Source organism: Geotrypetes seraphini, chromosome 6 (genome assembly GCF_902459505.1).
Source record: "Geotrypetes seraphini chromosome 6, aGeoSer1.1, whole genome shotgun sequence".
NCBI lineage: Eukaryota > Metazoa > Chordata > Amphibia > Gymnophiona > Dermophiidae > Geotrypetes > Geotrypetes seraphini.
This window is the reverse complement of record NC_047089.1, coordinates 217224934-217290315: the sequence shown is the minus strand read 5'-3', so window position 1 is coordinate 217290315 and position 65382 is coordinate 217224934. Positions and strand designations below refer to the sequence as shown.

At 43.5% G+C, this 65382-nt stretch overlaps 1 protein-coding gene across 1 annotated transcript; it reads right to left on the bottom strand.

Moving 5' to 3' along the window:
• Positions 1-7105: 7105 nt before the first annotated feature.
• Positions 7106-62158, bottom strand: ATP6V1B2 (ATPase H+ transporting V1 subunit B2). The gene is made up of 14 exons (XM_033949042.1): positions 61979-62158; positions 47391-47446; positions 39758-39856; positions 38197-38290; positions 37884-37961; positions 31656-31795; positions 31013-31114; positions 30575-30672; positions 16078-16201; positions 13483-13633; positions 12303-12385; positions 11258-11362; positions 9881-10010; positions 7106-9446 (listed from the first exon to the last, which is right to left on the bottom strand). Exons 1-14 carry the CDS (start codon positions 62100-62102, stop codon positions 9304-9306), a joined length of 1527 nt encoding a protein of 508 aa, XP_033804933.1. The 5' UTR covers positions 62103-62158; the 3' UTR covers positions 7106-9303.
• Positions 62159-65382: the final 3224 nt, after the last annotated feature.

Sequence of the window (65382 nt, the reverse complement as noted above, 5' to 3'; positions counted from 1 at the left end):
GTTGACTGCTATGTTCCATAGATGGGTAAAGCCAGGACTGATAGTTATTCTTTAGATCACTGTTCTTCAACCTAATCTAATTAATCTAATCTAAACCTTAAGTTTATATACCGCATCATCTCCACAAATATGAAGCTTGACACGGTTTACAAGAACTTAAAAATATAGGTAGAGAAGGAAAAGGTTTACATGAACTTATAAGTAGAAGGGAAGAAAAAGGGGGGAGGATAGAATTACAATTTGGTGAAAAGCCAAGTTTTCAGTTGTTTGCGGAATAATTGGAGGTTCGCGGACCGGTGCCTGTCCACAGGAAATTTCTGCCGGTCCACGCAGGGCTGGCAAGATTAAGGTGACCATAGGTCCCGTTTTCAGACCACCTGTCCCATTGTCCCCACACACAGCTTCTGGATAGCAACCCGAAGCTGTGCTCGGGTACAACGGGACAGGCGATCATTTCCTGTCCCTACCTGTCGCGCAAAAAAAAAAAAAGCTTCCCTCCTTCCTTTCTCTGGGTCGGGTGCTATCTTACCACCCTGCTGCTGCTAAAGCCGACAGGAAGTCTTCTTTTCGACGTCAATTCTGATGTCAGAGAGGACGTTCTGGGCCAGCCAAACGCTTCTAGCTGTCTTAGGCTCTCTCAGACCAGGGGGCAGTTGCCCTAGTTGCACTCCCCTAACACTATTCCTGTCATGTATAACTGCAGTATTCCTGTTAGCATGATATTTCTGTGTAGCATTCTATAATAATTTGGCTTATTCAGTTTTCTTGATAGTAGAGGGGATATATGTGAAGGGGAGGGGAGACAGGGGTTTTGTTGGTCCTTGCTCTGTATATTTATAAAGTGACAATTGTACAGAATATTGTTTCTTTTTATACTTTAATAAAATATGTTCAATATAAAATCAACTGAGACTTGTGCGGATGGGATCAGATGGTTTGCGGGGACTGAGCGGAGGTGGGGCGGGAATGTGTTTTTTAAATTTCAGTCTTAGTAGTTTGCCGATCCACAAAATAATTCTTTTATTTCTGCCAGTCCACGGGTGTAAAAAGGTTGAAAAACACTGCTCTAGAGCAGAGTCGGCAGTTGCGCTGAGGTGCAGGAAGGTCCCCCGATGACTCATCTTCCAGCTTTGCTCTGGAAGAAGTAAGTTATGTCAGATGGGGTGGACCCGGCAGACGCAGTCATCGCGGGTCCTTGCCGTAACACCCTGCGTCTGCTGGGTCAATCCCCTCCGACGTAACTTACTTCTTACGGAGCAAAGCCTGGAGTCAACACGGGACCTTCCAGCACGTGGCTGCCGACTCTGCTCCAGAGCTAGTACGTCGGAGTGGGGTGGACCGGCAGCTACAGTCATCGTGAGAAAGGAGCAGGACTGCTGGAATGAAAGAGTGGTACAGGGAGAGAAAGGGGGCAGGGTGGTATGGAAGGGTGGTGCTGATGGAATTGATGTACAGGGAAAGGAGAGAGAGACATAAGGGGGAAGGATACTGGATGGAATTGGATCGGAGGGAAATAAAGGGGACAGATGCTGATTGAAGAGGGGTGGATTAAGAGAGAAAAGGCAGACATTGGATGGTAGTGTGGCAGGTAGAGGGGGAGCCTATGCTGGATGGAAGTGCAGATGGGAGAGATAAGGGAGCAAATGCAGGAAGGAAATGGGAGGAGAGAAAGAGGGGAGCAGATACTAGATGGAAGGGGTAGAGAAAGAGGGCACATGATGGAAGGAGGGGATAAATAAAAGGAGGGCACATGATGGGAGGAAAAGGATTGAGTAGGGAAATACTGGAGGGGGTGAAGGAAAGAGGTGGCGAGCTGTAGGTAGACAGTAAAAAAGGAAATTGATGAGAGGGTAGTAAGAACGTAATCTAGATGGATGCAGAAAATAAATTGAAAAGGAAAATGAGGGAAGAAAGGGATTGCAGAAGAGAGGTGTGGGAGAGGGAAGGAGAGGAGAGAGATGCCAGACCAATGGGGGTGAAAGGAGAGATGGAAGGGGGAGGCATACAGTTTCTGGAAGGGGCATAGGAGAGAAGATGCCATATAGGGGCAGAGAGATGGCAGACAATGGATTGAAGGAAGAGAGTAACAAGATGAGGAAAGCAGAAACCAGAGAAGACAAAAGTAGAACAAAAATTTTCTATGTATTTATTGCTTTAGGAGACATGTGTCACTGTTTCTGTGGTGTTGCTTTGTATGCAGAGTCCAGCTTCTTGCTGGTTCAATTTAACCTTTGTCTATGTATTTCTATTTTATCCCCCCTTTTACAAAACTGCGGAGCTTTTTTTAACACCAGCCGTGGTGGTAGCAGTTCTGATGCTCAGTATTCCATGAGCGTCAGAGCTGTTACCACCATGGCTAAAATCCACACTACAGTTTTGTAAAAGGGGGAGGGGTTAGTTTGTGATGACATTTCATACTAAGCGAAGGTGTTTTCTGTGTTCTGTGTGTTCAAAAGATATGGTTTTCTTTTAGGATTGATGGTGTAGGATTGATCTGTTCTAGTCTGGCTTGTTTAGTTTTACAATGGGTGTATTGCTGTTGTACTGCTCACTGCAGTATGTAAGATGCTGCTTTTTCCTAGGTACTCATGTGTGACGTGTGGCTTGTTACTAAAAATCATGTTTTTCATACAGATGGGGGGTGTGTGCCAAAAAATGATGGGCCCCGGGTGTCACATATGCTAGGTACGCCACTGCTAAGGACATGGGAATGAGGCACTGGGGGGAACTAAAGACATGGGAAGGAAGCACTGGGGGCACTAAAGACAGGAAGGGGCACTAAGGACATGGGAAGGAGGCACTGAGGGCACTAAGGACATGGGAAGGAGGCACTGGGGGTACTAAAGACATGGGAAGGAAGCACTGGGGGCACTAAAGGCAGGAAGGGGCATTAAGGACGGAGGCACTGGGGGCACTAAAGGCAGGAAGGGGCACTAAGGACATGGGAAGGAGGCACTGGGGGCACTAAGGACATGGGAAAGAGGCACTGAGGGCACTAAAGACATGGGAAGGAGGCACTGGGGGCACTAAGGACATAGGAAGGAAAGAGGGAGATAATAGAAAGGAACATTTCTTGGGCCTGAGTGCAGAAAGAAAGAAATGAAAGAAAGGATACAGACAGAAGAAAACGCAACCAGAGACTCATGAAATCACCAGACAGCAAAGGTAGGAAAAATGATTTTATTTTCAATTTAGTGATCAAAACGTGTCAGTTTTGAGAATTTATATCTGCTGTCTATATTTTGCACTATATTTGTCTATTTTTCTATAGTTACTGAGGTGACCGAGCTCGCGGAGATGGGGCGGAAACGGGGTTTTTAAATTTTAGTCCTAGTAGTTTGCCGGTCCACGAAATAATTATTTTCGGGTGTAAAAAGGTTGAAAAACACTGCTTTAGATAACACAAACAGTATTAAACCTGAGGCTTAAAGTTCCTACATAGAGCAGGGAGAATACTAACAAGACAAGGACCTCCATTTCCCCTTCCTCAAGGATCACGGGTTCTGGTTATGTACTAGGCTTCCGGTTTCCTAATTTGTTTCTAACAGTCTAGACTGGCATTAAGGAATGTCTGCGTGGAAGTTCATCCAATATAAATTTTTAAAAAACATTCATCCTAGTACAGCATTTGTATTTGTTTATTTATAATAAATTATAAATAAATAATGTATTATACACTGCTTGGATAAAGGCAAATTTGCCTTTATCCAAGCAGTGTATAATACAACACAGAATAAAATTGACATACTACACAAAAATGACAGCATAAAACATGAACATTTCACACATCATGAATTGAATCCATAAAATCAACATTGTTATACAATCCTCAGCTCATCTTTTCCATAACAAGCATCATTAATCAAGCAGCAGTATAGTTCTGTAGTAACTACAATCACAGCTAGCATACTTCATGAGGCAAAACAGGTGACGGTTCAACAGTTTTTTTAAGTTCACTTGCCATTGCCTGTTGCCTAATATAACTTGGAAGTTTAATGTGTAATTTTGCTTCTATAAAGAGCGCCACCTCCTGATATCACCAACCTACTTTAAAAATTCAAATGGTTTGATGTCCTCTCCCTCCTCCTCCTACCCACCCACTCTCAAGGACCCAGCTGAAACCATGATAGAGATATTTCAAAGGGTGGGGGGTGGTTTTGGAGCTAGCAATGAGATAACTAATCTACCTGGTTATACTATTGCATAGAAATGGAGTTTAGATTGCTCCAGGTGATGGGAGGAGGTGGAGAAACGGGGTTAGAAATAGAGTGAGATGGGAACAGATACCTAGTGGATGCAAAAAAGAGCAGAGAAAACCAGACCTTCAACCTGAAAAATGTGCTCAGTATTTTGATGCTGTTTATGTCAACTTTGCTCTAATTGTCAAGTTGCCATACAAACTCCATTATATACTTTGGCCATCGGTTGAATGCAGTGGTGTAGGAAGGTGGGGACTGCCCCAGATGCCATCTTGGTGGGGGCATACCTCTCCTCACCCCCTCATATCTCTTCCCTGGTATGAGCAGCATCTCCAACCCGCTGCCCACTCCCTCTGAAGTTACTTCCTGGTCGTGAACTCTTCTCTCCCAATCTAAGGTCCTTTTAATCTTGATTAGTCCATTTCTATTGAGGACCTTCCTGAGAGTTCACAAATCTTGTCTAGTTGATGGACAGAATAAAGTGGTTTGGTCCTGATGCAGGCACTCGGTGCTGAAACCTTGCCTTATGGGTGTTTCAATAAAGTGAACTATACTATCCCAATCTGAGGTCCTTGGTGCTGTTTTTGTCCATTTATTTTTTGAGCATACCATAACAGTAATGAACCTCACTCCTCCAGGGTATTTATATATTCATTTATTTTTAAAATTTTTATACCGTCTATCAACTAGACCAGGGGTGTCAAAGTCCCTCCTCAAGGGCCACAATCCAGTTAGGTTTTCAGGATTTCCCTAATGAATATGCATGAGATCTATTTGCATGTACTGCTTTCATTGTATGCTAATAGATTTCATGCATATTCATTGGGGAAATCCTGAAAACCCAACTGGATTGTGGCCCTCAAGGAGGGACTTTGACACACCTGAACTAGACGGTTTACACACATTATATAATGCAAATACAAACATTAAACAGTATATTCTGTCTCTCAGATTTATTGTAAACGCTTACCATAGTTCTTGCATTGTGCCAGAGAGCTTTTCTGGACTTCCTAAGATGTACTTGGAAATTCATATCAAGCCTGAGACGCCCAAAATGATGGGAAATACTTTTGCATCTTTCTGACCCCATTTTCTTGTTTCAGCCTTCATTTTTTTAAGTATTTGAAGAACTTCTCTCTCCACATGATTCACCCAATTGCTTGGTACCAACACTTCTACAATCAATGCTGTTGTAATGTACAGTGCTGTGTCTGGCAGTGCTATAGAAATTATAAGTAATAGTGTTCTGGTGTTTTCCTCATTTACCACTTTGTTTTTCTGACATCCAACTTTTTATTAATCAGGATGGGGGATGTTCCAGGTGATCATAACCTTTATTTTCCACAATTCTCTCAGGGTCATAACCTCACTGTTTTTCTGATACACTAATATTGTACCACCTTGTTCTTCTCTTTCTGCCACCAGCACTTGGCAGCCAGTCACTAGGGACCAGATTCTCTAAAGGGCGCTTTTAGCGGCAGCCACTTAAAAAAGCAGCACCAATCACATGTCAATCACACGCTGGTGCCATTCCCTAAGTACTTCTTAATATCTTAACAATATGAATGAGGAACTGATGGTTGGAGTGGGAGGGTAATTGTTTTGAAGGAATTTGTGTAAGAGTTTTAAGTGATTTAAATGAAATTGATTGTATATTGTATCACACTTATTGAAAATTTTAAAATGAATAAAGATAAATAAAAAAAAAACAATATGTACTTCTTAATATCTTAACAATTCTTATGTAATCTGCCTTGAACCGCAAGGTAAAGGCGGAATAGAAATCACTAATGTAATGTAATTTGGGGAATTACAGCCATGTTGAAATTAGGTATCAGAACCCATGTAGGCCAGGGTTTTACAGGCCTACATTTAATGAGAATCACAACCATAGAGGTGCCTACCAGCACCTAAGTCCACTTTCAGCGTAAACCACACCTACTTTAGACATAGGCGTCAGTAGGCACCTTTATGGGTGGGAGTTGGACTCTGTTATTATAGAAGCTTGCAAGCATCTACTTATAATTTTTTTTACTAGATTTTAATTGGTTTTAAATGACATGGTCAATTACCACACTGTTTATTACCAATTAAAACAATTAGGCAGCCACAGGGCACCTACCACTGCCTAACATTCGGGTCAATATTGAGAATTTGGGTTAAGCTGTGTTTTTAGCAGCATTGAAGTTATTTTTGCTTCATTACATTCATAGATAAAGTTGACATTATACACACTGTTACTGGGCATGTGCAAGTAGGATGTGAGAGCATGACCCTGCTGCAAATCTACCAGAGAGTGGTAGAAGACTGGAACGCTCTTCCGGAGTCTGTCAAAGAGGAAAACACCCTCCAGGGATTCAAGGCAAAGTTAGACAAGTTCCTGCTAAATAAGGGCGTACGCTGGTAGGGCTAGTCTCAGTTAGGGCGCTGGTCTTTGACCGGAGGGCCACTGCATGAGCGGACTGCTGGGTATGATGGACCACTGGTCTGACCCAGCAGCGGCAACTCTTATGTTCTATGCTGAAATGTAGCCATGTCAAGCAATATATCAATGTGTTCTATACTGCTATGTGTTTTTGGTGTCAAGTTCCTAGTTTTCCTTCATTTGTTGGATCCTAGGCTCTCATTTGTCTCTGCTGAATTGCAGGCCTAAACTTAATGTATCACGTGGCTGAAAAATGACCATATGTTTGCATGCACGCACACACACACACACAAAAGTTTAATGATACACATTTTTACAGGATTATTCTGTGTGGGGTTGTATTGGGATGATCATGATTGTTATTTATTAAAGCCTCATCACAGGTCTATAAGGAAGAAAATCAGGCCTAAAGAACTGGTTTAACACGAATGCCAGAGGGAAACTGCCACATCACAACTGTTGAGCTCACTACAACAAAAAAGAATTTTCAAGTATTCACATTTATTTTTCCATATACATATATTCAGATGTCTCATTTTCTACAATAAAATATTCTCATGCTAACACCCCTTCAAGAAAGAGAGATAAAATTTTTTTGTACACAATGAGTAGGAATGCACCAGAGTCAAAATGAAAGCTATTGCACTCAGTTACAGACACAGAGACAACCAAAGGGGACACAGAAAGGCAAGAAAACAGGTGCATAGCAAAGCAAACAGTCATGGGAGGAGCGAAGAGATACTTAGGGGGCCTGTCCTTCTGTTTTCACTTTCTTAGTGGGAGTAGCCTAGCCTAGAAGGGGGACAGAGTTAACCCTCTTCCCCCCTTCCCTCTGCTAGCCTATGCAGATGGAGGCAGATATAGCCCATAGCTGTAATTTACAGCCAAAACAAATATAAAAAACCACCTTAAACACCCCTTTATATTACTGGAGGGGAGTGGGGCTCAACAGACACTTTTCCCAGGAGGAGCAGCAGTCTCAGCCTGCTTGTGGAAACATTCAGGACATGTGGCAGAAGCTGGGTGTTTGATTACACTAAAGAGAACTGTGAGTTGACAGTAGAGAATGACACGGGGACAAATGTGTTCCCATCGGAAATCACTTTCTCCATCCTGTCCCTGTGAGTTTTGTCGCTGTCCCTGTCCCATTCCTGTAAGCTCTATCTTATCCACACAAGCCTCGAGCACTTATGATTTTAAAGTGTTTGAGGCTTGTGCAGATGAGGACGGAGCTTGCAGAATGAGGCAAAGACAGGAAAAGAACTCGCAGGACGGGAAAATGATTTCCCACGGGGACAGGGAACAATGTGTCCCCGTGTGATTTTCTAGTTGACAGTAGGTTTCAGGGATGAAGAGTACAGGTTAGAACTTAAAGAATGAGTGAATCTACATTTTCTCTTTCCTGCTATGTTCCCCAGATTCAAGGCCAAGAACCCCATAAAGGACAGACTCTGGTTTTAAGATTAAAGTTCATTACCATTGTGGTATGTGCAAAACTAACCCAATTTGAAACACTGCCCCACAGACCAGACAACTTAATGCAACAACTATCTTTCTGCTTGAAAGGTGAAGTCTATATTTTATTCCCTGCAGCAGCAAGGACTCCTGCACCTACTGCCAGCAGCCTGCAGGATGAGGACAAGCTTTTCTGCATGTCTCTTGAAGATGCAGTCTGTATCAAACCAACAATGGCAAAAACACAAAACAAAAAAACAATACAGTTTAAGTTGTTTTAATCTCCTCGCTGGGCCTTTGAGGTTTCTGATACCAAATCCACTCTCGGCAGCAAATGGTAAACAATTATTGCATCTGACATAGTGAAAGGCAGATCCATCCTCATAACCTCATAGGGTTTGGATTTTTTTTTTTTTTTTTTAACAGAAAATCCATTTTCTAAAAGCAGTGCAACTGATCCTGATTCAATGGCCAACCCAGCTTCAGGGTAGAAAGTAGCCACCATCCCTTTTAGAAAACCACAAAAGCAGATTTTAGCGCTGGTCGGTGCACTGAATTCTGTGCACTGCTCCGACGGTTTTAAGAGTTCCCTATGAGCATCGGAGCAGTGCACAGCTTTCAGCGCACCAGCTGGCGTTAAAACCTGCTTTTGCGGCTTTGTAAAAAAAAAAAAAAGGGGGGGCAGGTTGGAAGGGCATAGTTTAAACTAAAGTAAAACCCACAAACTGCCTGGTTGATATCGCAGTGAAGTACGATTCCAAATTATACAATTTGGAGCTCAGCTCATCTATCAATTTGCATACTAAACGGATTGGTGGCAATAAGGAGAAAATTGGGAGCAGAATGCCATTTACAAGTATTATATAAGCACAAATTACATGACAGAAAATGAATGCTACAGTGCAGTGTTTACAAAACAAAAAGCTCCAACTTTCAGCATAAGCTCAAAGAAGCAGCTGTACCATGTACAACCCTCTGAAAGTATTTAAATGACCGGGAGATGAAAAGCGTTTGTATGTAGTGTATGTGATTCACAAACCTTCTTCTGCATGGGGCTTTTGGAGAGAGGAATGCATAAAACTTATAGCTGTAGCTTTTTAACTTAAAAACACTGGCACAAGTAGCTACTCACATTCTGCTCAATTACAGGGAAAGAGTCAACACACCAAACATGAGCAAAGAAAGTAGTGGTGCGTAGAAGGGCTGCCGAAGGAGCAGCTGTTGCTAGTGTTTTGCAGCTGAGTCGCGGGGGTAGAACTCTGCCAGGGTGCTCTGAGGGATCCTTTTCAGCATCTCTTTGGGGAAGATACGCAGCAGCTGCCATCCGATGTCCAGCGTCTCATACACTGTACGATTATCATAGGGACCTGAGACAGAGAGCCAAAGAGCAATGAAACCAGAGGCCTCAACCATTGATTTAAACACACATCCAAGTGGCTAGTTATATAATATTTCCAGCTTGGATACCTTATTAAATTACTAAGATAATGGATAGTGGTCCTATTTATGTGATTTGTCTATGTTATTTGTACTGACTCCCCAAATCTGGTGATGTATTATTAGATTTCTTCATCGCTTTGTATTAAGATTAAGAGATTCATCAAATTTTAAATAAAACTTGGAACTTGATAACATACACAGTTTCATGGAACATGTCACCCGGCTTCAAAGGTTTTGCATATTATTAATGAGAAGCAGTCAGATGGTGGCAGAAAGGATATCACAATCTGGATCTTTATGCTTCATCCAAGTCTGCACTGCCAGCATCCAAACACTGCAAAAAAAATCCCCCAAATCTTACCCTGAGAAATAAAATTCTTTTCAAACTTCTGCAGAAACTCCAAATACAGCAGGTCATCTGAGGTAAGGGCTTCTTCGCCCACCACTGCCTTCATAGCCTGGACATCCTTCCCAATGGCATAACATGCATACTGAGAAACAAAAGGGAATTCAACAATTCAGAACATTTCTTCAGACTTGCCAGAATGAAAGCAAATAAATCAAGGAACATTTCTGTTTCCAGTGAGGTAAAGGGGGTATCTTACAGCAGATACCTCATAGGCAGAAACATTTGAGATGAAAAGGGGGGATCTCCAGGACACTCATTCTGACTGCACACTCGGGTCCTAGGTGTGTTTTACTACACCAAATACATACCCCCCCTTTTTTTTTCTTTTTTTTTTTAAACCTTATTCACCTGCAAATCCAAATCCAATATTCCCTTTGATACCTGGAGTGCTATCAACTAAGTCTGTACACTGTTTTACTCTTACACAAAATATATTCTGCATTTAAGAGTGGAAAATGACTTGAGTCGTTTTAAAAGTAATTTTAAAAGTTTTCTTTTTAAAGACGCTTTTAACCTTTAAATTATGTTTAATCCTTATATTTGTTTCTTTCTTTGATTGCACTTTTCCCTTCCTATTGTTTTTTTTCCATATATGGTTCTCTTCTGTACTTTAAAAATACTGAATTGTAGTTCTGTTCCCTCTTACCTTTTGTATTAGCTGGTCTGTAAGTCTATTTGTCTAACCCAGGGGTCTCAAAGTCCCTCCTTGAGGGCCACAATCCAGTCGGGTTTTCAGGATTTCCCCAATGAATATGCATGAGATCTATTTGCATGCACTGCTTTCAATGCATATTCCCTGGGGAATTCCTGAAAACCCGACTGGATTGCGGCCCTCAAGGAGGGACTTTGAGATCCCTGGTCTAACCCATTATTTTAAATTTTAAATTGTATGTCTAAATATATGTTTAAATTTTTTTCGATTTTGTACCTCGCTTAGTAAAACTAAATAAGCAATTCATCAAACTCAAATAAAGCTTGAAACTTGATAGCAGGGGAGAGGAGGGAGATTTTGAGTTCACCTTAAGGCAGGGCTGCCCAAGTCCGGTCTTTGAGATCTACTGGCAGGCCAGGTTTTCAGGATATCCATAATGAACATGCACGCAAGAGATTTGAATACCAAGAAGGCAAGTGCAGGCAAATCTCTCTCATGCATATTCATTGTGGCTAGCCTGAAAACCTGGCCTGCCAGTAGATCTCAAGGACCGGACTTGGGCAGCCCTGCCTTAAGGGAAGAGGTGCTTAAAAAGTACATAGCATTACAGAAAATTCTTATTGGCTACTCTAGCAGGTATTCCTTCCTAAAAGCGGGCCATGAACAGTGATACATACCAGCTGGTTGGACACATCAGCATGATCTTTCCTCGTCATACCCTCTCCTATAGCAGATTTCATCAGTCGAGACAAGGAAGGTAACACATTAATAGGAGGATAGATCTGATGCACAAGATAGAAAATGGCAGGGAAAAACCATATTAGAAAAATGATTCCGGGACAGCACAATTTTAGCACCCCAGGCTAAATCTACAGCTACTAATCATTTCTATAATGCTACCAACATAAGCAGCACTGCACATTAAACTTGTACGAGACAAATCCCTGCTCGATAGAGCTTACAGTCTAATCAAAACATACAAGACAAATAGGGGTTAGGAAATTTCTCACAGAGGGAATGAGAGGGCGCTGGTTTTTGACCAGAGGGCCACTGCTTGAGTGGATTGCTGGGCACGATGGACCACTGGTCTGACCCAGCAGTGGCAATTCTTATGTTCTTATAAAACAGACATGGGTACTATAAGAGTAAGGGAATTATAAAGCAGCCTTGAAAAAGTGGGCTGTTGGCCTAGATTTTAATTACAGCAATTTAACAATTTCTCCTAGAGCCTACAACTACAGTTTTACCACACAATTTCCAGCGCACAATTTATTTTTTTTAACTGACAATTGGATCCTTCTCCATAGTTAAATCTTAAGTTTTATTGCCGATTCATAACACAAGCAGGAGTTGTAAACTTCTCTTTGCAGTTTGTGCGTTTGCAGCCAATAAGTAAAACCTGTTCTAATCATGCATAATCTAATTAGCAGTGTTTTCAACTGAGGGACTTTGCTTTCTGTCGGAGCCAAATTCAGTCACTTGGGTGCACTTTAATGCAGTTAAATCAGGACATTCTGGAAGTTTCCCTTCTAATATAAAATTACTGTACAGAAAAAGATCAAACATACATTTAATGTACAGCAGCTAGCTTTTTTGTACTGGAACAGAGCATTGCAGATTCAGTGATCTCTCAGCTGGACCATAGGTGAAGCCCAATCTCTGTAAAACGTACATTACTTATTATATGGCAAGGGCTTTTACCCTTACAGATGGAGAACTTACCTGTCTGTTGTGCAGCTGTCGGTCCACATAGATCTGTCCCTCTGTGATGTATCCAGTCAAGTCCGGAATAGGGTGAGTGATGTCTGTATGAAAAAAAGTTTTACTGTAGTGCTGTTACATTCAGGAAAGTGATTTTTTTCCCCTTTTGCTAAAGCTTTGGAACATTTTCCATTTGAATTAAAATAAATTTTTAGAGCTAGAAGTCATCCAACCTTTCACCTCAAGGCCAGAAATATCTGTTTTGTCAATGGTAAATAACCCCAGACTCCTGTAAACAGCGGAGAATTTCAAGAGGTTTTCTGCCTGACAGATGTAGTTAACTGGTATGTCATACCAATTCACAGCACCAAGGATTCAATACTGCTAGCATTACCTGTGTAAAGCATGAAATTATAGGGTGCACATAAGAACATAAGAACATAAGCAGTGCCTCCGCCGGGTCAGACCATAGGTCCATCATGCCCAGCAGTCCGCTCCCGCGGCGGCCCAAACAGGTCACCTGTCTGAATCATCAGAAGGGGCCCCCTTGCCACCCTGGTTTCCCATTTAAGTCCTATCTTCCCATCGAAGTCCTAACCCTCCGGTTTTGCACATGCACGACCTGGTCGGGTTTCTATACTTATTTCCTGGATACTTCTCTCAGTAGTGTCTAATGCAGGAGTGTCTAATGCAGCCCTCCAGACTCTCTGGCTTGCAGCTATATAATTATGCTGTTGGATGAACTGCTTGAATTTAGTTGTGGTAAATCACTAGGGAATCCAAGTGTTAGAGGCTTTCAGCTTTGGCTTTCATGCATATGTTTTCAACACTGAAAAGCTGTCTCACTACAGTTCTGCTGGCAGATGACTGCCTGCTAAATGAAAGTTTAGAAAAGCTACAAATCTCACATCATTCTCCCCTATAATTTTCTCAGACTAATACAAATTAATGTTTTTAATATCATAATGCCTTGAGACCGGGAGCTGGACATGGGCTGGTAGAAACATCCAATATAACATAGTCGTGCAATTTACCTCTATCAAATAGCTTCTTCTTATCTTATCAATTATAGAAAGGAAAGGCCAGCCAGGAACATTTATTTTATTTATTTTTAAAATTTCTATACCATCTAAGTAGGCGGTTTACAATATTTCCATGTACATAATACTTGAAGACAGGAACAGGGTGCATAAGGACTCACCATCATTTGGCATGGTCAGGATGGGAATCTGAGTAATGGAACCATTCCTGCCTTCCACACGCCCTGCTCGTTCATAGATGGTGGCTAAGTCTGTGTACATATAACCTGGGAAGCCACGTCGCCCAGGCACCTCCTCCCTGGCAGCTGAGACCTGTGGTCGGGGGCAAGGTAGGAGAAAGTGAAGGGGAAAATGAATAGCGGTTCCTTGGCCCATGCCATTTGCTGTAAACTATACTGTCCTGGGAAACCACAGAGCATGCACAGTTCAGAGTACTGTGTGCTAAAAGCAGTGCAGAGTTTGTAATGGAAGAGTCTATATAGTACAGTATCTCAATCCAGAGCAATATGCTTTCACAGCGATGTGGAAAGGTTTTTTGCCCCCTCTTGATTTTTCCCTATTATTGCATAATGTCACATATTAAACTTTAATATGTGATATTATGCAACAATTAAAGGGATATTATGCAATAATTAAAGGGAACCTAAGTAAACACACAACACAGGGTTTTTCTTTTACAATTAAATCATTTACTTAAAGTTATCCAAAAACCAGGTGAAAAAGTAACTGTCCCCTAAACATAATTGGTTGGACCACCTTTTGCAGCAATAATTGCAACCAAAAGCTTCTAACAATTTGATATCAGCCAATCACATTGTTGTTGAGTCATCTTAGCCCACTCTTCCTTGCAGAGTTGCTTTAATTCAGACACTCAGTTTTTCTTACATGAACTCTCATTTCACAGCAAAACATCTCTACTGGATTCTAGTCAGGACTCTGACTAGACCAATCCAAAACTTTATTTCTCCTCAGCCATTCAGATGAAAACCTGCTATTGTGTTTTGGATCATTGTCTTGCTGCATAACCCAATCACGCTTCAACTTACAGACAGATAACAGGACATTCTCCCTAAGAATTTTCTAGTACATTATTCCTTCAATAAATGGAAAGTTTTCCAGGTTCTGAGATTAGAGAATGACAAAGGGACAAATTTATCCCTGTCCCTACAGTAACTTAATTTCCCCATCCCCGTGAATTTTGTCACTGTCCCTGCCTCATTCCTGTAAGCTCTGTCTTCACACCAGCCTCAAGCACTTATGATTTTAAAGTGTTTGAGGCTTGTGCAGATGAGGACAGAGCTTAGGCATTGGTGGAATGAGGCATTATAACATCACAATCTGAGCTCTAGAATGTTGCTACTTATGATTTTAAAGTGTTTGAGGCTTCTGTGGATGAGGATGGAGCTTACAGGAATGGGACAGGAAAAGAACTCGCTGGGACGGGAAAATGGGTTCCCACGGAGACGGAGGAAAATTTGTTCCCGTGTTATTCTCTATCTGAGCTGGCAAAGCATCCCCACTCCATCACAATACTACCACCACGTTTGATATTATGTTTTTACTTTGGAACATTGTATTTGCTTTACATTAGACATGGGACCTTTGAAGTCCAAATAATTTCACTTTTGACTTATCTATACCTGAAAAGGTTTGGGGACCAAGTTTGTCTTTGCAAATGTGAAATGAGCATTGATGTTACTCTTGGAAGTGATTTCTGCCTTGCTCTCTCCTTTGAATCCCAATTGTAATCAATCTCATAGTGGAATTATAAACGCTGACCTTTGGTGAGGCTAGAGAGGCTTGCAGTTCTTTTGGGTGTTCTGGGATATTCTGTGACTTCCTGGATGAGCTGTTGCAGTTTCCTTGAAGTGAAGCAAGCCGATCACTCCTAGGAAGACAAACACTGTTCCAGCTCTTCTCCATTTGGAAATAATGGCTCTCTCTATGGTTTGCTTGCGTCCCAGAGCTTTAAAAATGGCTTTGAATCTCTTTTCAGACTGATATTTCATTTTTCTCTTCTCATTTCTTCTGGGGAACTTTGTGGTGACTACTTCATAGTAAGGTTCAATATATTGTGAGGCTTAGATTTAACATAGCTAGCTGTAAGAATGCCTGGCTGTGTTTAATTAACTGAATTTATTTATCAATTAAATTTAGTCAACTAGTTGAATAACTAAGAGAGCAGTTACTTTTTTTGCACAGACGATATGGATGTTAAGAACATAATAATTGCCGCTGCTGGGTCAGACCAGTGGTCCATCATGCCCAGCAGTTCACTCATGCGGCGGCCCTCTGGTCAAAGACCAGCACCCTAACTGAGAATAGCCCTACCAGCGCATGTTCTTGTTCAGCAGGAACTTGTCTAACTAAAACGTGCGCAGGTAGGGCTAGTCTCAGTTAGGGCACTAGTCTTTGACCAGAGGGCCGCCGTGTGAGCAGACGGCTGGGCATGATGGACCACTGGTCTGACCCAGCAGCGGTAATTCTTATGTTCTTAACATTCATATCGTCTGTGCAAAAAAAGTAACTGCTCTCTTAGTTATTCAACTAGTTGACTAAATTTAATTGATAAATAGATTCAGTTAATTAAACACACTGTGTTTATTCAGCTTTCCTTTGTTTAATATCACTTTATTGATCAGAAACCATTCATTGCAACATAAAAGCAACAACAGGGGAAATCAGCAGGGTGGCAAAAGCTTTCAAAGGACTGTACTGCTACTAATCACATGAATGAAAATTTTTAAAAGCCATACCTCCCGCAAAGCTTCAGCATAGGAGCTCATGTCAGTTAAGATCACCAGCACATGCTTCTCACACTGATAGGCCAAGAACTCTGCTGAAGTCAGAGCAAGGCGCGGTGTAATGATACGTTCAATGCTGAAAAACAAAGGTACAACCCTCAGAAGAGCTTGCAGGACATGCGCCCACAAAAAGGCACATACTTTTTTCTTTGACTCTGTACTAATATAGAACAGCTACAGGTTTCTTTCCTATTTTTGTGGTCTTGGATTTATTAAATGCCTCAGAGCCAGATGCACTAAACAGGATCGGTAAGACCACATGCATCCACTCTAATCCAATTTTTGGCCGATTCTAAAAGAGCTATTGATGCACTAAAAATTTTGCATGCAAATGATTCGCGTGGAGGTTTGTCGTAATCCCCATATCTCCCATCTGATTGATCACTGTGAGTGACTCTCACACATGCACAGAGCCTGCAAGGGAAGCCCGAACAGCTGAAAGGCAGGGGAAGCCCCTAAGCAGCCTCCTGTCACTCAGCTGTTTGAGGCAGGAAATCTTTTTCTGTGCCCATGAAAAAAAGTGCCGGTAAGACAGGTAAGCGACTGGTCTTGACCAGCTGCTTTTTTATGTACATCGTCAAGCGATGTTAATGCATCAATCGCTTGGGTAGTTTGTATGGGGTTTTAATATTAAACAGCTAATTTGCATGACCAGATAGGAAAATGGTCTATCAAGGAGAAAAACACACGGTGAGCTGTTTTGTGCATTGGGTCAGCAAATGCGATTGTCGCTAAAGCAGTCAAAACTGGTTTAGCGACGATAGCCGACTTTAGTGCATCTAGGCCTCAGTTTTCAAAGCAGCTGATATCTAAACGGTAATCTAAATTAAGCTACTAAATTTTAACACCTGACAGTGAAGTTGAAAACCGGCATAAAATGAATAATTCCTGGTTGAGAAAGATTGCTACTGTGAACATGATGGCTCTCCCTAAGTTTTGCTTTCACTTTCAAATCTTACCTATTCCCAAATAAGGTTTTAATTCAATTTGGAAGAAAATATTACCATTTTGTTTTCATCCTCAGCATACCAGTTTGTACATATGTGGGTTTGTCTATCTTGCCAGTAGACAGAGCAAAACTGATTTCTATCTACAGCCCAGAAACACACAGTATTTGCCATCTCCAGCAGGGTTGCTATATAACTGGTCAGTTTTCAACCAGCCTGGCCGGCTCCTAGCCACCTATCGAAGATCTCAGTATTTAGTTCTCTTTCCTCTCCTTTCCCATATATAGGTGGTACTTCTGAAAAGCTACAGTGTTTACAAAAGGTTTTAACCCTTCCTTCAGCTCCCAAAAAGCTTTCTGCACTGTAAGTGGGATACTGTTGGCCAGGTCATTTGTTCCGAGGTGGATAACATCATCAGCTTTAGAATTCTTAGTTTCTTCCCTAATTATAGACAGTATTTGTTTGGTACTCCTGGTAGCAGAAGATCCTGGGAGATACTTCACTATTTTAGGCTCCTTGACTTGTGTTCCAAAGTTAATGCCTCTGATTATGGAATCCCCTAACAGCAATAATTTTTTGGTATGAGCTTTCTTATTTTTCCTTTAGGAGTGGCTTTTCTTCTTAAGTCACTGTCACTGGTTTTGGTTCCATCTCAATTTTTTTTTTCTTTAGTACTGCAATACTCTAATGGAGCAAAATAATTCTGTAGGGGCAACAATTGTGAAGGTGGATGTTTCTGTATCACATGTCACAGTCTACCTAACCCTACTATGATCCATTTATTCTTGGATTGTTTTATCTTTAAGGCAGTGGTGATAAATTGGTATGATTCTTTACAAAAGCAAACAGGATGGTGGGCTGGACATACTAAATGTTAAGACCTATGATAACGCATCATAGCTGAAAGATATACTGGAGTAGCATAGAGCTAGTTCTAAGCCCTAACTCAGTTCCTTCTATATTTGCTGTAGTTGTCAAAACAATGCCTATCCAATAATTAATTCACGCATGGCCAAGAAAGCCTCAAGAAAGCATACTTCCATTAAATGTAATTAAAAATTCCTCCCTGGAGGAATTCCCCCTTTCTTTAAGCACAGGGAGCATACTGGGTTGTACTGCATGGGTTAATTAACAGAGAATGAAAGCATGCTGCAAAACTGGTACCACCTTTAGCAGACCTTTTCCATTATTATTCAGCTTAATCACTACCTTGAACAGAAGGAGCTTAAAGAATCGAGAAACTCCTTTTCAGATGTTTAATAATTTTGTGAGGTCTGAGGGCCTTATTTCCAAGGCAATCTAGTTTTTGGAGAGGCAATGAGTGCAGTGCTGATTTTATTTTTAACCTTGTTAGATTTAGTTCAGACTGCAGGAAGGATTTTTTTTCAGGGGAGGGGGTGGGTTGGACTTAACTGTGGTGTTTCAGTTAAGGATTCTTTGCTGGAAATTATTAGCAAGAGCAGTATTTTCCTGATGCATGCTCTTTGTATCAGCTAGAATGCAAAAGAAAGATCAGGTTCTTACCTCAATAATCTTCTTTCTTGTAGATGTGTCTAGTAGTCCTGAATGCTAGGGTTATCCATCTGAACCCACAAGTTGTTTGCAGAAGGATATCACATGTCTCTCAACTCCGCCTCCTTCCCAGTGGGCTACCTCCTGCTCCCTCAGTTTGTACCAATGCAGTCAAGCCCCACTGTAATAGGAGGCATAACAGGAAGGAGGGGAACAGTGAAACTCTGACAATAAACTTCTGTTCTGTAACAACTAGAACTTATAACATTAGTAAAACACATGACAAAAACAGCATGCAACCAGCACTAACACTTATGGAGCTCATAGCTACTCACATGTCCTGCTATGAAGAAGAAACGGCTATACTTTTTCCTTTTTTTAATACATCTTAGCTGAGAGACAGAAATTCACCAATCCAGGCATATATTCTTAACGAGACATAAAGCAGACTAAGCCCACCTACAGGGCGGGGCTTCAGGACTACTAGATACATATAATAAAAACCTGTTTTGAGTTCTTTGAGGAAAAAGGGATAGAAAATTAAATAAATAACTAGAAGATTATCAAGGTAAGAACCTAATCTTTCTTTCTAGTGCAATGTAGTCTTGAACACTAGGGGCATTACCAAAGCAGTCCCCTGAATCTAAGGCAGGACTACTGAGCCTTCCTTCAACACAAAGGACCCAAAAGTGGTGTCCTTCCTAGTTGCCACGTCCACTTTATGACACTTGGTAAAGGTATGGACTATGTAGTTGCTCTACAAATCTCCTCAGATGAAACTGCCCAAGCCTCCACTCATGGAGAAGCCACATCTCTGGTAGAATGTGCTTTCACCAAGATTGGCAGCTGCTTACCGCAGCCAACTTATGCAGAAGAAATCATTACTCTAATTCATCTGGATATAGAAGCGTTAGATGAAGTCTTCCCTCGCTTAGCTGAACTCATCAGAACAAAAAGATGATCTGAGACTTGAAATTTATTGGCAACGTCAAGGTAATGGAGAAGAACTCTCCTGACATCCAGTAACTTCAATACTTTGTCCTTTTTCTTCAACACTGTGGAATGAAATGCGGGCAACCGGACTTCTTGATTGATTTGGAAGGCTGAAACCATGTGTAAGGAAAGCCCTACTTCCATAATCTTCAGTAACGGCTCCCTGCAAGAGAGCACTTGCAATTCAGAGACTTTTCTCACAGTCATAATCGCCACCAGGAACATCGTCTTGACCATAAGATCCGGTAAAGAAGCCTCCTGAAAGGGCTCATTTGGAGTCTTGCTGACCTTGCAACACAATGTTAAGGAAAAGGGAGCTGCACCGAAGGATGCAAGGGGAGAGCCCCTTTGAAGAATCCTGTCATGTCTAGATATGAGGCCAGAGAAATCTTTTCTCCCTGATCTCGAAAACATGAAAGGCCTGCTATCTGCACTTTCAGAGATCTTACCAACAGATCTCTCTCAAGTCCCTTTTGTAAAAATGCCAGGGCTACCGAGATCGGAGCTTGCAAGGGCTCTACATCATCTTTAGCACACCAGTGCTGAAATGTCTTCCAGGCTTTAGCAAAGGCCGCAACAGTTGAAGGCTTTTTAGCTCTAAGCAGAGTGGTAATGACCATCTCCAAGTATCCCTTGCTTCCTAGGGAAGTCTGCTCAAGAGCCATGCCATAAGCCCAAAGCATTCCGGATTCTCTATAGGCACCGGACCCTGAGATAGAAGATCCACCTGGACCAGAAATCTGAAGCCTTCATCACTCTGTAGACAAACTAGGTCTGCATACCATGGCCTGCAAGGCCAATCTGGCACCAAGAGGACTACCAACCTCAGATGATTCGCAAACCTGTGAATGACTTGACGTACAAGAGCCCTCTCTCCAGCCAAGGTTGGACTAATGCGTCCAGCATGGTACTTCCGGGCTCACTTCTTCAGCTATAAAAGCGATCCACTTTTGCATTTACAGCCAAAGACATCAGATTACTCAGCAGGCAACCCCACTGCCGAACAATGCTGTTAAAGAACTTGTGGGGACAGCGACCATTCCCCCAGATACAGTCTCCCAACTGAGATAGTCGGCTTGAACATTTTCTACACGGACGGTGGAGAGTGCCTGCAGATGAATTTCTACCCACAGAAAGAGAAGCTGAGCCTCTAGGCCTAACGGGGCACTTCTGGTGCCCCCATGCTGATAGACATAAGCTACTGCTGTTGCATTATCCTAGAAGACCCTGACTGCCTTGCCTTTCAGTGACTTCAAGGGTCTATAACACTAGATGAACAGCTCAGAGATCCAACAGATTTATGAACCATCTCTATGGCTGCTGCCATAGACTCCAAAATCTGGAGGTAATGCCATATCATAGGAGCTGGCCTCAATAGGAGATCCGATATTTCCAAGTTTATTTAAAATTTGTTATTCCGCTTATTCTGTCTGCATGGCTCTGGAAGATATGGCCCACTGCCATGTCGAAGCAGACTTTCAGGTAATCCAGCTGTTGAGTTGGCTCCAAATGACTCTTCTTGAAATTGACTATCCATCCCAAGACCTGCAGCAGCTAGACCACCTGCTTTACCACTTGCTCGCTTCCTCTTTGGATGGAGCACTGATCAGCCAATTGTCCAAATATGGGTACTCCTTGCAGAGATGCGCTGCTACTACCACCATCACTTTTTTATTTTAATTTTATTCTTTTTGTTTCTTTTCTCATAATTGTTTCTTATTATAATTAATATTTTTTCTTACTGAAATTTGTTATATTACTACTATTTAATAACTGGGCAACTGGGAAGGATGGGCTATAAAAATTAACAAATAAATAAAAGGTAGAGCGGAGAACTGGAAATGCTGATCCAGAACATGGAACCTTAATTATTTCCTGTGAGCCAGAAAGATGGGAATGTGAAGATAGACCTCCATCAAATCTAGTGAAGCCATAAATTCCACCAGCGCTACTGCCATAATGACTGAGCAAATGGTCTCAATGCAGAACTGTGGCACTTTCAGCATTGCATTGACCAGCTTGAGATCCAAAATTGGTCTCCATTTGTCTGAGTCTTTCTTGGGCACTATGAAGTATTTGGAGTACCTGCCCAAGCCCAATTCTCTGTCCAAGATGGGCTCTATGGCTCAAATATCCAGAAGTCTCTTTACCACTGCACAGACTCTGAGGGCTCTTTCCAGCCAACTGTCCGGGGAATCTACAAAAAGGTCCAGAAGATTTAAACATCCTGGCATGATATGTGGTAGAAAAGCCTGAGGGGTCCATCCCTGTTGATTTTAAGCAAAATCAAGGGGTTTTGAGTCAGATAGAGCCTTTAGAAATAAAAATCGGTAAATCCGTGAGGGCTGTTGCTGCAGCAATCTTAGCACTAAAAACGGTCCGAGGGAGAAAAATTAAAATTCAAACATCAAAAAGGTCCCAGGATCCTTCAAAACCTCAGAATTCAGACACACACACCTTTATTTTCCCCATAGGCTGAAATAGCCTTACTCACTGTGCCTGCCTGCTTTAGCTCAGAACTGCATCTGGAAAACTGAAGACAACCTTTGCCTCAAATTATCTCCATAAAATGTGGGTCTTCAGACTGCAAGTCATACTAAGTCTCAACCCCCTCAAATCCTTGTGCTGAGATGGGGGAGGACCACGTAGCTAGCCCATAATTATGTCCCGGCAAACCGGAACAGAGCCAAACAGCCTGCACTCAAGCTCCTGATGAATCAGGAATGCGAGTTAGCTACACAAGGAGTGGACCCCCAAGCTCCAAAAATATTAAAAGTAGGCTGGCTAGACAGGTTGATTCTGCTAGCAGCAGATGTCTGCCCATCAAATCTGTGTTCTCTCCCAGGTGGAGGTTCCAAACTAGTTAGAACTGTGAGCAGCAAACCTCAAACGTCAGATGTAAGAAAAACACCCCCAAAATAATAAAACCTGTAGAGCAGATTTTTAAAAAAACCTTCTTAACTTGCTTAAAGAAGAAAAAGCTAAGGGAGCAAGAGCTAGCCCACTGGGCAGGAGGTGAGTTCAAAGATGTGCGACAGCCTTCTCCAAACAACTTGGGCGTTCAGGACTACTAGACACATTTTACTAGAAGGATGACTTAAGAGGGCCAAGAGTCTGCTGTATGCTATAGCTCCAGTGACTTATAGGTTATTGCAGGGATCAATATAATCACCCTTGTTTTTTGACCTTTGAGCCCAGTAATGCAGATAGTGGAGGTTTCTGGAATGATTCAAGTAGGTATAACTGAAATTAATTTGGAAACCCCCCCCCAACAAAAAAACCTCACTACCTGTGAATAAGTAAAGATTAGAATGTATTCTCTATTATGCTGTCAATGAGTGTTTCCTTGAAAATCTGGGAGTGTCGTAGGACAAAGATCTGTATGACCAGATCACATTGGATTAAGGGCTTCCTCTGCAACTTGTGGTTGCTTAGGCACATTAACCTTTGCTAAATCAAGACTTAATGTTAATTCATGCCTGTATTACATCCAGGTTGGATCACTGCAATAATCTGTCAGCTCTCCAAGTGCCATCTGGAGAGATTACAGTTTGTTCACAATACAGCTGCATGTTTATTAATAAATAAAATCATTTATACAGTCTTGTCAGTAGTCCATTGGTTGCAAACTGAGTGTGAGGGTTGATTTAACGTCTTTTATTATAAGTGTTAAAAGCTTTGCTCTTTGACAGGCCTTCATGCTTATTCAAATTGTTTTAGGTATATAAGCCTTCATGAAGTTTGCAGTCCTTGCAGCAATTCTTGCTCCTAGAGCCAGGTAACTAAACTAAACTAAGCCTTAGGTTTATATACCGCATCTTTATAACAGCGCTCTAGGAGAAAGAATGTTCACGAACATTTGCAGTTCTTGACAGTAAAGTTATAGATTGCAAGTAGAATTGCAGTTTGATAGGTTATCCAATATTTAAATTGCAAGCAGGTTTTTTTTTTTTAGGCATTTAGATTTGGAATGGGACAACGATATATTAAGAATATTTTATTTGCCAATTGTATCATGCATCCGGTTTTCTGGCGAGGTGTGCTATCAAATCTTGTAAAGGTAAAGTTACATTTCATGCTCAGCTCTTTCGTTGAACAAACATTAGCATTTTATTGTCTGGGAAATTATCTGAGATTGGAGCAGTAGGATTTTATATGAGAGCATTCACAAATCTTTGTTGATAGATAATGGACATTAGATATCATAGAGTATTTTACTCCAACTAGATTTTGTAAGATATATCCTACCATGGGTAAATAGGGGGCAAATGATACTTTTACATATCGGGTGAAAGTGTGTAGTACAATGTACTGGAGGAAGTTTTTGAATTAATTATACAGAGAACTAATGTGGTATTTTCTATAAACCAAGATATTTTTATTGTATCAATCAACAAAGCCCTACAGAAATCTAGAGTCTTTAATAACTGAGTATTCACTGCAGCATGGAGGAGAAAGATTTGCTTTCCAATAAGCCCTTTGCATCATTTGATTTGGACTGCCTATGCAATGACCGGACTGAGAAAAGTGTGGGTGCCTTAGTGCAAGTTGTCTGAACAGCACATGTTATTTTTATATGGTTGTTTCAATATTACTATTTGTTGTTCGTTCTTTCATAGCTGTAGAGTTCAGTTGGGTAAAAATCTCCCAAAGAAGGGAAGGGATTGTGGGTATAGCTCACACCTTTCAGTTGTACTTCAAGGAACCTTTCAGTTGTACTTCAAGTACATTTGGGTACAATGGGCAATTTCCTGTCCTCAAAGGATTTGCATTCTAAGCTTGCAGCTGACCTGAGGCAATGAAGAATTTTTAAGTGACTTGCCCAAGAGCACAAAGAGCCACAGTGGGATTTGAATCCTAGCTTCCCTGGTTCTCAGCAAATTACTTTAACCAATAGGCTATGTCTCCACTCTAAACTGGCGACGCCCAAATGACATGATGCTATCATGTAAAAAACATGATGACATCATCAATCCCCAAACATCCTCCGGATGTAAGTAAAGGAGGTGCAGTATGCCAATTTGGAGAAAGTATGTTTACCAATGGCTGCCCACATATTGTTTGGGTAAAAAAAAGAAAACCTGGGTAGATTGTATAAGAGCTTTAGACTGTATAAGAGCTTTAGACTATTTAACTTATTTATAGATGATCTACTGTAGAAATTGGAATGACGAGTGAGGTGATTGAGTTTGCAGACGACACTTAACTGTTCAGGGTTGTTGAAGCGCATGCGGATTGTGAAGGATTGCAGGCGGACCTTGGGAAATTGGAAGACTGGGCATCCAAGTGGCAGATGAAATTTAATGCGGACAAATGCAGAGTGATGCACATTGGGAAGAGTAGCTTGAATCACAGTTGCCAGATGCTGGTGTCCACCTTGGGGGTTGGCGCCCGGGAAAGGGATCTGGGTGTCATTGTAGACAATATGATGAAAACTTCCGCCCAATGTGCGGTGGTGGCCAAGGGGGCAAATAGGATGCTGGGACTTATTGAGAAAGGGATGGTTAACAAGACTAAGAATGTTGTAATGCCCCTGTATCGCTCCATGGTGTGACCTTATCTGGAGAGTTGCATTCAGTTCTGGTCTCCTTGCCTCAAGAGGAATGTGGTGGCGCTGGAGGAGGTTCAAGGAGGAGCGGCCGGGATGGTAGGGGGATGGAACTCCTCTCAAGTAAGGAAAGATTAAAACAGTTAGGACTCTTCAACTTGGAGGGGAGGCGTGATTGAGGTCTGCAGGATCTTGAGTGAAGTGGAACGGGTGCAGGTGGATCAATTTTTCATTCTGTCGGAGATTGCAGAGACTGGGGAACCCTTGATGAAGTTACAGGGAAATACTTTTAGGACCAATGGGAGGAAGTTTTTTTTTCACTCAGATTGTGGTCGGGCTCTGGAACGCATTCCCAGAGAATGTGGTGGGAGCGGACGGCATGGCTGGTTTTGGGAGGGGTTCGACAAGTTCCTGGAGGAAAGGTCCATGGTCTGTTGTTGGGAAAGACATGAGGGAAGTCACTGCTTGCCCTGTGTTGGTAGCATGTTTAACCAACTTCCATCTCAAATGCACTTTCATACCAAATGTTTAGGAAGTCAATAAAAAACTTATCTCTTTGACAAATTTCTCTGACCCCCACTTCAACCTGATGTACTTCCAAAACACTTCCAGATAAACCTGACTAAACTTAACATGTCAATGTAAGTTCGAAAGTTTTCTGTAATGTCGCTGTCTGTATACAGTCTCTTCCCTTGTAAACAGCTTAGAACTGTTTGTGGTATTATTATTATTATTCCAGATAGAAAGCCAAGGCTCTTTGGATGACAATTCGTATCTTTATCTTACTTGGCTAATAAAGCATGATGAAAATCATAGTTCCCTAGTTCTGCTTGGAGTTTCAGCAGTCTTCCCTATTAGAGATATTGGAAAGTAAGCATACAGAACGCCCTCCCCCCAGCAGAGGAGAATTCATCCTATGCTAGCCTGTCATAAGATCTGAGTTGGGAGCAGTAGAGACTTTGTTGTTGAGACAAGTGGCAAAGAAATCCACTGAGAGGGTACCCCACTCTTGAAAGATCTTGTGAACAACGCCTATACTGAGAGATCATTCATGCCATTGCATCACCCTGCTCAGACTGTCCACCAGACTGCTGTCTTTGACCCCCCACACCACACACATGTTTGTGGCTCTAATCACTATCCCACAGCTGGTAGCCCACTGCCACATCCCAACTGCTTCCTGACAGAAGGGGTAGGGATTCTGTGCCCTCCCTGCATGTTGAGAATACATGGAAACCTGATTGTTTGAATTAGTACAATTTAATCAAACAACTAATCTCTGAAGCCTTTAGAGTGCTACATATTGCCTACAGCTCCAGAAGACTGATGTGAAGCTGATTTTCCTGAGCAGACCCAGTGTCCCTGAATGTGAAGTTCATCTACATGTGCACGCCATCCCAGGTTAGATGCATCTTTGGTCAGAATTTTCTGGAGAAGAGGAATTTGGAATGAAAATCCTCAAATCAAATTGATTTGTCCACCAGAGAAGAGATTGCCACAACTCTGCAGTTAGCAAGATGGTATCCTTTAGATTCCCCATGGCCTGATACCACTGTGAAGCCAGAATCCACTGGACACCTTGGAAATGAAGGTGTGCCATAGGCTTGGCATACACATTGGAGGCCATATGGTCTACCAACCTCAAAATCTGCCAAGCTATGACCCAATGGCTGCTGCAAACCTGATAAGCGATGCAACTGGGCACATCTGCTCTTGAACCATGTCTAGTATGGGAAAGGGGACAAGTTACAAAACAATGTAACAGGAGTGATAAAATGCAAGTATTGAACTGAAGGAAAATCACTCCGTGGACCTATTCAAAGTATTGAAGCCTGTGAACTTTGTTATATCATCCATATAATACTTTGAATAGGTCCACGGAGTGATTTTCCTTCAGTTCAATACTTGAACCATGTCTAGCAGGACTCCAATGTACTCCCAATTGCTTTTACTGGAAGCAGTTGAGACGTTGGGTAGTTGAAAACAAACTCAAGTAGCTCCAACACAGAACTAGTTCTCTACATGGATTCTTGAGCACCCCTTTGATATGCTCTTATTTATTTATTCTAATTATTTATATATCGCCTATTAATTGTTTAACCGGTTTACATTCATGTACTCAGTCATTTGTCCCTATCTGTCCCAGTGGCTCACAATCTAATGTACCTGGGGCAATGACGGATTGAGTGACTTGCCCAGGGTCACAAGGAGCAGCTTGGGGCTTAAACCCACAACCTCAGGGTGTTCAGGCTGTAACCCTAACCACTAGGCCAGTATTTCTCAACTTGGTCCTGGAGTACCCCATACCAGTCAAGTTTTCAGGATATCCACAGTGAAAATGGATGAAAGAAATTTGCATATAATGGAGGCAGTGTATGCAAATCAAGTTTATGCATATTCATTGTGGATGTCCTGAAAACCTGACTGGCAAGGGGATACTCCAAGACCGAGTTGAGAAACACTGCACTAGGCCACTCCTTCCTTCACCAGCCAATTGTTCAGATAAGCAGCACATGCACTCCCAGTCTGCATAGTGATGTCACTAATGCAAGACACTTTGTGAACACCATGGGAGCAAATATGAGGCCAAAAGGCAGAAAGTGGTACTAGAAGTCTTTCCTTATTCAAAATCTGAGATACCTCCTATAGCTTGGATGTATCTGGATGTGAGTGTAAGCATCTTTTAAATCAAAAAACATAGCCAATTATTTGCCTGAATTGTGGGGAAAAGCATTCCCAGAGAAATCTTTCAGAATTTTTCTTTGACCAGATATTTGTACAAGGCCCTTAAGTCTAGGATGGATCAAAAACAACCTATCTTTTTGGGCACTAGGAAGTACTTGGAATAGAATCCCTTTTCTTCCCCTGGTGGGACAGGTTCAACTGCAATGAACTTTAAAAGGGAAGACCTCCTCTGCAAGCACTTCCTTATTCTGCAAGCTGAATTTTGAAGCTTTTAAGGGCGTACCCCCTCTTGGACTATTTGAAGTACCCGCCAGTCTGAGGTTACAAGAGGCCAACTTTCTTGGGAGAAATTTAGCCTCCCTCCGACCAGTAGGTCATCAGGTATGTATACTTTTATTTTGGCCATGCTCTGCTAGAGCAGACAAGAGATCATGCCCTGTTTAGGCTAGGAAGCTGGCTGAGGCTTTTGGGTCCACTGCTGCCAAGGACAGGAGCAAGAGAGATTGGGCCTGCTGAGAAGAGCAGGATAAGAGAGTGAGCCTACACCTTTTGAATACTAGGCACTCTTTCAACTTCTTCTGAAAAACCTCTGAGATGTGGAGGCTGGACTTTATAGTCATCTCCTCCATCTTATCTCCCAAAAGATTATTGCTTTGGCAAAGGATGTCTGCCAACTTTTCCTGAACCACTGGCTCGATGTGCAAGACACACAACCACGAGAGTCTGCGCATGCCAATACCTATGGCCGAAAGTCTGAATGCTATGTCAAAGGCATCAAAAATGACTCGAGCATGTGCTTCCAACACCTTTTCTGCTTTGTGGCTATCTGGTCTGCTCCATCGGGGAGAGTGTTTGTAAACTCTAGCACACTGTGCACCAAGTTCTTAAGTAAATGCTTATGTAGAGCTGGTAAGACTGAATGTGGGAAATGAACATTGAGCCCTTAAACACTTTCCTTCCAAATGCTTCCTGTCTGGGGCAGCCGAGAGGTTGGGACCTCAAGCTTCTGGCTCTTTTGAAAGTGGCTGACCACTATGAGATTTGTGGAAGCCTTCTGGTCTCTATGTATAGAGTCTGCCTTCTTTAGAACATGCAGAAAGAGTAAGGTTTCTCAATTCTTCATCTGCATAGCTTTAAGGATGTTGTGCATTGACACTATCAGCAGTTTCCTTAGGAGGGAAGTCAATCAAGGATGTCAACCTTGGGTTTGTCCTCAATAATCAAACTTAAATGGAACAGCCTCTGCCATTTCCCTCAAAACAACTGATGAAAAGTTTATTTGAGGGAGACTCTCTCTTTTCCTGTGGTGGAAAAGGATCAGGTTCTACCATCAGATCCCCAAGTAGTTTGACTCCAATACAGCAAAGTATTCCTCAAGGGATATCCAAGTCTACATCTGCCTCAGACCACTGAACATGCAACCAAGATCTGAGTGAGTACGCTGAGTTACGGGTCCCTTACTGGTCTCTGGGATTGCTTCCTCCTCTGATGGGCTGGAAAGCAGCACATCAGTCAGTGCCGACTCCGATGCCTGATAAAGCACTAGCATTGATGAACACCTGCAGATGGCATGGGTCTCTAGGACAGGCTGAAAAGGTACCCATAGTCAGTGTCGGTGCCAGTGCCCTTGATGCCTTGTGCTAAGCTAGGATGCACCCCAGCTCCTCCTGCATTGTGACCCAGAATCACTCCTCAAGGGTAGGCATCAATAAAGGCAGGGCCAGTGCGACATGGAGACAGCCTGCAAAAGATGTTAGAACTGCATTGAAGATGGAGTCCTGACTTCAGGGAGACTGGGGCATTGGTATCACTTCAATGGAGGAGCAGTCCTAATGGCACCGAAGCTTCTTAGATATCAATGGCACTGGTGACCCGGAGCTCCTTGCACTGTGCTTCAAAAAGGGCCAACACTTCTTTGCCTTCATTCAATGCCCATCATCAGGGTCCCTCGGCGACGATGAGAGGTCCTTGTGAGTCCTCGATGTCGGGTCCAATGACACTTGGCCCTAACTGCTACTGGCACCCAATATTGAGGCAGAGGGAAATTTTAATGTTAATATGGCTCTAGTGTCCAGTGCAGCTCCTGAAGCCATGGGGACTGATGCCTTTGATGTGAATATAGATGGACCTGCATGCCAAAGTCTTACAGAGGGGTTCATGACTTTTCTAGATTCTCTTCTGCATTTGAACACAAAGAAAACAGTGAGAGCAGGGCTCAGACAGATTAGACATCTGTCATGTAGGTCAGTCACAAACATGGTACTAGTATAGTCTGTGCATCGCTTAAACCCACTGGAAGGCTTCTGAAACATCATGGGGAAGATGGCTGTAGTGAAATCAAATGGTTCAGTTGCTAAAACAAAGGTTTTTCTTTTTTTTTTTTTTAACAAAGACCCAGATGGAATTTCAGGCCTAAGGAGGCCATGAGTCGCAGATAAAGACTACTTACAAGAGCCAGCAAAAATAACAAAATAAAGGACTAAAAGATAAAATTGGTCCTGGTCTACTCACAACAAAAAACGAAGAAGGCAGAGAAAACTCTAAAAGAGATAAAACTACAACAAATACAAACTGAAGAAAAAAGTCTTCACTGCTACACAGAAAACCAAAAACTGTGGGTCCTGCTTGTCCTCGGAGAAAAAAGGAATATGAAAAAAGGAAACATACCATTTGATTTAGACTGTCTAAAACTGATACACCTGAACTGTAAAAAAAAAAAAAAAAAATTTAGATGCAGAGCAGGGAGGTTTTGCCGGGCACTTACGTGGGATCATTAGCCAGATTCAGAAAGAGACACACATTGTCCATTGAACCGTTCTCTTCAAAGTCTGACTTAAAGAACCGAGCAGTTTCCATGTTTACCTAAAAAGCAGGAGCATCTGGTAAATATCAAATGTTTTAAACAAAAATATAATCATGTACTCAGAGATGCATTGCAATAAGGCCCAGCTCACATTCAAAACTCTAGCCTTTTTATAAACTTTTCCACAAAGAGGATCCACAGATTTAGCTTATTCTCAGGAAGGATCACTGCATTGGTCTGTGATTTTTCTAAAAATAACTAGCTTTCCTCACAATATTAGCAATTCTTCACTGCTGGTAAGGGAGACTTACTCTGTGGTGACCCAGCAAAACTATAGTTCTGCTCAGAAACGAGCTGTTATAACCTCAGTGTCTTCCGAGTGCAGGATCAAATACTTACACCCATAGCAGCGAAAACTATGGCAAAATTTTCCTCACTGTAGTCGATCACATCTTTGGATTTCTTAACCAAACCAGCCTGGCGACAAATCTGGGCAGCAATCTGAGGAAACCAGTCAGAGAAAAAAAAAAAAAGGTACATTTAACAAACCATGCAAGTCTGAAACCAAACTTAATGGAAACAAGGCACTGTGATTATCAGAAACGAAACTGATCGTTGCCGTTCACTAATTCGTTGGCTCCATTTCCTTGTGTATGTGAAAACTATTTAAATTCTAAGAGACAATACTGGGATTGATGAAATGTCTCAAAAAAGATTTAATCTGGCAGTGTTATAAAAGTGTACTTTTTGCCTTATAAACCCATTTGTGCTTTAGACAAGTGGCTCCCAACCCTGTCCTGGAGGACCACCAGCCAGTTGGGTTTTCAGGATAGACGTAATGAATTTGCATGCCTGTCAACCCAAATGGCCAGTGGTCCTCCAGGACAGGGTTGGGAGCCACTTGTCTAAAGCACAAATGGGTTTATAAGGCAAAAAGTACACTTTTATAACACTGCCAGATTAAATCTTTTTTGAGACATTTCATGAATCCCAGTCTTGTCTCTTAGAATCTAACTTGGATTCCTAAGAACCATGTCCTCACCTCATTATGGGGTAATCCAGCAGCAGAGAAAATGGGGATTTTCTGCCCTCTGGCAATACTGTTCATACCGTCAATAGCAGAAATGCCAGTCTGAATCATCTCTTCAGGGTAGATTCGACACTGAGGGTTGATGGGCTGACCTGTCAGATTCCCAAAGAGCACAGCATTATGAGAAAACATTTACTGGTGACTAAGCAGATGCTTCTAGAATGTTAAGGACATTAGGGGAAAAAAAAATAGATGGAATTTTACATTTGCCATAAAACTTCAAGTTCCGCAAAATTAAGCAATGGCGCTTTCATGTCCTCAAAAGCTTCTTTGAAATGGCACACTGCAAATTTCAATTCTGGATGAACACCTAGAGAAAACCTGAAGTTATATTTAAAAGAGTCGCAAGCAATATTACATAAGGAGAAATTAGGTTCTTACCTGCTAATTTACTTTCTTTTAGCTTCTCCAGACCAGTAGAGGTTAATCTTTACAAATGGGTATATATCCAATCATGACCAGCAGGTGGAGACTGAAAACAAAACTGTGGGACAGTATATCATATACTCCCTTCTCTATTTACCTCAGTCTGCCGAATAGCCAAGCAGAACCAAGAACTGGAAAACAGAAAGAAAACAATACTCCGAAATGGAGTAACAACTAACATACCCAAGTGTTGTTGGAAAATGCAGAGGAGAAATACCCGAAGGAAAATGTCCCCACAGCTCACCAGCTAAGCCAGCCGAGCCACAGCCGCTGTTCTTCAATTCTCCCCGGCCCTAGAAAAATACTAGAACCCGCAGCAAAAAACAAAAACTGCCCGCGAAACAGCCCCAACAACAACAACAGACAGGGTGGGGACCTCTACTGGTCTGGAGAAGCTAAAAGAAAGTAAATTAGCAGGTAAGAACCTAATTTCTCCTTCTTTAGCACTCTCCAGACCAGTAGAGGTTAATCTTTACAAATGGGACGTACCAAAGCAGTCCCTTTCACGGGCGGGACCCCCGAAGGGCCAATACCAGAACACGCTCACCAAACACCGCGTCCCGACGCGCCTGAACATCTACCCGATAATGTCTAACAAAGGAATGCAAGGAGGACCAAACTGCAGCCTTACAAATATCCACTGGAGGCACGAGCGACGACTCAGCCCAAGAAGCTGCCTGACCCCGAGTGGAATGAGCCTTGAGAAACTCCGGAACAGGCTTCTGTCTCAGAAGATAAGCGGAAGCAATCGTCTCCTTGATCCAGCGCGCAATAATAGCCTTAGAAGCGCCAGCCCCCCGACGAGGACCCGCCAGAAGGACAAAGAGATGATCGGATTTCTGGAATTCCTGGGTCCGCTGCACATAAGAGCGGAGGACCCGACCGACATCCAACTTGCGCAGCTGCCGTTGCTCAGAAGAGCCCTCCCGACTACCCAAGACCGGGAGGACCACCGATTGATTGACATGAAAAGGAGAAACTACTTTCGGCAGAAAGGAAGGAACAGGCCGCAAGACAACCAGCTCCCTCGAAAATTCCAAGAAGGGAGCCCTACAAGAGAAAGCCTGAAGCTCAGAAACTCGCCTAGCGAAAGTAATGGCCACCAAAAAGACCGCCTTCAGAGTAAGGTCCTTCAAAGAACAGCCATCCAACGGCTCGAAAGGCAGGCGCACCAACACAGAGAGAACCAGATTGAGATCCCAAGAGGGAACAGAGGGCCGTAGGGGAGGCCTGAGCAACTTGGCCGCCCGCAAAAAGTGAATCACATCAGGAATGGCCGACAAACGCTGACCTGTCACCAACCCTCGAAAAGCCGACAGGGCCGCAAGTTGAACCCGTAGAGAAGACCAAGCCAGGCCTCTATCCAGGCCATCCTGCAAGAACTCTAGAATGTTAGGCAGGGAAGCCCTCAAAGAGATGCCAAACCCGCACATAAGCCCGAGAGGTAGAAAGCCTCCGGGACCCCAAGAGTGTAGAGATCACCTTATCTGAATATCCCTTCTTACTAAGGCGACCCCTTTCAAGAGCCAAGCTGTAAGACAGAAGGGAGATGGGTCGAACATGGGAATGGGACCCTGCGTCAGAAGATCGTCCAAGAGAGGGAGAGGAAGAGGATCTGTCACCAGATGCCTCACCAGATCCGCATACCACGGACGTCGAGGCCAATCCGGAGCCACCAGAACCACCAGACCCGGATGGTGAACAATGCGAAGAAGTACTCTGCCCACTAATGGCCAAGGAGGGAACACATACAACAGCCCCTCCGTTGGCACGGTTGGACCAGAGCATCCAGACCCTCGGCCACACCGTCCCTGCGACGACTGAAGAAGCGGGGCACTTTGGCGTTGCCACTTGTGGCCATTAGGTCCATCAGTGGCTGCCCCCAAGCCTGCACTATCAACTGAAATGCCACGGCACTGAGACACCACTCTCCTGGATCCAGGAAGTGACGACTGAGGAAGTCCGCCTGAACATTTTCTACCCCGGCTATGTGAGAGGCCGAGAGGACCAGAAGATGGGACTCCGCCCAAACCATGAGCCGAGCCGCCTCCTGCGCCACCTGAGTGCTCTTGGTGCCCCCCTGACGATTGACATAAGCCACCGCCGTGGCATTGTCCGACAGGACTCTGACCGACTTGCCCAACAAAAGGGAGTGGAAAGCTAACAGCGCTCTGGTCTCCAACACGTTGATCGACCAGGAGGCCTCCTCCGTGGACCAGGTGCCCTGAGCTGAGTGACCCAAACACTGAGCCCCCCAACCGAGGAGACTCGCATCCGTAAGGAGCACCGTCCACTGCGGAAGATCCAGACCCACCCCTTGAACCAGGGGAGGGGTCCGGAGCCACCAACACAGACTGCAGCGCGCCATGCCTCGCAGGGGAACAGGAACATCCAACCCGTGCCTCTGGGGAGACCACCTCCGCAGCAGAGCATACTGGAGAGGACGCATGTGGGCCCGCGCCCACCTCACCACGTCCAGGGACGCCGCCATCGACCCCAAGACTTGGAGAAAATCTCACGCCCGAGGACACCGGGACGCCAAAAGCAGGCGAATCTGAGATTGCAATTTGCTCACCCGGGCCTCTGGAAGGAAGACCTTCCCCAAGGAGGTGTCGAACAGAACCCCAAGGTACTCCAGACGCTAAGCCGGGACCAACCGACTCTTGGAAAGGTTGACCACCCAGCCCAACGACCGGAGAAACTCCACCACCCGAGCCGTAACCCGGGAGCTCTCCTGCAACGACTTTGCCCGAATCAACCAGTCGTCCAGGTAGGGGTGTACCAGAATGCCCTCCGACCGCAAGGCTGCCGCGACGACCACCATCACCTTGGTGAACGTCCGGGGAGCTGTGGCCAGACCAAAGGGAAGCGCACAGAACTGATAGTGCCGACCCAAGATCGCAAAGCGAAGGAAGCGCTGATGAGAGGCCCGAATGGGAACATGCAAGTAGGCCTCCGTCAGATCGAGAGAAGTGAGAAACTCCCCCGGCTGAACCGCCAGAATGACCGACCGCAGAGTTTCCATGCGGAAAGAGGGAATCTTGAGAGCCCTGTTGACCCCTTTCAAATCCAGGATGGGCCGAAAGGTCCCCTCCTTCTTGGGCACCACAAAGTAAATGGAGTACCTGCCGGTGCCCCACTCCGGAGGGGGCACCGGAACAGGCACCAGAACAACTGCCTTGAGATCTATCAAGCGCTGAAGGGTCTGGCGAAAAGCCTGCATCTTCCAAGGAGTCTGACATGGAGAGGCGAGAAAAAGGTCCGGCAGAGAGCGGGCGAACTCCAGGGCATAACCGTCCCGCACCACCTCCAGGACCCACTGATCGGACGTGATCTCGGCCCATTTGGGGAAAAATTTGCACAGCCGGGCCCCCACCGGAACCATAGGGGGCGCCGGCAAGGAGTCATTGTGCAGGACGGGAAGCGGGGGAACAGGTGGAGGGATTCCCTGCCCCCCGACGGGCCCCCCGAAAGGGCTGCATGCGCTGGAAGAACCGACCCCGGGAAAACCCTGGAGCCGGGAAAGAAGCAGCCCCACGCCCAGGGTGATACTTGCGAAACTCCCGCAAACACCCCCGGGCAGTGCCACCCCAAGACGCAGGGCGGGCACGGTCCTCAGGCAGACGGGGCACCTTTGAGTCTGTCAGAGTCTGAATCAACTTATCCAATTCCTCCCCAAACAAAAAAGACCCCCGGAAGGGAAATTTAGTAAGCTTAGCTTTGGACGCAGCATCCGCCGACCAAGCGCGCAGCCACAAAATATGCCGCGCGGCCACGCCAAAGGCCATAGACTTAGCCGAGATCCGCACCAAGTCATAAAGAGCATCTGAGAGGAACGAGGCAGCCATCTCAATCTTCGCCACCTCCTGATCCACCAAAGACCAGTCATCAGACTCCCGATCCAGGACACGCTCAGCCCACCGAAACACGGCGCGAGCAACCAGCCCCTCACAAATAGCCGCCTGGACCCCAAAGGCAGAGACCTGAAAATCTTGCTTAAGGATGTTCTCCAACTTGCGCTCCTCAGAGTCCCGCAAGGCAGAACCGCCCTCAACAGGCACAGTATGCCGCTTAGAAATCGCCGAGACCACCGCGTCTACGACTAGCGATGCTAAAGTAGCCCGATCCCCCTCTGGGATGGGATACAAACGAGCCATGCTGCGCGCCAAACGAAACGGCGCCTCCGGCGTTTTCCACTGTTCCAGTATAATATCCCGAATATCCTGATGCATAGGAAAAGAGCGGGAAACGGAACGGATCACCCGTAGCAGAGGGTCCCCCACACGCGGAGTCTCCGGCGGCGCATCCTCAAAACGCAACACCGAAGAAACCTGTTGAATCAGGTCCGGCAGCTCATCTCTCTGAAAAAGGCGCACCACGGACGCCTCTTCGCCGGACGGGAAACCCGACAACCCGCCGCCAGCGGCCGTCCCCTTGAGAGGGTCCTGGAAATCTTCAGAAGGGTCCAGGTCCTCATCCAGACCGACACACTCCTCCGACCATAAATCCTCGTCCCACGACACCCGCGGACGCTTGGACAAGGGAGGAGGAGGAGGGGACGCCACAACAGACGAGAGAGGCAAAGCCGCAGGGAGCGCGGAGGAAACCCCACTCCCCGAAAACCCCTGAGCGCATCCGGGACCCCCAGCCACCTGAAAATAGGCTCTGCACAAAGAAAAAAAGAAATCAGGAGAAAAACCCCCCGAGGGTCCCAAGGGACTCCCTGCCACAGCAGGGGACCCAGCAGAAACCTGCCCCTGTTTTTCCAATACAGGGGGAAGGTCACCTGAGGTGGAAGACAAAATGGAGGGGCCAGACTGAGAAGATGGCGACTTTCCCGCCAAAAATGCTCCCTCCATAGCCTGTAGCAGCTGAGAAACCTGAACAGTGCCAGCTGCTAAAACAGGCAAGTCGGCATCAGCTGTCAAAACATCAGCTGAGAGGGAATCCCCAACAACCCGACCGTCGGCGGCTCGGGGAATCCCTCCGTGGGCGATTGGGGAAGACCGGGCTTCCCCACTGCTCCCAGCCGACTTGCGAGGCACCATCGGCGGGGAGCTCTGGGCGCCTGCAGCCGCTGCCGACGGAGCTCCTCCACCGCACCGGCCTGAACACCGCTTGCACAGGCCGGCCGCGAGTGCCTCACGCCTGGAGCACAATGAGCACTTTTTCCCTTTAGAAGTGCTCATTGCTCCATACGCGACCTAGCTATAAAAAAGTGCCGGTTAGATGAAAAAATACAGTAAAATACAGTTTTCTTAAAGGGAAACAACCCTCCAGACCAGCACTACCTCAGGATTTTTTTTTTTTTTTTACAGAACAGACTCCACAGGCTCTCGAAGCAATATGCCTTGCTTGATTTAGGGGGCAAGGCTTACTGCTGAGGCTCCTCTAGAAAAATGTGGGGAGGTGGAAGAAGTGGGGGGAGGGACCCCGCTCGAGACCCGCCGGGTTTGACACCCCCGAGGTCGGACAAACAGGGCCCGCCCAAGCTCCGTCCGGCCAAAAACAGGGACAATAAACCCCCTAAACAAATTCCAACAGCCCTACCAAGGGAGATGGGTACAGATCACATCAACACCTGCTGGAGACTGAAAGAAGACTGAGGTAAATAGAGAAGGGAGTATATGATATACTGTCCCACAGTTTTGTTTTCAGTCTCCACCTGCTGGTCATGATTGGATATATACCCATTTGTAAAGATTAATCTCTACTGGTCTGGAGAGTGCTAAAGAAATACAATTAACAAATTACCCATAATATCGAGGTAATCTTCAGCCAGAACAGCAGGACCTCTATCAATGGGTTTTCCAGATCCATTGAAGACACGACCTAAACAGGAGACAGTAACAAAACATCAGAAATGACCTATTCTTATTTGTGATGGATGTTTACAGGCTTACAATTACTCTACACAACACGGCACACAGTCAGCAAGACACTTCTAGCTGGAAAGTTACAGCAGACTGAAAAGATCATTAAGGCACATGTATATTTAACAGTGCCTCCAACAAGTCCAGACCATCATAGTTCTGTACTGGAAGATAGAAAATTCTGCAAAACGTACCAAGCATATCTTCGGACACTGGAGTCCGAAGAATATCCCCTGTGAATTCACAAGATGTTTTTTTGGCATCGATACCAGAGGTACCTTCAAATACCTGCAATACAAATGGAAATGTAATAGCGAATGAATAAATCAGAGCGCTCTATGGCACCAATTGGTTAACACAGATCCCTTCCACTAGTATTGCAGTATCATATACTGTATATGTTCAGTACTGTCATGGTGTGCATAAAATTCAAAAATACACACAGAAGCCTAGGCAATTTAAAAGACTGAAAAGTTTTTTTGATTTGAGGTGAATGATCAGTTTCTGGGGAACAACCTTTGCAATCAATTGGTCTCCCAGTCATAGTTGTGAGAAGAGGAAACTGCTGTGAACAAAAAGCCCAGAACTCGTATTATAAATCCTAATAAATAAAATAAATACAGTGGAATCCCTTTGTCTGCAAGGCATTCATTGGTATTTGAAGAAAAGCAGCAAGAGAAACCCCATGCAGAGCCTGGAACATGCAAGGAAAAACTATATTCTAAAGAGGTCAATACAATGAATTGTGTGAAATGGTGAGACCTGTTTTGTATTAAAAAGCTTTCTGGCTACTTGTTCCTTTAAGCATGCACGCAGTTTAGCCTCTCAACTGCCTTCTGCCGGGTGTTTCTCCTTGCATCCTGATGCTGTGTTTTTGTGCAAATGCAAAGGTTCCTGATGAAGGATAATTCTCCAAAACTGAGTTGAACCCTTTATTTTGAAGCAGCCTTTTTTTTCCCCTCTCGCAGCTTCCCTTCGGGCTTGTTTGTCCCGCTTCACTCTGGGAGTTTTGATATCTCGTACTGAGCCCCGATTGAGATAAGTGATTTTTTTTCTTGTTTGTGCAGTTTTTCTGTTTGACTGACTGTGTTGGAGCAGCTTTGGTGCATATGTAAATGAGTTTATTATTATTTTGATTAAACACTTTGATTAAACACTTTTTATCATTGACAATCACACAATGAGGTTTCTACGATGGTGTGGTGCGTTGGGCGAGTGCCCTCACACAGATTGTAATATTGAACGAGTAATCGTTTATTTGATTTCACAATCCTCACTGAGATCCTCATATACACATTCATTATTAATTTTTAGTTTCTAATTATTTGGTACTTGTTAGCTCTGACGCTGCTCCTCACACTCTGTCTCTCAGTGACACTATTGGGACTTTTTTTTTCTATAGTTGTATTAAAAAGCTAGCAGCAGAGCTGAAATTGTTTCAGCGAGGCTCTGATGAACTTAAACACAGACCTGAAGCTACAGTGAATTTTAGCAGGATCCCCTTGCAATTCCCAGTACCGTTCCAAAAGTAAAAGGAACAAAGAATTGGTGACAAAGCCCAGGGAATATCCCTATTAGCGACAGGGTTTGAAATTAACAGAATAGTTCTGAGTTATAGAAAGAATAGCCCAAGAAAAAAAAAAAAAAATCAAGTGTACTGCAAAACGCAAGTTTCTTCTGGTTTACTGTAACAGTCTGGGTGGTTGTGACTGGCATACACTGTACACATCAGAGAGGCTGAGTTGAGGAGCTTACCTGAACTACAGCTTTTGAGCCGCTCACTTCCAATACTTGTCCGCTTCTCTTTGTGCCATCCGGAAGGGTCAAGTGGACAATCTCGGCATATTTAGGAAACTGCAAAGACAACACAATGGGAAAAACTGGGGCAGAAAGTACAATGCAGTGTAAAACAAACGGTCTGAAAAGAAGGCTACCGGTGACAAGACCCTCTCTGTGCAGCAGGAAAAGCTGATGGCCTTGACTTATCTCCTTTTAACCAAGTCAGTTAACTGAGCAAATGTAGATAAGATTTGCTAGAAAAGATTTTGAAAAGGACAATTGAGTAGGAGAAAAAAGGGTCTTCTGAAAATTCTTTGGATTTAGATAAGGGTTGCTGATACATTTTGAAAACTGGATACAGCTGCTCATAATTAGACAAAGTATGCACAGGCCCTAATTAGTGGCTAAAAATACAAATCACAGTATTGAGTGGAGACAGAAATCATCCAATGTGACTGAAAATTCTTGATTTTATCTATGTATAAATCTTTTTTTTTTTTTTTAATTCTTTATTCATTTTTTAAAAAACTTTCAATAAGTGCAGTACAGGATAAAATCATTTTACACTTCAACATCACTTAATATTCTATCAGAGACTAATTCAGATCAAATACCCCTCCCCCCCAAATACCCAGTTATCTTCAATCATAAGAAAACAAAAATTACCCCCACCCCCTTGGACGTGTATGTTCAAAGGGAAAAAAGTAATATTCATTCTTTGCAGTATTTTGTTAATGGCTCACAAACGTCCCTAAATTTCTTAAAATGTCCTTGTTGAATAGCTATTGCACGCTCCATTTTAAAGATGTGGCACAAAGAATAAATCTCTTGAAGTAGCTAATTCTTATGTATGGCTCAGCCAGAATTAACCTGAACCGAGGCCTCTGCAATAAATGTAGCCTTCTGTGCCCACCGCAGATTGATATATTATATGCCCCTAGACATAAAGGGCCAGATTCTGTATAGGACACCCAGTCTCAGAAGCCGCCTAAGCGGCTTTTGAGAATTGCACATGGGCATCTGTCCTCATGGACAGACGCCTAAGCTCACCTAACACCACGATTCTCTAACTGGGGTCCATGTCACAGGTGGCGGTTAGAAAATTGGGTTGCTGCTGAGCTGATCATGGCAAGGGAATCTCCCTGCCGTGATCAGTTTAGTGGTAGGAAACACCCACCCCCACGAAGACTACCACAGGAGGGATGCCCGGTCCCTCCTGTCCCGCACCAATGAATGGCCAAGGCAGGAGTGCCTAATTCCTCCTGCCGCCACCACCACCCCAAGATATCCCCTGGCAGAAGGGATGCCCAGTCCCTCCTGCTGGACCTCCTCCCCCCAAGAGACATCCCCTGGTAGGATGGATGCCCAGTCCCTCCTTCCAGAAACCCTCCCCCCCAAGATACTGGCACCCCAACTCCCCCAACCGCCCCCAAGTATCTTATTGAGTTGGCCGGCCGGAGGGATGCTTACTCCCTCCAGCCAGCAGATCCACCTCCAATGAATGATGGGCCTTCCCCTTCACAATGCATTGTGGGATGCACCATGGAGGGGCCTAAGGCCCTGATTAGCTCAGGAACTTAAGGAGGGGTCCATAGGAGGGGTCTTAGGCACCTGGGCCAACCGGAATCTTAGGCCTCTCTCGCAGTGCATTTTGGGATGCACTGGGAGTGGTCTAACATTCCAATTGGTCAGATCCCTTTGACCACTCCATGGACATCCCTCCTGCTGGAGGATGTCTCGGGGGGGGGGGGGGAGGGTTTAAGGCAGAAAGGACTGGGCATTCCTCCTGCCAGGGGATGTCTTGGGGTGGTGGCAGCAAGAGAACTGGGCACTCCTCCTGCCACAGACATTCAAGTTTCAAGTTTATTAGGATTTTATATACCGCCTATCAAGGTTATCTAAGCGGTTTTACAATCAGGTACTTAAGCATTTTCCCTATCTGTCCCAGTGGGCTCACAATTTATCTAACGTACCTGGGGCTATAGAAGATTAAGTGACTTGCCCAGGGTCACAAGGAGCAGCATGGGATTTGAACCTACAACCCCAGGGTGCGGAGGCTGTAGCTTCAACCACCACGCCACACACTCCTCCATACATTCTGGGGTGGGGGCAGCTTTGGGGGTCCTGACAGGCAGGACTGGGCATCCCTCCTGCCGGTAGTCTTTGCAGGGGGGGGGCGGGAGTAGGTTCCTTGCCACGACCGCTAATCTGATTAAAGCAGGGAGAGTCCCTTGTAGCGAATAGATCAGCAGCTGCGTCTATCTGAAATGTAGACCAGCATTTTGCTGGCTTACATTTCAAGTGTCTATCGTGGCCCTAGGGAGACGTCTAGGGTTGTCTAAGCTTGCCTAAGGCTATTTCCTGGTGAAACCATGCCCACACCTAGCTTTAGGCAAGCTAAGGCAGCCCTCCTTACCTCCATAGGCTCGTGAAAACGCCTACAATGTAGGTGACCCTCCTTGGGGCTTTTTTTTTATCTTTTTAAGTGTGTTGCGATTGGCTGACTAGACAGCGGTAGGATACCTACTGCTGCCTACAATCGGGACACCATTTATAGATTTGCCCCAAAAGGTTCTGCATCTTCCTTCTAATATCTCTTCCCCCAACTACAGAAGGCAAAGATACAGGATTGCAATGGTATGGCCAGTGTGGTGAAGGAGCCTCTAGGTAGGCAGGCAGGCAGGCCTAATGGGAAATCCAGTCCTGACTGATACAAAGACTTTCTGGTGTCCCAGAAAAGGCCCGTGGAGGTTAGCCAATAGCTGATATCTTCATTCTTGCCATGAATCACTGGCTACATTTGCCCTCTGCTTAAAAGAAATCATATGATATGATTATCTGATAGCGAGCCTGCTGAAGAGTATTCGCCAGACTTCCAGAAGGGCTACCCCATGATAACTCAAACTACTTCAGGAAGGTGAAAACCTGGCTTTCCTCCAAAGCCTTTAATACAGGTGGAGACTGGCTATTCAGTCACTCTGCACCTGAACTAGCTTACTGAACAGCATGTAACTAAGACCAATTCCTCATATCTTATTCAACTATATTTATGCTTTTGTTTAACAAATTCGTTATTATGTTGTTAAAATGTTTAAACATAGTAGATGACAGCAGATAAAGACCCGAATGGTCCATCTGAATGCCCAACCTGATTCAATTTAAATTTTTTAATTTTTTTCTTAGCTATTTCTGGGCAAGAATCCAAAGCTCTACCCGGTACTGTGCTTGGGTTCCTACTGCCGAAATCTCCGTTAAAACCTACTCCAGCCCATCTAAACCCTCCCAGCCATTGAAGCCCTCCCCAGCCCATCCTCCACCAAATGGCCATATACAGACACAGACCATGCAAGTCTGCCCAGTACTGGCCTTAGTTCAATCAAGCTGTTCATAGGGTTACCATATTTGCTCCTGATTTGCCTATACCCCCCACCCTGCCCATATCCCACCTCCTGCCCCAGCCACAGTGCTCTGCCCTGCTTTATCCCTGCCTCCCGCTAGTCCTCCTCCCCCCCACCACCACCACAGCCTCTCTCTCTCTCTCCAGCAACCCATCAGAGCCACCCCGGAGTCAGGTACTGCTTTCGTGAGTCTCCCCGGTTCACAGTACCTTCTCAGTCTCTGTAATTTAAAAACTTCGGGCATCTGGCAGCCAGCAACGTTAGCAACCTCTGCTATCAGCCTGCCCCAGAAGCCTTCACTCTGCAGCGTCCTACCTACGTGGGAACAGGAAGTGTTGCAGAGTGAGAGTGAGAGAGAGGACATGTCCAGGTAAATCCAGACATCTGGTTACCCTAGCTCAGTGTCTCACAAACTTTGCCAAGCTGCGGCACACTAAATATGATGGCCGCGGCTTAAGGCATCCGGAAGTGTGCGGACATCAACACGATGATGCCAACCGCTTGTGTGAAGTCATCATGTCGACGTCCACACATGCATGAAGGCCCTCTGATGGGGCCCTGAGCAACCAATGGGGGGTGCTGGAAGCGGAGAGGAGTGATGCTGGCACTGGCTGAGTGGAGTAGAACGGGTACACGTGGATTGATTTTTCACAAGGGTTGCAGAGAATGGGGGGGGGGGGGACACTCGATGGGGTTACAAGGAAATACTTTTGGAACCAATAGGAGGAGATATTTTTTCAGAGTGGTTGAGCTCTGGAGCACATTGCAAGAGATTGTGGTGGGGGTGGATGGCATGGCTGGTTCTGAGAAGGGCTTGGACAGTTTCCTGGAGCAAAAGTCCATAGTCTGTTATTGAGAGAGACATGGGGGAAGCCCCTTCTCTCCTTTGTACATGATTCATTTCAGCTCTGCCATCTCTCCATTTTTCTCTGTCACCACCCTCTCTCGTATGCTCTGACATCTCTCTCTTCTCCTTTCCTTCCCACCCCACGGTCTAGCATCTGTCTCCTTCCCTTCCCTGATTCCCTGGCATCTCTCTCTCCTTTCCTTTCATCTCTCCCTCCCCATTCATGCTCCGACATCACCTCCTTCCTTTTCCCTTGGTCTGGCATACCTTCCTCCTTCCCTCCCTGCCCTGGCATCTCGGTAGCCACAATGTTCCTTTTCAGAGAGGCCCCAACACAGCAGCTGTCCCAAAGTTTTTCCTATGCCGCGACTTCCTGTTTCCAACAGGGCAGATCGGCGCAGATGGAAAGCTTCAGGGCAGCCACTGGCAGTTTGTGAGAATGGCTGCCAAGTCAGGGCCCCTCTGAAAAGGAAAATTTAGAATCTATGTCAAATTGTGAAACAAAAGAAGATTAGTAGTTCTGTCCCTGATCCAGCACAGCTCAAAGAAGGCATCAGTTGGACATTTTTAACAGAAAAGCAAATAAATGGACAGAACATGAAAATTAAAAACATAAGAGAAATATGAGAAAAATTTAGGGGAGGGGGAACGGGGAGAAATGTTAGTTAAGCACAGGGGCTCTCAACCCAGTCCTACCTATGCAGTCCAGTACCTGCAGAGAGGAGCTAATAACAACTGTCGTTTTCAAGTGGTTTTCTCTTTCCTGCCACTCTCCATCCGCCCGACAGAGGAAAATCCCAGTAAGTCTGCGCAGCACAGCATGTGACACAAAGCGCATGCGCTATGTTACACTTGCGACAAAACTCATGCTGCGATTAACCATTAAAAGAAAAGGGGGGTTCAATAGGAGACACTGCCGAAAGAAGGTTATACTTTAAAATCTTTGTTATTTGCTGCTATATCATAACTCTTTGTTTCACCGGAAGCCAGACCCGCTGCTACGCAGCAGCAGCGAATATTGTGCAGACAAACTGACCTGCTGGTACAGCCGAAGAGGGAAGGAAGGAAAAATGTTGAATTTCTTGGGGGAAAGATGAGGAGTTTCAGCCAGCAGGGGAGGGAAAGCGACAGTACGGGGGAGGAGGAGCAGTAGGGAAGGCAAGAGATTGTTGTCTTCCCCTCCCCCCCACCTTCCGGTAGCCAAAATTTTCCTTTACAGAAGGGCCCCGACACGACAACTGTTCTCACAAGCTGCCAGCGGCTGTCCCAAAGTTTTCCCTCTGCCGTAACTTCCCATTTCTAACAGGGCAGATCGCTGCAGAGAGAAAGCTTCGGGGCAGCCGCCAGAAGTTTGTGAGAATGGCTGCCATGTCGGGGCCCCCTCCAAAAAGGAAAATTTAGGTGTTTAATAAAGAAGTTTGGATCGCAGGGCTTTCGGGCCCTAGGCACGTGCAGAACTGCACTCAAGTGGCTAAAGAGCCACCACTGGACTATTGGTCTGACCCAGTAAGGCTATTCTTATGTGCCTCTCACCAGCATTGGCACATCTCCTCCCGGGCATCTCACGGCACACTAGCACAGTTTGTGATACACTGCCCTCGCTGTTCACCACTGTAGGTAAATCTTCATAGAAGCAGTTAATAAATCTTAGTAAATAAAATATGAATAGAACACAGTGATACACTGATGACAGCGTGCAAGGTGCTGCTAATCCAATCCACCAGTGAGAACACTGCAGAATGTAACCAGGACATACAATCTGGATGATGTTATCAATGTTAGCAGATAGGCAGAAGTGCAAACGTATTTAGAATGAATGGGGCCTAATCAAATTTTCCAAATCCAGGCAAGTTTTCCTTATTTTCTCATCGTCATTGTTGCTAGTTTACTTTGGGCTTGTTTTTATTATTATTTTATTTAAAAAATGTATTACCCAGTTAACTATTTTTCTTTTCCTTTCTTTTTAGGCATTAGACTTGAAAACTTCCACACAATGGAAGTCTTGCCATCATGAGAAACAGTTCCTGCCATCTGTGAGCTCTTCCAGTGGTTTTCTGCCATTTGGGAACACTGTGGAGGGAAGGAGCAAAACTGCAGCCACAGCCCTTGCAGACCACACTTAGCTACGAGGACATCTGATATAGAAAAACAGTCACACGGACACTGGTGAGGGACTTCCCACAACTGTGACTGTGCAGAATGAGATATATGCAGTGCAATGGAACAAAGAGGAAGAAAGATCAACAAGTCACATAATACCATATACCGTATATACTCGAATATAAGTTGATCCGAATATATGTCAAGACCCCCTATTCTCCCCCCAAAAGAAAGAAAAATGGTTGACTCAAATATAAGTCAGGCAGCTTAATATTCAAGTGTCCTGCCCTGTTAGGCTCTGCACCCAGCCCCTTCCCTGCCAAGCTCTGCACCCAGTCCCCATTCCCTCCATCCCTCCCCTGTCAGGCACTGCACCCTGCACCCTTCCTTCCTCCCCTGTCAGGCACTGCACCCTTCCTTCCTCCCCATCCCCATCAGGCTCTGCACCCAGCAACCTTCCTTCCTTCCTCCCCTCCCATCAGGCTCTGCGCCCAGTACCCTTCCATCCTCCCCTCCCCTGTCAGGCTCTGCACCCTTCCTTCCTTCCCTTGTCAGATTCTGCCCTCTGTCCCACCTTCCCTGTCCTATCTTCATACTACCTCCGCCAATCTGGTGGAGGTGCAGCAGGTCCTCTGCCAATTGCTGGTGAAGGTGCAGTGGGCAGGAGCAAGCTTTCCAAACTCCTGCCCCACTGCTAACTGGCTGCGTGATCCAATTTCGCAATCTGAGCTGAATGAGCAGCAGCGCAATTTGGCGCTGCTTCTCAGCGCTGAGCAGCTTCCTTACTGGCTCCTGCGATCGGCACAGGACCCGCTCCTCCTCCACCAGATCGTTAGAGGTATGAAGAAAGGGCAGGGAGGAGGGGGGCAAAGCCTGGCGGCGGCAGCCTTAAAAAAAATCTAGGAGGGGGCATTGACCCAAATATAGACCGGGAATCCCATTTTTTGGTCAATTTTTTTGCCCAAAAATCTCGGTTTATATTCAAGTATATACGGGGTTTGAAGAGTATGAGCAACACTGCTGGGCTGTGACTCAGAGGGAAGGCACATGACTGGCTTTCAAAAGACTTGTACAAAAAGAACCCTGTATCTACGCTCTTTCCTTTCTTTGACCTTCAGAATTTTAGGAACAAGGTGCTAAACTGGGCACCCAGTGGTCAGTCTCTAGAGTTTTTCCAGTCCTGCCCCTTAGAAACAAAGATTACACTAAGTAGTATTCTAGGTCTGTACCCCATTCCATCAAAATGTTGAAATGCAACTCTTACCTTAACTTGATCTAAAATGACCAGTGGCCCGTTAACTCCAGACACTGTCTTGTAGGCTGAAAACAAAAACACCAATGAGATATCTACGTTACTCTGTGCATGAATCAATACACAACCAGGTGTCAGGTTCTGTGAGCATCAGAGGCTTTAGCAAATGGCTTTTAGCATCACTGAGCAACATTTTGATACCAGTGTCTTAAAATCTGGTACCACAGAATATCACATTCAGAGCCTCTAAACCAGCAAATTGTAAGCTGTGTTCAGCTGAGATGCTTTCATTTACACATAGATGTCAGTAAAGAGCTGAAATTTCTCACTTGACTACTGGCTGGCATCCTGATCACAAAAGAATCATGCAGGTGCTAGACATAGGATGATTCTGTGAGGATATTAGATCAGGCAGACTGAGCAGAGAAATTGCAGTCTTAGCTCAATCAGAAATTGTTAAAAAGAAAAATGCTTTCTATTGGACTAATTTAATACTTTGACTAGTTTTCAAAGGCCAGAACCTTCCTCAGGTCTGGTATGAAAATATAATATACTGTATAACAAAGAAAAGTATTCCAATGACGGTCTCACAGAAAAATCTGCTTCTACTCTATGTTGTCTATTAAGATGTTTTAATGTGTATTGTGTTGATATCAGAAGTAGCATACTGCTATATATACTGTTATTTTGAATATTTTTATTGCAGCAGTTGTCTTCTACCTGTGTCCAGCTTAATCTTACTGCCTTAGGTAAACTTCTTTATAAAGGTGGTAAATAAATCCTAATTAATAAATAAGTGAAAACTTGTGGTGCAGGGAACAGAGCGAGATGGATAAATGATCAGAAGGTGAGAAACCAGCAAACATTAATGGTTTATGTTAGTGTCAAAATATTTCATCATAACTTCAAAGGCCAAACTTTCCCGGATTATTTTAAAAGTGCTCAGATCCTAAAGGTTGCTCATCCATAGAGATGTCACCTTGGCTTGCTTTGAGATGTTTGGTGTAGTGTCTGTGTGAGCTGATTCTTGTCTCACCCTTCTTCACATTTTCTACACTGAATGATTATATGCTACATTTGAAGAAAAGCATTTATGTTGAATGTTTTTCCAATGTGGATCCTGTCATGTGTGCTTAGCTCGGTCCGCCATGAGAGAAACTTCTCTTAGATTTATATTTAATTTCAATCAGCAGCAAGAAACTGGACAGTATTTATTGAACCTTGAGCCACTGTATTGGAAAAAAAGGGGAAACAAAAAAAACCCTGTCAGTGCAAATAAAGAGGTGGAAAAGCTCAAGGCAAAATAGCTTAAATTCCGATACTAAAGGGGGTAGTTTTCAAGCTATATTAAGATACTGCGTTTTGCCTCTTAACGTTTACTGCAATGCTTTAACACAGCATCAGTTAGGTCACACTGCATTACACAGTAGCGAGATGCAAAACATGAACATACATATAAAGCAGCTCATTGCTATGTAAATACTATAACCCCAGATTATTTTACAGTCCAGTATTATTGGGCTGCCAAGCTGAGCCACATGTTAAAGAGGCTGGCACCTTGAAATAGTGGTGGCCAAAGCACCCCCAAGGCAAAATCCCCTCTTAATCTCCCTATCTATCCCAACCCAAATGATGCTTCTAGATGCCTCACCCAGAAGTTTTCCCTCCCCTAACCAAAGAACCCTCCCCCACTCACCCCTGCCTTTGCTGGCGACTTTATCCAAGATGTCACAAGTGACCCCTAGTGGTATTGGCATGTGGGATCTCTTCATGGAGGTAGTTAGGGGGTGGGCCATTAGTGTGGGCAGACTAGATGGGCCGTGGCCCTTTTCTGCCATCATGTTCTATGTTTCTGTGTAACATGACCCCTAGTATAGTAACATGAGACTACACTAGGGGTCATGGCGCCATTTCAGACAAAGGTATGACAGTGATCCTGACAGACAAAAGAAATTTCACTAAGATAGGCTCGGGGGGGAGGGGGGGAGAGACTTTGGCAGGGAGAGGTTTTTATTTTTTGTTCAGAGGGCCTTGATTTAGGGGGCCACAAGGGGTCCTTCACCTTGGGGGTGAGTGCTCTGGCCATCATTATTATAAAAGTGCTGGCGCCTTTTAACACACAGCCCTGAAGTATCAGACTGCAGCTCGAAGGCCTGATTACACCTGGTTGATGCAATAACGTTTCTTGCAAGGTGGCTAACAAGCAATGTTATTTATTTACCACAGGAGTCACAACCCGTAATACTGAGATTCTTCAGACTGGTGTCTCCTTTGGTAAATAAAGGTGCAGAAAAAAAGAACATCTTTTCAAGCCCCTTGATAAACTTCCCTCCGAATGTTTAAACTGGTTCATAAGAAAACCGGAGACAGGTGTACATCTCACAAAATAAAGACATCCTGCTTTCTGACAGACAGCCACTTTGTTAGAAAAACAAATGAAGATTTCCAACAACAAAATGGAACAATCTTATGAGTGTCAGAGGGACCCTTCAGAGAATCAACTTTACTGCTTAAGTGGGGGGAAGGGCAGCAATACTGATAAGTGCATGAAATTTGTGTGCACACTTTGGCTTGTGTACTCCGGAGGCAGTTTTCAAAAAGAAACCACCATCTGTACTGCTTCTATTTGAAGTTTAGCAGCCAAAAAGCATGCATGCTAAAAATGCCAGTTTATTCTCTACCTGCTATATTTGTGGGGATAAAGAAGCATACATATTATGAATACAGAATGGGGCTCATTTTCAAAGCACTTAAGACACCCAAAATACTATAAAAACCTATGGTACTTTGTGTGTCTAAGTGTTTTGAAAATGAGCCCCAATGTATGTAAGTGCACAGTTTATTACCCCAACCTAAACACATTCAAGAAGTGGAAAAAGGATAAAACCGAGGAAAACTGGAAAGAGCACAGGAAACATCAAAAAGAATGTCACCGTGTGGTCAGAACAGCAAAAAAGAGTACGAAGAGAGACTTGCCAAGGAGGCACGGAATTTTAAACCATTCTTTCGATATGTGAAAGGAAAACAACCGGTAAGGGAGAAGTGGGACCCCTGGATGAGGGAGACAGGAAAGGAGTAGAAAAGGAAGTGGCAGACAGATTAAACACGGTCTTCTCGTCAGTCTTCACAAAAGAGGACAAATCCAACGTGCCGAAACCGGAAAAAAACCTTCAAGGGTGATCAAGAGGAAAAATTATTATCAATAGAGGTGAGCCTCGAAGACGTACTCAAACAGATAGATAGATTAAAAACTGACAAATTGCCGGGACCAGATGGAATCCACCCGAGAATACTGAAGGAGCTACTACAGAAGATTTGCAACCTATCTTTGAAAACAGGGGTAATCCCGGAGGACTGGAGGATAGCGAATGTTACACCTATCTTCAAAAAAGGATCCACAGGCGACCTGGGGAACTACAAACCAGTGAGCTTAACCTCAGTTCCGGGGAAGATGGTCGAATCATTAATCAAGGAAAGCATCAATGAGCATATAGAAAGAAATAGTCTGATGAGAACCAGCCAGCATGGTTTCTGTAAAGGAAGATCTTGCCAAACGAACCTACTGCACTTCTTCGAGGGGATAAACGAACAATTGGACAAAGGCGACCCCATAGACATCTTATATCTGGACTTCCAAAAAGCCTTCGACAAGTTACCCCATGAGCGCCTGCTAAGGAAACTGTGGAACCACGGAGTGGAAGGGGACGTGCACAGATGGATCTGTAATTGGCTGGCAGACTGGAAGCAGAGGGTAGGAGTAAAGGGACACTACTCTGACTGGGAAGCAGTCATGAGCAGTGTCCCGCAGGGGTCAGTGCTGGGACCACTGCTGTTCAATATATTCATTAATGACCTGGAAGTAGGGACGAAGTGCGAAGTTATAAAATTTGCGGACGACACAAAACTCTCCAGTAGGGTTAGAACTGTTGAGGAATGTGAAAAACTACAAAGGGACTTGAACAAACAGCGAATGGGCTAATAAATGGCAAATGGGCTTCAATGTAGAGAAATGCAAAGTCTTGCACATGGGGAAAGGAAACCCGATGTACAACTACACGATGGGGGGGATGGTATTGGGGAATAGCAACCTAGAAAGGGACTTAATGGTTTTGGTGGACCAAACAATAAAGCTGGGGATACAATACGCAGCGGCCTCAAAGAAGGCGAACAGAATGTTGGGCATTATCAAAAAAGGAATCACTACCAGAACCAAAGAAGTTATCCTGCCTCTATATCGGGCGATAGTGCGCCCGCATCTGGAATACTGTATTCAACATTCGAGAGGGTCCAGAGAAGAGCAACAAAAATGATAAAGGGCATGGAAAACCTTTCATATGCTGAGAGGCTGGAGAAACTGGGGCTCTTTTCCCTGGAAAAACGGAGACTTAGAGGGGACATGATAGAAACTTATAAGATCATAAAGGGTATAGAGAAGGTAGAGAGGGACAGATTCTTTAGACTGGCGGGGGAAACAAAAACGAGAGGGCACTCAAGAAAATTGAAGGGAGACAGATTCAGAACAAATGCTAGGAAGTTCTTCTTCACTCAGAGGGTGGTGGATATCTGGAATGCGCTTCCAGAGGAGGGGGTAGAGCAGAGGACGATTTTGGATTTCAAAAAGGGGTTGGAAAAGTTCCTGAAGGAAAAGGGGATTGAAGGGTATAGTTAGAGGGGTACTATACAGGACAAAATGTCTTAAGTACAGGATCACTTATAGGTCACGGACCTGGGAGGGCCGCCGCAGGAGCGGACTGCTGGGCACGATGGACCTATGGTCTGACTCGGCAGATGCTTATGTTCTTATATACCCAAGACCACCACTTTTTAATCCAGCTGGGAGAGCACATGCCCCAGAATCCCACACAAACTAAGCCAGGCAGAAGAGAGCAATTTTCAGACAAGCCTATTTAAACCAGGTAAATTACCTTCTAAATAACCAATCCGAATAGAAATATAGAAAAAAAGAGGGGCTTGTTGAAAGGGCTTTTCCCTTTCTTACAATTCTACTTGAATGCTTCCCCTCTTGCATCTTGTGTTTTGAACTCTGTCTCATCTCATCTGTCATCAGAAAGCTAAGAAGTGTTTTACACATGCTGCCTAGTTTTCTAAGCATCACCAGAGGAAAAACATGAGCATAAGTAGCATTACTCATATGTCACACGCTGGAAATTATAGCTAAAAACATGCACCTGAGCAAGAATTTAACCATAGTTACATCTTCAAATACTTATACAAATGTTACAAAAAAATACCAAAAAAAAAAATTTGATTCCAGTGCAAGAGAGGCAAGAAATTCTCCCAAACCTCTTGCAGAAAAAAAAAAGAACATAAGAATTGCCATACTGGTACAGATCAAAGGTCCATCAAGCTCAGCATCCTGTTTTCAACAACCCAGCAACCTAAATATATCCCAAGTAGTAAAACAGATTTATGCTGCTTATCCTAGGAATACGTGGATTTCCACAAGCCATCTCAATAAGGACCTACGGACTTCTCTTTTAGGAAATAAGCCAAACCTTTTTTTAAACCCTGTTAAGCTAACTGATTTCACTACATCCTCAAGCAACAAATTCCAGAGTTTAATTACACATTGTATGAAGAAATATTTTCTCCGGTCTGTTTTAAGTCTACTACTTAGTAGCTTCATTGCATGTTCCCTAGTCCTAGTATTTTTGGAAAGAATATACAAGCGTTCACATCTACCCTTTCCATTCCACTCAATATTTTATAGACCTCTATCATATCACCCCTGAGCCATCTCTTCCCCAAGCCGCTAGCCGCTTTAGCTTTTCTTCATAGGAAGTCGTCCCATTCCTTTTACCATTTTTGTCGCCCTTCTCTGTACCTTTTCTAATTCCGCTACATCTTTTTTGAGATAAGGCAACCAGAAATGCACACAGTATTCAAGGTATAACAGAGCGATACAAGAGCATTATAATATTTTCATCTTTGTTTTACTGTACATTGTTTTTCTGATCATTTCTAACATTTTATTTGCTTTCTTACCTGCAACCACACATCGAACTGAGGGTTTCAAGGTATCCTCAATGACGACACCTAGATCTTTTTCCTGGGCAGTGACTCCTAACGTGGAATCCTGCATCACACAGCTATGGTCTGAATTCCTCTTTTCCACATGCATCAATTTGCACTTGCTCACATTAACCCCCTCCCCCCTTTTCACAAAATCACAATAGCGGTTTTTAGTGCAGGCTGGCGCACTGACTGCTCCTAACACTCAGAAATCCTATGAGCGTCGGGAGCAGTGCAAAGCATTCAGCGCGCCAGCCTGCGCTAAAAACCACTATGGCGGTTTTATAAAAAAGGGGGGTAAATGTGCAATTTAACAACTTTGTGTCAAAAGCAAATTTGATTATCTCACTACTTATTTCCATTTCTAGACTATTGATAAATATGTTGAAAAGTAGTGGTCCTAGTACAGACCCCAAACGATACAAGATCCTCACTCAACAGGATTGAAAATCCAAATAGGTAGAAATCAACGATAATTATTGAACAAAGATGACAAACCAACTTGTGTCATTCTTCATGTTTCTTTATTCAAATATTCTTGCTCCAATGCTATAATGCCCGACGGGACCCGTTTCGCCAACAATGACTTTTTCAAGGGTTCCAGCAGGGAGCCAGTGTTGGCGAAACAGGTCCCGTCGGGCATTATAGCATTGGAGCAAGAATATTTGAATAAAGAAACATGAAGAATGACACAAGTTGGTTTGTCATCAATCCTGTTGAGTGAGGATCTTGTATCGTTTGGAGTTGTCCTACTTACCTCACTTTCTATCTTCAAGGACCTTTTGTCCTAGTACAGACCCCTGGGGAACTCCACTATTTATCCTTCTCCATTGAGAATATTGACCATTTAAACCTACTCTCTATTTTCTGTCTTTCAAACAATTCTTTAATCCATAATAGGACTTTACCTCCTATCTCATAACTCTCTAATTTCCTCAGAAGTCTTTCATGAGGTACTTTATCAAATGCCTTTCAAAAATCCAAATATACAATATCAACCGGCTCATCTTTATCCACATGTTCATTTACCCTTCAAAGAAATGCAGTAGATTGGTGAAGCAAGATTTCCCTTGGCTAAATCCATGTTGGTTTTATTTCATTACATCCATGCTTATGTATATGTTCTGTCATTTTGTTCTTTATAATAGTCTCTACCATTTTGCCCGATACCAATGCCAGACTCACTGGTCTATAATTTCCCACATCAACTCTGGAACCCTTAAAAAAAAAAACCAAAACGGTGTAATGTTGGCTTCCGGTACTATGCTGATTTTAGACAAAAATTACTAATAGCTCTGCAAGTTCATTTTTCAATTATGTCAGCACTCTGGGATGTATACTATCCGGTCCAGATAATTTGCTACTGTTCAGTTTGTTAAATTGACCCATTACATCTTCTAGATTTGTTTGAGTTTTTCATCAGAATTGAATACCATTTCTGGCACTGGTAACTCCCCCACATCTTTCTCAGTGAAGACCGAAGCAAAGAATTCATTTAATCTTTCTGCTATGGCCTTGTCTTCCCTGAGAGCCCCTTTTATCCCTCAGTCATCTAGTGGTCCAACCCATTCTCTTCCTGGCTTCTTGCTTTTAATATACCTAAAAAAGGTTTTTACTGTTTTTGCTTCCAATGCAATCTTCTTTTCTAGGTCTCCCTTTGCCTTTTTTATTAGTGCCTTGCATTTGACTTGCCATTTCTTGTGCTGTTTACAATTTAGTCAGATCCTTCTTCCACTTTCTGACTAATTCTCTTTTATTTCCAATAGCTTCCTTCACCTCGCTTGTTAATCATACCAGTTGCTGTTTAGTTTTCCTTCCTCCTTTTTAAATACATACAATACATCTAGTCTGGGCTTCCAGGATAGTATTTTTGAATAACATCCAAGCCTGATGTAAATTTTTGACCTTTGCAGCTGCTCTTCTAAGTTTCTTTTCTATCATTCTTCTCATATTAGTATAGTCTCCTTTTTTTAAAGTTAAATGTTGTTGTAATGGATTTCCTGTGTGAACTTATTCCAGAGATTAAATCCAATCTGATCATGTTATGATCAGTGTTATCAAGTGGCCCCAACACCATTACCTCCCGTACCAATTCACTCCACTAAGAACTAGATCTAGAATTGCTTCACCTCTTGTCGGTTCCAAGGAATCTTATCTCTCTAGCATGCTCTGATGTTACATTTACCCAGTCAATATCGCGGTAGCTGAATCATCCATTATTATTATTATGTTATCCATTTTGTTAGCCTCCCTAATTTCTGATAACATTTCAGCTCATCCTGGTCAGGTGGACAGCAGTACACTCACTATCTTTTTTTCCCTTTACAATGGTATGTTTCTGCTCTTGTAGAATTTTCAGTCTATTCGATTCAAGACCCTCCTTAACATTTAACACTATCCCTCCACCAAATCTATCTACCCTATCATGGCGAGATAGTTTGTATCCCGGTATGACAGTGTCCCTGAAAGTCAGTTAAAACAAAAGAAGCAGAGAACGGCTTATATCAATCTTAGTTTACTGTATGCAGGTGATGTTTACACTGTACTCTGAAAACCTTGGTTCTGGTATATTATGTCAGCACTAAAGTATTTATGGTGTCAACAAAACCTGTAACAGTTTGCTCAGAGGCAAATGTAGCTTTATTTTACAGTATATCTAAAAGAAAGGTGGCATTTCAACAGGATGCCTTGAAATTAGATGTTGTGTGTGGGCTTCAATCACACATGCAGGCTGGATAACAGTCATGAACAGGGGAACTTAAAAGTGCAAAAACAGCAAGGTGAAGAGAACGGAAACACAAGTGAGTTTAAATAATAAGACCTGTTAAGTACAAAGCTGGAAAGCAGACTGCATCATATCAAGAAACATTTGTTTCCAAAAATGAAAGTTATTTCCTTCTGTCCACAGAAGCAGTCATACCAGAACAGAACATTTGTATACCGCAAAACCATGTGGATCCTTGCGATTTATAATTAGTAAAGAGCTCTGCTCTTGGAGGAAAAGATGCTGCATCTTAAAGATGCCTAACTTCCACATCATCCTAAATCAGGGGTGTCCAACCTGCGGCCCGTGAAGTATTTTGTGCGGCCCCGGTCAAGGGCGATGCAGTGTTTTCCTCTGCTGCCCCCGGGTGTTTACCGTCTTGCCGGCTCCCTCCTCTGTCGTGCTGCAGCGTTTGCGCGGCCCCGGAAAAACTTTTTTCGGCCAATGCGGCCCAGGGAAGCCAAAAGGTTGGACACCCCTGTCCTAAATATCACTCTTGTGTATACTGGGAACCATGAACATAGTTGGCTTTCTTACATTCCCTGCAAAGAAATAAAAGAAAGGATTTAAAAAAAAAAAAATCTTATCTTTGAATCAACTGGCTGCAACCCATCAGTGCAGGCTGTTATCAACACCAGTGTGATTGTTACACATGTAAAATATTATGAGTTTACACGGCAGGAAGAAAAAACCATTTGTTGTGAAAACATTGAACAGAACCAAGATTAAGCCATTTCCACTCTCAGCATGAACCCTGCATTTGTGTGCCCTGCTGTTGATTAAAACTGAACATTTCCCCTTTTAGCAAATGCGGTAGGACCATATTGCACAAACCTGCCATCACTGAAGTTCCAGTAAAAAGATAAGTCCTGCCTTACTGGAACAATGGCTTACACATCCACCCTCACCACCGAAAGACAATGATTTTTAATCCAAGGAAAGAGAGAAACTTAGAAACAGTTTCAAAATTTCTTTTTTTTTTTTTTGTCCATTTCTGAAACTTTTTCATGCTGATCATTTAAAGCAGCAAATCACCTAATGAAAGCGAGTGACCAGACAAAACTTAAACCAGCCTAAGAAGAAGCCTAACACCTGGAAAAGAAACCTAATCTGCAGTAAGCTTCTCTTAGAAAAAGAAGAAATCCATTTTTACATCAGGATTGCTCTGCTGATTGGTGCCAGAAAGAGAATATCTACTTCCATTAATATATCATTGTATGATTATGTTCACAAAGAAATACGATAAAATGTTGCCACCATCTTTAAGCCTTTTACAATGTACAGAGTTTCCAAAATACAAGTGTGTCAAACACTGAGAATGACACCCCCAACTCTATTCACTGTGAAACCCTCAATAAATCAAGCCCAGACAAACTAAGCTCAAAATTTTGCAACCAATGTGATGTAATGAGCACACACTGGCAGTGCAAAAGATCTCCACTAAGGTTCACACAGTTCTTGTAAAATGTAAGTGTAGACTGATATTTTATCAGTGAAGCAGTTATGCTGTAAGCATCTTTTTTATGAAAAGCCTCAGTGCGAGTCGGAGATTGTTTCCATAATGCCTTCACTGAACACTGGTCTGCAGTATAACCCGCATGACAGGAAATTCAGAAAAGATTACACGCACTAGTCAGCTGCTAAGAGGAAAAGCAGTTTCACAAACCCATATTTCTCCTTTTTCTTCAAATTTACAAGTCCCAACTCAGTAAATAATCTAACAGACCAAATACATCAAATCTCACCCTTAAGTTTCAAGTTTATTAGTTTTAATATACCGACCATCAAACAAATATCTGGCCGGTTAACAGTAAAATTTAATAGATAGGAAGACTAAAAAATTAAAGATAAAATAAATTGGTATATTAAATATATAGTGTGAACATAAATAATATTTACAAGACAAACTTGAGAGTGAGGGTAGATGGGAGAGGAGGGGAAAAGTTACATATTTAAGAAGAAAAAAGAGATAGTGGGGTTGGGATAAAACATACAGGGTGGGGTCGCTTTATTAAAGCGGTTGGTTGCTGGAATGAAAAGGAAAGATGATGAGTCTAAGCACTAGGAAATGCGTCACAGAATAAGAAGGTTTTTAGGCCTGTCTTAAATTTATCTAAACGTTGTTCATCGCGAAGTTGTTGTGGTAGGAGGTTCCACAAGGTTGGAGCAGTTACTGCGAAATTTACTTTTCGTGTATAATAAAAATCTTTTATAGAGGGAATAAAAAGAAGTTTTTGATCAGTTGACCTTAGGGTGCGTGGGGAGCATTGGGGTATGAGAAGTTTATCAAGGAAAGAGGGCTGGTGAGAGAGTTTTATTTTAAAGGAAAGTAAAATGATTTTATAGGTAATACGGTGAGAGATGGGGAGCCAATGTGCTTTTTTTAGAAGAGGAGTGACATGGTCGTATTTGCCTATTTTATAAATAAGTTTTATTGCAGAAGAATATTACAAGAAAATAATACTCTGCCGCCCTTTCACAAATACATTGATCAATCTAAAACAGTGAGTGGCACTAGATCTGCTTTACTAACCACAACCCTCCCCCCCACACACACACACACCCTTTTACTAAACTGCGACAGTTTTTAGTGCAGGTCGGTGCGCTGAGTACTCTGCGCTGCTCCCGACACTCATATAACTCCATGAATGTCAGGAGCAACGCAGAGCATGAGTGCTAGCCTGCGCTAAAAACTGCTATTGCCGTTTGGAAAGGGGGGGGGGAGTAGGCTTTCTTCCTACAGAAATCAAATAGGGGAAAAAGCCTTTATGAATCCAACCCATTTAAATGTTTTTTTTTTATTGCCAAGTGTGAATTCTGACACCTGCATGACCACTTTCCCTAGCTAGGGCAGGCAGACAAATTAGGAATTTCCCTATAATTATCAATGCACATATGACTGCCAGAGGTCATACTGTACACTGCAAATCAAGTTTTGCTCAAGAACCTGCAACAAAGCAAGCATGCTGCAGAGCTCTTTCTCTGATCTCCAATTCCAGCTTATTCTCTCTGAAATACTTTTATGTGCTCCTTGGGATCAAACAGATAAAACACTATACACTAAAACAGGGAGAATATAACAATTCCCTATAAAAACACAGCTCAAAAACATGCATTTCTACTCTCTGGCATTTCATCAGTGCAATGAAAGTGTAGATTTTCCTATTAACAACATTCTTACTTTCTAGTAATATAGCTCAGTAGATAAACATTTCTTGAAGCTCACTCCCTTAACTTTATAAATACAGTAGTTCTGGGGGAATTCAACATAAAAATATTTAAAATCCAGCACATTAAATTTGAAAATACTGTGCATGGCTTTTGAAAGTTCTGCATTCTTAATTTATCATATTTTGGGTAGAATTCCTCAATCATAAAGGCCTGGATCCTCCCAATCCTAGTTGTCTTCTTACTCAGGCTAGACAATGCTCCTCCCTACACATCCCCAAGCTCAGCTTGAAACCCTCCTCAAGCTTGATCTCTTTCCGTAGGTTCAACCCTCAGTTTTTTCTCTCTCTTTTCCAGGATTGAAAATCCCCCAACTTACTTTCTCCATTCATTTCCCAGCAAGACCTCAAGTTTTCTCTTCATCTCTTTCCTTCTCAGACACCCTCTTGACACACACATCCCAACAGCTTTCCTTAGCTTACACTCTCTTTCTAAATGCTATCAAACCTCATCTGGCACACAAACACCCATCTCCTTCCTAGTTCTCACATGAACTCCCATCTATTTTTCAACATCCTCTATACCAGCATTCTTCAACCACCGGTCCACAGAAATTTCCTGCCGGTCCACAGGGCCAGCACGTGCATCAGGCCCAAAACAGTGTTCTTCAACCGCCGGTCCACGGTGCGATCGATGCGGAGTTATCTTCGAGTCAGCTCCCTCTTCCTGATTCAGTGCACATAGCCACGGGCAGTGGCTCCTAAGGGCATCCTGCGCCTGAACCAGAAGCCTTCTCTCTGGCGTTGCAACGTCAGAGGGAAGGCTTCCAGATGAGGCACGGGACATGCAAGGTGCAATTAGTACTATTATGGGGGCGGGGTCTGGGGTAGAGATTGGGTAGAGATGGGGGGGTCTGGCCTATGACTTAGCCCCGTGTTCTTCAACTGCCGGTCCATAGAATAATTCTTTTATTTCTGCCAGTCCATAGGTGTAAAAAGGTTGAAAAAACACTGCTCTATATAATCCCTCTAAAGCTCTCTCACACACTCACTATGACTATCTCATGGATAGGGTCCTTGGGGAGGTGAGAGGGAAGGGAAGTATTACATACTGTGACATCACTTCTGTCTGTTCCCTATCCTACTATTATTACTACTATTTTTCTATAGCGCTACCAGACACATGTAGCACTGTACATTAAACTTTATTACCCAAGACCACAAAGGGAAAACTTTCAAGCTCCTTGACATCTGCATAGTAAATGAATTCTTTCTTCCAACTGCCCAAATTTCGGAAACTTTGCAAATCATCTACATTGAACGTCAGAAGGCAGCAGTTGAGATGATCTCTGCTCAAAACAGCTTACAATCTAGTTATGATAGACACAGTGGACAAAACGGTGAATCAATATAAGCTGCTCATGTAGCAAAATACAAAGGGATGAAGGGGTAGAGAGGGTAAAGGACTAAAGAGGGAATGATAAACAAAAAAACAAATATGGTGCTTTACCAGTTGGTAGGGTTAGGACTTAAACACAGCTTTTTCCATCTGCTCCCATCTGTCTTTGTCTGAGTATGTCACGTAGATTTTAATTGTCAAAAGCAACCCCTTTTTTGTCACAAACTGTATTTTTTGAAGTCTGATTGAGCAGTATAAAAATTTTTAATAAACTTGATTTTCAGCCTGGATTTGAATGCTGCCAGAGATGGAGCCTGATGTACCGAATCACCTTGATTTGGCTTTACCTTTAAAAAACCCAAATCAAGCACTATCTCCCCATCCATAATTAATTGTATTGTAAATATATAAAACCCCAACATCAACATAGAGTTACTAAAAACAAGATAAAAAATAAGCAAGATTATTTCTATAGCATATAGATTTACAGTAAGGCATTACAGTTAAGCCACAGACAAAATTTGATGCATTTTGAAGCTGAGAGGTAGTCCCAGAAATACCTCAAAAAAATAGCATTTTAGGTACCTTATTACACAGACAAAGGAATAGTGCTATACAGCTGATTACTTGCTTGTCCCTTTTAAATTATTTTATAGTTGTTGGTTTGGGGTTTTTTTTTAAGTACTTTGCTGGAAAGCAGCATAAACTCTTGATCTTGGGCTTTCTCTCTTCTGTAGTTGGATCTGTGATGGGATCTGTCCTCTTTCCCCCCAAAAGAGGTTGGAGGAGGGGCAGGACTTGGCGTCAGGTGCTTCATCCCACCACCTTATCCATCAGAGGCACTCACTGTATCACCATTATCATTATTTATGTCTCTGCTCACCCTCCTTTTTCACCTCCCCTCTGCTAGGGTGTTAGAACAGTCTGCTACCCTACTGCCCCCTATCACTGCAGCGCAGTGTTAAGCTGTCTCACGTCTTTCTCCCCTATCTCCCCGGGGTTCCACCTCCAACCACCAAGGATGCTGTGACAGTTCCTCAACTGCTCTGGGGTGGTCGAACAAGAACTGCTCCACCATTCCTCCCCCAGGGGTGACGGCGTCTGCGCATCCCCCCTCCCATCTCAACAAGAGCTGTCTACCCCCCTCCTTCCCTCCTAAACGGAGGTGTGCGGCAGGAGAGGTACCCCCGGGGAGGCTGACACAGGGTTTCTTCCCGCTCGCCCGGCATATACTCACTGAGTCGGGGCTGCGAAAGGAAGTCCCTGGTGATGACCTGCGCGTGCTCCCGAGCCGCAGCGCCCTGCGAGGAGAGCTCGCCCACAGCCCCGTTCACCATCCCCCGAATCGCCTTCAGCGCCATCTTCGACTCTTGCTCTCCGGCATATCACGGGGCCCAGAACACCCCTGCGCACGCGTGCTAATATAGAATTGCGTTCCCGCCCCCCCGGCGTTGACCTCATCACGCATAAACCGCAGCTCATACCCCGCCCTCCCCGCAGACGTCATCCTCTTCGGGACGCAGTGCGCAGGGGCCCCTGTTACCTGGAGCTGCCCTTGGTGCTGAAAGGAAGCAACCCTTAATCCGAGGCATGTTGTACAGTCACCTTGAATCTTCCCCGATCGTATCCAGGAAATGTTATTGCAAATGGCTAGTTACATATTCGTTGCCAAAAATAATGTGTAACATCTAGGAACAAAAGCTAAATAAAAAAATGAGCATCAAATATAATTTAAACGTACTGTTCTTTAAGGTTTTTCCTTTTTTCACTTAAATGGTTTAAAACAATTTAACAAACATGTAAGTATAGTGATTCTGATCTACGTAATTATGTATTTTAAAACTTAGATACTTAGTTTTCAGCACATTAGGTTCTTTGATGGACACGGAACGTCAGTCTTTATCTATTCTTTGCAATTAAGGTGAACCTAAGATGAAAAAAAAAAAGTATATAAGTAAGTGGGGAAGAAAACTGAAATTGAGAGGGCCATACATAAAAATTCCTTCTTGGATTCAAGGAAGAGACTTAACCCCCAAACAATTTCAGATTTAGTAATCCAAAATGGTACAATTTGGGTTGAGCACTTCTAGCAGCTCTATAAAGAGATCAAATCTGAAATCTTTACACATGAGTAAAAACACACCCCAGATCTGCTGGAGCTGTAAAGAATTATCAAAGACTACCAAACACATTTAGACATCCCCTACAAGAGTGTTCTTCAATGCAAGGCTCAGGGGCCAAATGAGGCCCCTGAAGATCTCTTTGGTGGCTCTCATTGCCTTTCTATTGTTGTTTTTTTGCTATTCTGCCTCTCTACCCAGGCTCAGGAAAAAAAAAAGGAGAAAGTAGATGAGAATGGAAGAACATATGCTTGAAGGACAAGACATTTCTCAGTAGACAAAATAGAATGCATTTGGAAATGGTCAGAACCTTGAGAATACTCCACAATGAAGACTAAAGGTGGACTGCAGAGATACTGATCAGCAATGTTGTGGGTCCCCAGTGAGAATATATTTAGGGGCTCTCCTTCAACTCAGTAGAATCCAAAAGTGGCTGAGCTTAAAAATTAAGGAAGACCTTTGTCCTCTAACAAACAGTAAATCAAAGAATGCCTCCAAATACTTAAACTCAGAAACCTGTATGGTCTCAGTAAAATGTTAAATGAAATGCTCAGATACAGCCATTTACAATTCCAGGAAGCACTGACAAAACTGGTTTTCTTCTTCTTCTTTTTTTTTTTTTTTTTTTGCATAGCTATCAATGTGGGTTACCATTACGATATGTTCTTTTACTACTAACTTATGCTGTTTTAGCACAGGTACCATTTCATGTAGTGAGACCTAGTTACTACTAACTGGAGTTAACAGTAAAATAGCATGTCTTAATAGTAGCCCAGGTTGATAACTTTTCCCTTTGTTCTTGGATCACTGTCCTATATCAATATGTTAGTTACACTAGTCCATACAAATGGGGGGGGGGGGAGGATATCACTATCCCAAATAATTACAGGGGAATTTGTAGCAATAGTAGCTTTACAAACTCTTCTGTAATGTGCTCAATAAACAAATACTAAAATTCCTAATGAATAAATGTCTACACAGAAGTCAAATTGCTTTCCAAAGCACTCTGAGTAACTACATTTCTACCTTACAGTGAGCAACACATGTAAAAACAAAACTAACATGGAGAATGTTTGCATATTGTATTGACTTTATTCTATATCACATCCTGGTCTCATTCTTAAAATGCTGCAAAATGGAATTGGGAGGAACATCTATGATACCTACAATATAATTAAATTACTGTAGCAGTGGAGAAATAGCCTAATGATTAGCACATGTGACCCAGTCCTTAGAGGGAACATTGCCTGAGACATAACAACAGTACATGCAATAGCAGCACTCAGGTTCTACAAGATCAAGGAAATTCAAAACCCAAAAGTGAGCAGGAAAGGTCATGGCCAGTGCTTTGGGGATCAGGAAGGTGTTGTCATGACTGACTATCTTCCAAGGAGCCAAATAGTTAATGAAAATTACTACTGTAACTTAGTGTGCTTATTAAAGGAGACCTTGAAAGCCAAAAGGAGAGAGAAGCTGCGAAAAAGAGTTCTCTTTTTGGAAGACAATGCATCTGCTCACAAGGCTGGCAAAACAATGGATGTTTTGTCGCAGTTGGGGTTTCAGTGCATAGACCATTCACCCTACTCACCAGATCTTGCTCTGTCTAACTATTTTCTGTTTCCAAACCTTAAAAAGAGTTTGAAACTGTGACAGTTTTTGAGTGATTTGGAGGTGATTGCAGCAGTGGAGCAGTATTTCAGTGACCAGACATCAGAGTATTTTTTGGAAGGGTTAATGAAACTTCAGACATGATGTGCTAAGTGTGCTGAACTTAGGGAATGAATATGTGGAATAACTTGTAAGTTTCATGGCTCCGTGTTATTCCCTTCAAGGTTGGGCTGAGAACTTTCCAGAAAACCCTCATATTTAACTGGCCAATTAAATAGCGTTTGGCCAGCTAACAGTAATATTCAGCAGAAGATAGCTAGTTATCTCACTGAATATTAGTGATTAACACCGCTAAAACTTGGCTGACTATATCATGTGATAGCCACCAATTTTAAATGCTGACCAGCAAAGTTTAGTAGCCAAACCAGGCCATGAAAAAATCAAGTCTATCTTTGACTGCTATAGCTTAGCCAGCCAGTGTTCAAAATTGATGCAGCCTGCTGAGTTTGAGCCAGAGAAAGACAGACTGGAAATGACCTGACATTGAATATTGGTGGTCGGAACTGACCATGGGAGTTAGACAGTTTGCCTCCCGTGAACTGAATATCAATCACCTTGTCTTTCTATGACTGCAATTAAGAACATAAGAATTGCCACTGCTGGGTCAGACCAGTGGTCCATCGCACCCAGCAGTCCGCTCCCGCAGTGGCCTCCAGGTCAAAGACCAGTGCCCTAACTGAGACCAGCCCTACCTGCATATGCTCCGGTTCAGCAGGAACTTGTCTAACTTTGTCTTGAATCCAAGGAGAGTGTTTTCCCCTATAACAGCCTCCGGAAGAGCGTTCCAGTTTTCCATCACTCTCTGGGTGAAAAAGAACTTCCTTACATTTGTATGGAATCTTTAGAGAGTGCC

Coding starts and splice junctions, on each gene's coding strand:
- ATP6V1B2 (XM_033949042.1), bottom strand. CDS start 62,102: ATGGCGCTGAAGGCGATTCGGGGGATGGTGAACGGGGCTGTGGGCGAG. Junction 30,673..31,012: donor TAGTTTTCGCTGCTATGGGT/GTAAGTATTTGA, acceptor CCTGCTTTTTAG/GTAAACATGGAAACTGCTCG. Junction 10,011..11,257: donor CTGATGTGTCCAACCAGCTG/GTATGTATCACT, acceptor TTTGTTTCTCAG/TATGCATGTTATGCCATTGG.